We start from the raw sequence: 60,948 nt of genomic DNA, 5'->3' as shown, positions 1-60,948 counted from the left end.
CAGAAAAAGCTCAAAGGAAATCCCAGCAACTCTTAAAGTGATTTAATCATCTGATATCCTAAGGTCCATTATCAGTGTGGGAAGGAAAAGGTACCATGAGCACAGGCTAGGTAGCATGAGTACATACTGTAAAAGGCACGGACATGTATCAATAATGAGATTTTAGTCTTGTGCATAAAGATGCAAGATCAAATTGCTATGAAATGAAGTTATAAAAATTCAGGGTAGAGAAAGTCATTTTTCTTTGCAGCAAGGATAAGCCTAACCATGGAACAACTTAGCAAGGCTTGCAATGGGTTTTCCATCACTAAAGTTTCCAAAATCCATTTTTCCAGAGGATTGGTTCTAGCTCAACCATAGCTATTGGCTTAATGCAAATGTTCAAGGATATCCTGGGACCTCAGGCATGTATGAAGTCAGAGGACAGTGGTTCATTCTTACTGTTTATGAATCTTTGCATACTGTTTCCTTTCCATACTGTTTTTCATCGAAGCAAATCTCCGACAACAGGAAAACTGTTCATGCTAGTAAGATAAAAAGCAGACTCAGGAGGAATGGCTGACAGTTTGTCTGATTCCATCCAAGTTTAGGTGTGAATTTCAGAAGGTGAAGTGAAGGCAGAGAATTACAGTCGTTCTTGAATCAATGCCAGCTGAGACTGGGACATAAATATTCCATTCAAGTCAAGCAAACAGCAGAGAAGAGATTTCTTATTACACATTTCAGCCAGAGAAGGCTAAAAAGAATTGTAACTGAATTCTTCCAGAGTTTACCTTGTAAGGTTTACTAAATCAACGTTGCTATGCAAAAGGAACAACAAGTATGAAAGTAGGTTGTCTCTGTCCTCTTTCTCTATATGCTTTGAGAAGAAGGTGATAGACTTTGTCTAGCAGAAGATGTTGCATTTCAAACTAATCCCAGTTTGTCTGGGATTGATCCACATCTCCTGGAATAAAAATAAATCCCAAGTAATATTTTTTGAGCATCTCACAGTTTTATTCTCTGCAGCAGACAATAAACTCAGCAAAAATAACAAGTCAGCTGCATCTTAATTCATTAAAAATTGGTGGATTAAAATCAAGTCTTTGCACATGAATTTGAAGAAAAGGGAAAACAAAACAAAACAAAACAACAAGTGGATCTATGGAGTTTCAGTATAAGATGATGACATATTTCCTGGAATTACTTAAAATGTATGTTCTTGTAGCTCAGTGCAGAATTCACTCTGAAAATCTTTAATCAAAAATAGTATTACTTCATTCTTATGCAGCTGCTTCAGAAGGTCCCTCTACACACAAGAAAAATCTTTAACTCAGTTGTGGTGCTGGGTAGAAAATTATCCTTTCCAGTTCTCAAACCTGTGTAATGTGAACAGTTCAGATGTCTTCCTGAGTCTTTCTCAGTCAGCAGCTGAAAGTTAACAATTTTTTTTTAAGTTCATTTGCCCATATCAAAGTGTCCTAATACACTTCTGGACAACTATTTCAACTCTTGATAAAAAATGCCATAAGCTAAATGATAAATTTTAGACCTTCTTGGTCATTTGACCCAAATGGGACAAAATCCATATTCTGGTGGCAGTACATAAAGCCATTCAGCCTACTGCTGATTTCTTCTTTCCCTTTCCTTCCTTTAGACATGCATTTCCAGAGCTGCCTGACCACCTCCTCCTCTGCTTCTCTGAATTTATAGCTTCACTGTTAGAGTCTGCTTTGAAGGGTAGTGAGATGAGCAATTCTAACATCCTTGCTGTGAGGAAACAGAAGACCTAGCTGCCCATCACAGTCTTTGCAGTGCTGCATTTACCAGCATGTTGCCCCAGACTGCAGCTGCTTTTTCCACTTTTTTTTTTTTCTTCTGAGAATTAGCATCTTAAGCCACAAACATGCAGAAAATTGATGTGAGGAGTGTGAAACATGTTTGTACAAAAAAAGATGTGACAGAAGACTCCCTGTTGATTCAAGTGTTTATTGTTAAACTTGACACAGGTGTGTCCAAACTGCTCTGATCATAGAATCCTGAGATATCTAAACTGCCTCTGAATAAGAAGCAGGGTAACTTGAACAAGGCCAAGATTCTAGAGAGTGATGACAAGCAATGTCACACCTAGCCAAACCCAAGGTTGAGGCTGACACTGTCCTACCCTGGGAAGAGAAGCAAAACGTGTGGACCTAGGCATCCTGGCAGGGTTTGGGCTCATTGTTCATTTACCCACTGAGGGAGCAAGATGGAGGCTGCTGCTGCTTGAATAGTCAGCTTCTGCTTCTCAGCAATGCTGCCCTGCACATCTGACTCCATCCTGCAATACAGGAAGAGCCCTCGCTTTCCAGGGCTCTAGCACAGGCAAAATTCAGCAGCAGAGCCATAGCTATGTTGCTGTTTCCAAAAACCTGCCGCCAGAGGTAAATGTCTGATATGTCTCTACCTAGAGAAAGCAACTCACGCAGTAAATCCACGATCCTGTTTCTAGAAGTCTTCCAGTGCCCATGCCAGCACAGTTGGAGCTGTTTGAGGTTATCTTGTCAAGAAGGACTTGACATTGCTGTTGTGACAGCTATTTCTTGTTCAGTTGTGGACAGTGCCAGTACTTCACTGGAGCCCTGGAGCAGTACATGCAGAGTCGATAAATTTACAGCTCTTACACACTTGCAGTTCCCTCTAAGTGGAGAATTCATGTTATTCTATGTGTTTTACACAGTTTCAGTGCTGAAAGAAACTAGAACACTTCCTTCCCTTTTACAGCTACAACCAGTCTTTACTGTTTTCTACATATAATGTCACTGATGATTTTCTTTACAGAGCTAATCAGCATAAAAAGACAAAAGACAGGACAGAAAAATAAATACTCTGAGAACAGGTTTTGGGTTCTGAGCAGAGAAGGCTAGTCCATGCTTTAAAGGATGGGATTTGAGAAGGAAAGTTACACTGTGTGTAGGCCATGGGAGAGCATTTGCACTTAAAAGGGGCAGGATGTGAAATAGGGCACTCAAGAGGGATAGTGGCAAATGAGAAATGGAATTAGCAGAGCCCTGGCGGTGCAGAGGAGTGACAGGTGATGAGTTATGCTGGCAGAAGAAGGGGAGACCCTTACAACGAGGACACAGTCTTTGAAAGCCAAGTGGATGAATGTTTGGACTCAGGAGTAGGTCTAAAAGCATGTATGTGGAGAGAGATGAAAGGAGAGGTGAGGTGGGATATATGAGCCCTGCTCCTGGGAAGATACATAGTTCCATAGTTTCAGCAGGTCATAGGTAACTCCAGCATATATTGAGCTATGCACACATGCCACACAATCTGAAATACAACTGCATGCAAAAAAACAAGTGTTCCTGCTCTATAACCCGAAATGTATCAAACTGCAGCTACATATATAACCATGTGATCTCCTTTAGCTAGGATTTTTCAAAATGGGACAGTTGAATTTGCAACACAAATATGAAAGTCATTTTGTCATTTAATAAATAGTTTATGTCTACTAAAACTGAACTACTATCAAACTAAAGATTTAGAAAATGACCGATAAAATCTAGGCAGTGGCTCTGCTACTATCACCCACTGGTTACAATTCCTCCCATAGAAGAAGTGGTACTTTAATTCATCCTGCCAGCAAAGATGGGCTGGAGATAACTCAGCAGGCTGCTCACCAGAGAGGTGAGGGCATAGGCACATTTTGCCCCACCACCTTTCTGCTGGGAGCAGCAACTGTGAAAAGAGCAGAAACTGAAGGCTTCAATGCCTGTAGGAGATGCAGTGAGACCCAGAAGAACTTGAATATGAGAGTCATCAGATTCATGATAAAGTGCCATTGCTCAGTAAGTTACACAGCACACCTCAGCTGAGCCACCCAAACTGTCTGCGTATATGGCATTTGCAGTGTGAAGTTGTAAATGCATAAGTTAAAAATAAACAGCATTATGGATATAAAATCTCAAGTCATGCTGAGTTAGAATGTGTGATTGACACTTTATAAATGTTTACAGTGACTTATAAATAACAGCATCTCTTCTGCCACTCATCTGTCAAGAAGTCTCATGTATAAGAAGTGAGACAGCAGCGGGGAAGCTGCTGATATTTTAAGATGTTTCTAGCCAAAGAGGGAAACAGATGTATTTGAGGCATTACATTGTATCTCACTGTCCCACCACAACCCTCACACACACATGCCTTGGTAAACATGAGCTATGGAACTGTAATGCCATTGTGGCTTTTTGATGTCTACTCAAACAACATTAGGTTTTCTGCCATGTTTTGCAAAGTTAAAAAAAATAATCTGCAGGAATGTAAGCAGGATGGTACCTTAAATCATATTTGTTGATCGATCTCAAAAGGCTCGGTGCAATTTAACTGGAACCCCTCAATGCAACCAGTTGGGGTCATGTTCAGCCAGTACCTATTCTTAGCACTGCCCAGAGCCTCAGTTTCACGAGTACCTTTTATTTGTAGTGTCAGTGAAGCCATTTGACTTCCCTGATATTTCTTTTTTGGTCCCTCCTTATTACAGCTGATACAATATGCTCATAGCTAGAAACGGTTGCTCATAGATAATATGAGGGGGTTAACAGGTAATATCTGGAGCAGAAAATAGATCTACTCACGAGTAATGGCTGTGGTTCGCTGTTTTCTGACCAGTCCCATGAATGATGTGGACCATTCAAAAATCATGTGCAGGTCCTATTTATAAATGTGCATCCTATTTTTTTTTAAATTTCCTTTCATTGTAGTTAAAAGCTAAATGGAGTTCCTACCAGCCTAGCTCATTAAACGTCCAGAAAGATTTTCAGAACAGCAAATTCAAGATGCTGACTGTGCAGCCAGTGGGAGTCCAGCAGCTCACTGCCATGACCCCAGAGCCCGGTGCAAATGGACGATGAGGATTTCTGTCGGACATCCCGTACTGGTGATAGCCCTGGTGTGGGGTCCAGGCAGAGAAGCTGGGGGCAGGCTTCAGGAAAGCTGGTGCCCTTTGCACAGTCTGCTGTAGGAAGCGCACCCTGGACCGCGCATCCATCTACCGTTGTCACCCACTCCAGAGGGGCATCTTTCCAGTCTCTGCCCACAGACGAAATTTATCACTTGGTCCGAAAGTCAGGTCAGCAATCACCCGGAGTGCTGCAAGACAGAAGTGAAGTTGCCCCGTGTCTTGTTTGGCCACTGTGTCAAACTTGTGGTGTTCAGAGCTCACAGACATGTATCAGGGGCCACAGGCAAAGAGCTGGTAGTGGAGGCACCGGGCACAGCCTTTGCCCAGGGACGGCCCCTGCGGTCACATCCAAGAGTCTCATCGACCTCCCACAGCTCCAGGCTTGGTCTCTGTCGCCAGCGTCGCGCTGGGGCTCGGGCTGCGTCGGACAGGGCAGGGGTCGGGGAGCTCCCTCAGCGGGGAGCTGCGGGGCGGAGAAATGGCGGCGCCTGAGGTGGCTGCCGTCCCGCGGGACCCTGGGCTGGGGGCAAGTGTGAGCATGTGTGCGTGTGACGGGTTTGAGGTGTGTCAGCAGTATATGTGTGCGGGAGTGTGTGTGCGGTGCGCTTCTGTGCCGGGAGGTGAACTCTGTGGAGGGGGTGACCGTGTCCGTGAAGGGGGGAGCTCGGCGCCTGTGGCGGCGATGAGGACAGGAGAGGGGGCAGCCTGTAGCGCGGTGCACAGAACTGGCGGGTGCAGATGGGCGCACCCCGAGAGTCTGTCTGTCGGTGCCTGTGTGAGAGGGCGCGGGGCGGCGTGGCGGGGGGGGCGCAGGGGCGGGCCAGCGGCAGCGGCGCTGCTGGCCGCGGTCCAGCCCGGCGCACTAATACAGCCTGGCGGCTCCCGCCTGACTGACGCCGGCCGGGGCTGCTGCTGCCGCTGCTGCTGCCGCTGCCGCTGCGCCCTGGCCCCGCCGCCGCCGCCGCGCAGCTGCAGCTCCGCTCCCGCCCAAGGCGCGACGAGACCCCAGCCCGCGCCCGCTGGCAGGTAAGAGCCGGGGCTCCCGGCTGCGTCCCGTGAAGGGCGGAGTGAGAGGACGGGGGACAGGGAGGAAGGGGGACAGTCCCGCAGTCTCAAACGTCCCGCCGGGCTGTTCCGCATCCTTCTCCGTGCTGAGTCGCGTACCTGGGCGGCGGCGGGCCGCAGCATCTCCCTGTGCTCCCGGCGGGGCAGCCGCCGCGGCGCCCCGGGCTGGTGTCCGTCCCCGCGACTGCTGGCCGCGGCCCCGCTGAGCTGGGGCGGTGTGCGGGCGGGGGTTGGGGCTAGGGCAGCAGCGAGATGAGACAAACTGACGCCAGGGCTGCAAGCGAAAGGAGGAGTGCGAGGGAAAAACAGTTTTATGGATGGCTAAACGCTGACAAGTCTTCCCGCTGTTAGGGTTTCTTTCCTTCTCATTTAAGTAGGAGTAAAAAAAAAGACACCAAAGCCAACAAAAACCCACATGACATGTTTGGAAATACTTTTCCTTTCAGAGGTTATTTTCTGTTCAAGAAATCCCGCTCCTGGACATGCTCCCAAGCTAAACGGAGCAAAATTGCTGGGATTTGGGTTTATATTCTAATCAGGGACTCTCTCTTTTTTTTCTTCTTCTTTTTTTTAGCTAACGTTGCTTGCTAGCAAGTAACTAACATTTCCAGGAACAATAGCCCTCGATATGGCAAGTTCTGAATTGTTGTAATGTTATCTCTATGCCTCGGCAGCTCACAAGTGGAGGGAACTCGAAGTTTGTTACATTTGTGACAATTCCGATATAGTGCCATAACTCTGTGTTTTCCTGCTTTGATTTTATGGGTGAATTTATGTGTGCTAGTTAGGTCTGCTTTAAAAGAGGCATTAGTGGGAATAAAAATAAATGACATGCACATGGACATGTGCACACAAATGCACATTGTTAATTAATTACTTGTGTTTTATAAGTAAGTGAAAAGGATTTTATGCTCAGAATGGTTAGCTTTTCAGTGAATGAACATTCACTCGGCAGAAGTGGGAAATGATGTGCACAGTTTGGGAACGTGTTCGAGTTTACAGTGTTTTAGGAAGGACACTGCAGGTAATGCAAGTTTCAGTACTTTGTATCTCTAGCATTTGAAAATGTACATCTCTATATATGCATATGTGTGTGTGATAGGAATAATCTCATCTTCAGGAGCATAAGTTGAAGAAAGTGCTGCAGAATTCTCCCTCTCAGCAATGGTAGGAGAAATGTTATCATTCAAACAAACCTCATCCGTTTTAATCCAGCCAGACAACTCCCTTCTTTCAGATTTGATAAGTACCAGTGTTCGTCTTGTTCATGTTTGCTTCCTGTTAGAATTTAAAGCAGAGACTGGTGATATGTTTTGTTATTTGTTTTTTGTGTTTTATTTGGTTTTTTTTTTGTGTATGTGTTTGTTTGTTTTTGAGTTAATTTGACAGAGCAAGTTAAATAAATATGTCCAGAAATACACATACAGTGGATTGTATCAAGAAAGACATCATGTAGTTTGGCAGCAGTTCCTATTCTTGTTCGTCCTTTGTGATGAACTGGAAAACATTTTATTCTTTGCCTTGTTAACTTGCACCTAAGCTGGTAAACAGCAATTCTGCAAAAAAAAAAAAAAAAAACTGGAACAAGGGTCAAATGTATTCTACCACAGATCCTGATGATAGTCAGAGTTTGTAAATTGACACAAGCGTGGGATAGAATCTTTTATTTATGTGCAGTAACTGAAACAAATGTACACAAAGCTGTCAACTGCACAGTTTTGTGAAGAAGTTGAGTGTTAATACTCTGTTGGCACACTTGGTCAAGGCCAAGGGACACACACACACACATGCCAGATATCTGCAGAAGGTGAACGTGTGCATAAAGGAGTTGGCTAGCACCTTGGATTTGGAAGCTGCTGTCATGGAAATTGGTAGTAGTGCCACTCCATGTTGTCTTCAGTGGGTAGAAGACGAGGTCCAGCTCATTAAAACAAAGGTGTAGAAATGTCAGTATAAAGTATCACGTAACATCTGAACAGTTAATCCTCCTTTCTCTCCTTTTATTCTTTTACAGAATTTTGGCGTCTCACGTTTAAGTCCTTAGGTATCTGCTGTTATCAGCCCAGGAGATAGCGTGTCATATAATCCTCCCTCCTGAATGCTGAAGTGCTGTAATTTTGATAGCTAGGCTAACCTGTCTCTATAAAGTTTTATTTTTCCATTGTTAAATTCAGAGGACAATGACTACTAATTGCAAGTGACCTCTAACCAAAACACTAGCTAGAGTTTATCACTGGTGCTGATACTGGCTAACAGTAATTCCATCATCAACAGTACTAGGCACCCTGTTTCAGAGAAATTTAACAGAATAGGGGAAGCCAGAAAGGAAATAATATATGTGCTCTGGGTAATCTGCTGGGAAAAAAAAAACCAAACCAACATATATATGTAGTGGAACTGTACAAAGATGCCATTTGCTGTGTAATATACCCCTCACAAACAATAATTACAGAGATGGGGAAGAAAGGAAAGAAAACCATCATAAATATTTTAACTGCAAACAGCATAGCAAAAATGTACATAGTAAAGGTTGTTCTGGTAGACTGCCTTATTTCCTGCTGCAGGCAGGTACAAAGAATCATTAGTGTTATTGAACATTAATAGCAAAAGATGGTAATAACAATGACAATTTGAGAGAAGTATTGCCATGCTATTACTATATTTGAGAACATTTGTTGTTAGGAAGCATTAAACTCTGAATGCAATGTAATGAAATTAATTTTTCAAAAATATCCCAAATTATTTCCAATCTTATATTTTTTTCTGTAATGTTTGAATGGTTAATACTGTGGGGATTTTACAGATGAAGAGGTGAATTAAAGAGGCAAGGGCCCTGTGTATTTATTATAGCATCTGAAAACCATGCTGTGCTTCTGCAGATGGGTGAATAATAAACTGTGGGATCAGAGCCCAGACAGATCCTGACTAATACTTGCATGTGTTTAAATCAGAGCAGGTGAAACATTATCTGCCCAAGTTTCGTGTAGATACCTGTGATTTTTAGACAGATTGTTCTACAGGACAACTTGTAGGTTTCTGCAAGAACTATTACAACACCTTAGACAGATGTAAGGATGAGGTTCAGCTCCTTTGGACAAGGGCACAGCAAGGACACAGTGGAGATGGACACGAAGTGGAGCTGATCTGACAGATTACGCAGTCACCTCTACACAAAAGAACAAAAAAGAAGATCTGATAATCAATCTCTGTTTTCCTGAGACAGCATTAAGACTGAGGTGTGTTTCTGATCAGAAAGACCTTATCTTTCCCACATCCTTCTGTACAGAATTTGTTTCCTACACAGTCTTTTTCTTTGATAGCAGCATCGCTGTCATCACTTCTGCCAAACTTAGCATCATCTTTTCCTCTTCAGTTTTCTCACAGGTCTTGCTACTCCCAGGTGTTTCTTGATGCTTTTTCTTCATGCTACTTCTTACATTGCTCTCTCCTTTTGTTTGCAGCTGCCAAAGCATTAGTCCACACTGTGGCAACCTTCCAGCTTGATACCGTGACCTCTTGTTTCCCAAGGAGCTCTTTTCTCCCACCTACGTTCTGCTCCCAGTCAGCACGACCCCTGCCAAAATACTGCTTCTTTTGCTTTTCTTTCTGAAACGTGTTCATGCAGACTTCTGTTCTGGAGTCTCTCAGTATGCCTAGTCTTTGTTTAGGCTTTGAAAACGTTCCCCTCTTTCAGAGTTCATCAAAGCTATTGGCTTGAAACTCACCATCCCCTGAAAGAACTGACTAGGAAAGAAAATTAACAGACCCTTGGGTCATTACATTTTGTTCTGCTTCAGGCTTCCTTTCACCCTCATTACCTGGCTACAATAGGAGCCCGATTGGCCATTTGCTGATGACAGTTACTCAGTGTTTGTTGCTGGTGATGTACTTGATCATGCAGCATACTGTGAAGAACAGCAGGCAGAGAGCTGGCACTAGAGTTACCCTTTCCAAAAAGTGGAGAAGTGGTGTCTGCTGATAGCAAAGTTCCATGTAATGAAGAATCCTTTAAAACACAAATAACCCCGCTGCTCAGGTCAATACATTTCAGCAATACTTAATTTTTTTTGTGTTCAGGTTTTCTTGTCTTTTCTAAGCACTCTTGTGCAGTGTTCCTCATCAAGAGAGTTCACAGTGCTTTTCTCATCAGTGTACCTGTATGATAGATGCAGAAATAGAGGCACCTCAGGGAAAGCAATACACCCAGAAGCCTGTGGCAGGATGAGATCCTCCTACATGCTACCCAGTACATGCAAAGCTGGCTGGAGGCACAAACAGTTAATGTGGCTTTTCAAGACTCCCTTATGGTTACTTGCTGGCCTGGCCTATCCAATCCAACTTGTCTCTGTCAAATTACTCTGGCTCCAATGCCAACATGTAGTTTCTTACCCTGCAGCACATGTGAGGTAGCTAATTTATTTCTCTCTCAACAGATCTTGAATTACTTCACACAAGGCATGAGAACTCCGCAGGGACATCTAGAATAGAGAAACCAAAATTAATTCCTTTTTGAGGCAGTAGCCTGCATCTCCCATGCCTGTCCTTGCTATGTGTCCTGTAGAACTGATGCAGGAATGAAGCCTTCTTGGTGGTAACCTCCCTGGGACTCTTAGGCTGGAGAGGCTTCATGGGGCTAGGAGGGGAAAGGAAGGGGAAAAATAGCCATGGAGAGATGGAGTATTCCCTGTACTTCTGGGGTAAGTTTGCAGAAGAGAATGTTTTGACTCAGGAGGCTATTTCTGTTTTTTGCTCAGTGTTTTCTGCAGCTGATTGTTAGCGTGGCATGTCATCTTACTTGTTTAAAGAGAATCTAGCCTTTGTTTTCTACTTACAGGGTCAAGTGAATCCTGTCAAATCTCATAAATTTGTGTTCTGATTTGCAGAGAAGCTGAGCACCCTCATCTTCAGCTGAAGTTACTGGGAATGGCCAGCTGTCTCCTCCTTTTCCCCCACAGGAGAAAACTAGACAGACAAGTTCCTGCTCCTTGTGTTTTTAGCCCTGTTGTGAAATAACTTCCATAGAGAATCCAAGCATATCCAGATATTTTTCATGGAAAATTTCTCAGTGCTATTGCTTGGGAGAAGTGGTCCCTCGTCCAAGGCAATCTTTGCCACTGAATCTGGTCTTTACATGGATAAACCACACTAATATTAGCGCTTACCTGTCCTCCACACTCTTTCTTTTTCACAGACCTCCAAGATGTGGGCCCTGTGGATGCTCCACCCTTCCCCCCCCCGCAGGGTTTCACAAGCCACTTGAGGGCTCAATTAGCACAGATTACTGCGGATGTTCATGCAGGAAAACCTATATGTCAATCTTATTGCATTAGCAATTTCCCACAGTGATTTACAATGAAAGCCTTTTAGGAAAAACACATTTGAATGTGATATGGTTTGAACACAATGAAATGCTAATGTAATTCCATGGAAAACTGCTAACATGATGTATATGGAAAGCTTTTTGTGTATGAAACTTATCCCTCTATATGCACTCAGCCAGGCTTTCTCATCTGGGAGGGAGGAGAGGTGGCCAGCAGTCAGAGAGAAAGAACTTCCAGAAGATTTTCCTTTAGAGTGTTTTATTGATGGTCTATATAATCTGTTGAGCTGTATTTCATTTGCCAAAGCTGCAAAAGATGTCTGATGTGTTAACATCATAACTAAGTAAATCTTCAGGCAGACCTCCCAGATGTTTCTCTCTGGTATCTTGGGTGTTAGACGTGGAGTCTTTGTGCCAGGCTACAGCAAGAGGGGTGGCTTGTCAGCATGGGATGCCTAGAGGCAACGGGCTCCTCAGCTAGCTCCTGGTGTCACAGGTTATCTCTGACTTAGTGACATTAGATACATTAGGGGCAATGGGTTCAAGCTTGAGAAGAGCAGATTTAGATTGGATGTTAGGAACAAGTTCTTTACTATGAGGGTGGTGGAGAACTGGAACAGGTTGCCCGAGGAGGTGGTTGAGGCCCATTCTCTGGAGACATTCAGGGTGAGGCTTGACAGGGCCCTGGGTGACCTGGTCTAGTGGGGATGTCCCTTCTGACTGCAGGGGTGCCAGACTAGATGAATTCTAGAGGTCCTTTCTGGCCTGGAGCATTCTATGATTCTATACCTGGCACAACTAGGCATCAGATCTCAAAACATGAGATGCAACTCTCGTGTGGAGAGAGCCAGGCACCAGAGTTTGCATCACCAGGATTGGAACTTGTAGATCTGCTGGTGGGAGACAGTTTCCTATCAGTTCTGTGTATTGCCTCAGGAAATGAAGGCGTTCATCACTGTGCTGAACCTCACCAGCTGGCCCTCGGATCTCTTGTTAGGTAGATGTGATGTGCTACCAAACAACACAAGAAGAACATTTGCTTTAGCATTTTCTCCTGTGTGCACTATAAATACACAACCAGAGCTCCAAGAGTGCATTCCTTTCTAACAACTTAAGACGCTAAACTTTCAGGATAAGTTCTCATCAGGCTTGAGGACCACATGCTTGGTGAAGTAATTGTTCTTTAGATGCATCCTTATTCACAACATTCTTAACATGCAACTCTAAGCAAATCCTTTTCCTAAAACGGGTATTTGGGAATGGATCCAAGAATCCTAGTGATTGATAATGAGGATTAGAAGATCCGATTAGTGTGGCTATAAACTTTAGGCCAGCAATGAAGCTGAAATTCTTTTCTAGTCCTCTTCTTCCTTTGTGAAGTGTTTGTTCTGGAGGCACTCGGCTGCATGCTTTGTGTTAGAGACAAGTCAGCACTTATTTTAAAAGAAGGAGTTCTATTTTTTGCATATTTCTAGCTGTTCCATTTTTAGAAACACTGATGGGCTTCACTAGAGTTTCTCTGGGAATGGTGGGTATGTGAGGAATGCAGGACCAACTGTCTATAAAATGGGGATAGCCAGAGCCACAAGAAGATATTTTGACTTTCCAGGGCAGGTTGATGCACTTCCTCATCATATCCCACTGCCTCCTGCCATCTCCCTCAAATACATCCCATGACACATGTGCTCTTTAACTTCTGGTGCTGCAAGAGGAAGGCAGCTGAAAAAGGGTCTCTTCCTCAGAGATGGCCACCTCAGCCTAAGGAAGGCAGTCACAGGAAGGGGTAAGGCAGAGTGGGTGAAAGCGTCTTCCTCCTGCCTGTAGGGAGCTGGGTGTGGGGCAGAGATGAGAATGGGTCCCTGTGGGAACTCATCTCTGAAACTTCAATGTGGCCTAGCCAGGGAACACAGCACAGTTCACTCCCTATAAGCATCAGTTGCTGGTTTCCTTTAAAAATTAATATTAAGGATAGAAGTGCAGTCAAAGAGGGATCATGGTGATAAATTGATCTTGCTTTATATTTTTGCACTGATTTTGCATGTGGTAATTTTATGGGATGTCTTCAAATATTGTGGGAGCTTTTCAGAGGCAAAAATCATTGAGAACGTTCAGCCCTCTGTTTTGGGTTTCCACTGAGCAGCAGGATGCTAGTAGCTCAGGGGCTAAAACCAGTGTAGTTATATTTGCTTGGTGCTATATCTGAGGAGAGGAGCTCTTTTGCATCATCAGAGAAAGGGACATAGGGTTGGAAGGGCTCATCTCAAAGGGTTTTCCAGTCCCTTCTTCCTCTCCAAGGCCAGCACAATCATTCTTGATGAAAGGTGTGTAAGCTGCACTTACAGACCTTGAGCAGCAATAGCTATCTCAACACATAGCTATTCTGTTCATATGCTCTCCGTCTTCCTTCAAGTGGACATGAAAGACAGATTACCCCTATTCTGCTTGCAACATGTTTGAGGTACTGTTAGCATGTCCATGCCCCTCTATTCTCCCTTAAAGAAGCTTTGTTGAAATATCTGTTGATGTGCTCACTTAGAGTGGCTCCACTGCAGGAATTGGTACATCCATTTTTAGTCAGTCATCATAAGCATACCAAAAGTGAGCTGGGTACTTAATTTTCTTTTGCAATGGAATTTGCATATCTTAAACACATCCAAAAGTGCTTGGGCTGTAGAAATCTATGTGGCTGTGTTAAGGTGTGCAGCTTTTATACTTGAATATTTCCCTATATCAAATGTGAATATGCTATTCATAGAGTTGTAGAATCATTAATGTGACAAAGATCTTTAAGATCATGAAGTCCAACTGTCAGCTTGTTAATAGAAGCTGTACAGTGCTGAGCAGACAAGGTAATACTTGAGTGATTCTGTAAGCTCAGAGAAATTATTTGGTACTGGCATCAAATTTTGTCCTTATTTTATATGAGAGGCAGTGAATTCAGTGGAGACTCCACGGTGCAGACAAATGGCCAGAGAGTCATGAAGTGCTGTGAGATTTACAGTTTGATATGTATGATTTCACATAAACTTCAAGGTAAAAGGTCTTTCAGAACATACTTGAAAACAAATGAGAAAATGAGTTTGAGAAGTTGAATTATTCTTTTAAAACTTTTGGAATAAATAATGAGATGTTGCCAGGGCTGTGTGAAACATGGATAAATTTGAGTCTCAAGTACTTTAGCTCCTATCATTGCAGCTGTTCTCAATTAGAGCAGTCCAGGGTCAAACAACAAAGAAATTTAATTTCTTGAAAAAAATAGAATGACCTTCTTTACAATTCTATTTAATTAAAACCCTAGGTGTATGTTCTGTGGTTGGGGAAGAACTTGGTAACTTTGTAATGGATGATTCACATACCATGTTTTTTTGGCTGCAAAAGACAGTGGTTTCAGATAGGTTCATAACAGTACCCTTGTCTAGCAGGTCCCAGGCACAAGAAGAAGCCCTGGAGGATCTCAAAGCATGTCATGGGTGCCATGAGTGGAATGTGAATCTTTACAAGTGATTTACATGAGTCTGAGTTATCATGTGGCCACTGTTCCTGAGCCATGAGCTGGTTAGTGGAACGGCAGCAGTGGTAGCTGTGCAGTTCAGGCACACACTTCCACATCGCTCTTCTGGAGTGAATGTCTGTGTGAAACCTTTCTGCCTGGCTTTGATCTGCTGTGCCTGCAAAACCCTATTGCCAGGATTGGTGCTTCGTGCTCAGGGTGTGGGAGCAGGCGCAGGGCAAGTTTGTTAGAGATTCCTTGCTCACTTGAGACAAAAATATTTGTAAACCTGCTATTGTTCGTTTGGTTGGTTATTTTAGAACTCTCCCCTGCTAAAGTGTGGAAGATTCTTATAGTGAGTGGCGGTGACAATGTGACTCAGGGAGTTCTTTCCAGCCCCAGGTACATACTCACTGCTGTCAGCTGGACACATCTGAAACCAAATCGATACTCAGTTACACTGAAGAAACTCACAAGCTTCTCTGTTTCATAGTAGGTAGAAGTAACCCAATCAGTACTAGATAAAAATAAGTTAACCAAGTGCATGTTCACAGCATTCCCTATTATGTTGTTTGGCTGAAATAATTGTCTGTCTTCCAGTTCTGTTGTGATTTTGTCACCAAGTGGCAGACTCCTAACTATAGTTGTCTCACTACTGTTTTTCACCCGTGCGCATCTCCAAGAACTGCACAACCTATGTCTAGACAGCCCTCTGAGAAATCACTCTTTGTGGCATTACTGTTGCAGTGACACCAAGACTGATGATGTCATCCTTTTTTGAGACTGACATTGACACCTCTCAGGGTTCAGTTAGTGGAGGCAAGAGGCAGGCATCTTGAGTGGAGGCAGCCTCCTGGAGCTTTAGTCTGAGACCAGATGCATACACACATCTGGATGCACTTGTGCCTACACACATGTGCACAGATACACTCTTGGGGAAGGCTGGACTCTATGCTTTTACATGACTGTGTTTTAGGTCTGTTTTCATTAGCATCCTTACAGCTTTCTTTTTTGACTTCTGCATACATCTTTAAGTGCAACGTAATGAGGACTGGTACAATTGCCCTGCTGGGCCCATGGAAGTTGAATTGGAGGGACCTTTATCAGTGTATTGACCTGCACGAGCATTCCTCTGAGGGGTGATATGAGTCTTCCCTGACACAGTGGATCCTTTTTACATTAAATGAAATCTAAATTTCCCAAAACTGGTCCATAGTGGAGGTGCCAGAATGCTGCCATGTGAGACTGTGTCTCACATGTAAGGGCATGTTCAATTTCCATGAGCTCTGGAACCCCTTTTACTGACTTCAGTAGGTTCTCACTCTGGTTAGAAAAGAATAAGTCCACAGTGATAGTGTTTCCTCTGTTTATCTCTGCTCTTGATGTGTGTGTCAGGCTCTTCTATAAGATAGTGAAAATTGCTGCAAGGAAGTTGCTGGAGGAACATATTTCTCCTGTTGACCTAAGGACCTTCAAGCTAGTTGGTGGAAAATGTAAAACAGGCTTGGGGCAGGAGAAAGCATCGCAGTCCCTTCCACTTCATGCCCATGTTGCTGGATCTCAGCCTAGGAGTCATTAAGGCTTGAGCTGAGACTTATCTTCCCCAGCATTAACTGTATACAGTGCCTGATTTTGCTACTTTTTTTTGGTAGATGTTTACTTTTGGGTGGAGTGGTCCATGCCCTGTACACACATTTTTCTCAGTAGTTATTAATGAATTTGAGGGTGACTGCAGAAACAAAAGGATAGGCTCATGCTTATGTGCCATATATCTCCTACCTCTTCTCTAAAGCAAACATCAGACCTTAGACTAAACTCAATGATGGAATAGAGATTTATAGCATGGAAGATTGACCATGTTTGGTGTTGACCACTCACTTACCTGACAGATGAACAAAGCCTTCCTTGCGGTGCCAGAGGGGGAAATCATGTTAGGGATGTACCCTGAGTGATGCCTGCCTGATACAGTAGCACATTATACTGTCACTGAGGAAGATCAAGGTGATCAGACCAGAACTTCCATCATGCTATGGCCTAGGGTTTGATGCATGTTGGGAGGTTACTGATTTAAACTGTAGAACTTCTTTCCTCTCTACCACTCTGAAATGATGGATGTTGGATCATCGGCACAGAAAATACATCACATGTGGTTTTGAAACATGAAATGTTGGAAGTTTCCATCTGGGTAGGCAGGTTGCCTGTTAAAGAAAAGCTTACAACTTAAGCAGCTGCTGTCCTGAAAGACTGTTGTTAAAATTGAACCATAAACTGACATCTCTGCCGTTACAGCCTTGGATCAGAGTGACAGCCAGGTATGTCATAATGGAGTATCTAAGCCTAGCAACATGGCTCTGCTGAATGGTATGCCTTATTAAGAATTTAATAACATTAAACAAGGATGTTCTGATAATATTATTTGAAAGCTGTTTGGTTTATTTAATACCTTTTACATTTTGTACGTCAGTTGAATTTGGGGGAAAAAAAGATTTTAGAAGAAACTGGAGGGAGAACAGTAGGAAATTGTGCAATGTACTTATCTGAGACTAGATCACATGGTCTGCAAAGCACAGCTTTTGCTTTTATACACATAGTCTTGGCGACTCTCCCACTAGCAACAATAGTGCTCGGACTCATACTGATGTCACTGTTGAGTTATTTAATTTGACTGAAGGAGATTAATGTGTTTATTTAAAACCTTGGTCAAAATGGAAAAGAAAATCTCAGGACAATACTTCTACGTGAACATGTGTGTTTTCATATCTGACGATTGTAATGTTGCATTAACTTATCAGAAGCAGTTGTTTACACACACTAACACCCAGCAGACCCCCTCAGATAAGAAGCGTGAACCGTTTTCTCTTTCAGCATGGAGCAAGGATGTTTACACCACTACTGGTCCTGTGGGCTTTCATCCCAGGCTTTCCTGGCTTCCTGTTGCTGCTTTCAGGGCTGACTGCAGGGATCCAGACACTGTTTCATTTTCTTGCCCATGGATGGGGTTTGATGCCACCAAGCAATGACAACAGTGTAGTGGTGGATCTTTTCCAGGTTCTCACCAGGGCAGTGAGAAACAGACCTCTAGGCATCTCACAGCATGACGTGCCTAGAGCAGAGCTGGCACTAGGTTTTGTAGGCTGAGCCTGCTTCCTCAAAGACTGGAGACTGCCTGCTTAAATTCTATCCACATTATGTTTTACAAATAGCTTGAGGGATTCTTCCTGAGATAAATCATGCTGAACTTAATTTATTCTCACATGTACCTTCTAAGTGTTTGTAATAGGCTTCAATTTTGACTAAAAGGTGTTAGTAACTATCCAGTCATTAAACTTTCACTTACAGAATGAGGGAAAGAAATCTGGAATCTGAAGTTTCTCTTTGCAAGATAATACAAGTATGGACAGTTCTGTGGAACTGATCTTTGCTTGTTGAATGGTACAACAACTGAGGGGGTTTATGCTATGCTCTGTCAAGAGCTGTCCTCTTTTGGCAGTTGAGGACAGCTCAATGTACACATAGACTGATAATGTAGAAATTGTGTAAACCAAAAGTTCAATGCCGTGGTGAATGCCTGCTCTTGATTACCATTTTATAGTCCCTCTGTTCATATTTTCATTCAGCCTCCTGTTCACTGGTGCATGGAATATAAATCTCTTGGGGCAATATCCTACACTTGTGAGGCCTCATCGGGAGTATGTGTCCAGGTCTGGGCTCCCTAGTTCAAGAGAGACAGGGAACAATGGGAGAAAGTTTAACAGAGAGGCTACGAGGATGATTAAGGGATTAGAGCATCTCTCTTATGGGGAAAGGTTGAGAGACCTGGGGTGTTTTGCCTGGAGAAGAGAAAGCTGAGAGGAGATCTGATTAGTGTTTACAAGTACTTTTTGGGTGGATGTCAAGAAAAATGGTCAAGTCTTTTTTTCACTGATGCCCACTGATAGGGTGAGGGACAATGGATACAAAGAGGAATACAGTAAGTTCCACTACAATGTGAGGAGGAACTTCTTTACTGTGAGGTGGATGGAGCACTGCAAAATGCTTTCCAGTGAGGTTGTGGAGACTCCTTCTCTGAAGATTTTCAAAACCTGCCTCGGTGTGTTCCTGTGTGGCTTGCCCTAGATGAACCTACTTTGGCAGGAGTTGAACTAGATGATCTTCCAACCCCTACAGCTCTGTGATTCTGTGAATAGCAGCTGCTTCTGGGGATTGTGACATGCCAAAGAGTTGCTTTTATGCTTTCTTTTCTGTGGGGTCAGATGTTTTCATCTACCTAACTGTGGGAGGCTTTTGGAAGTTTGAGCCCCTGCCCTCATCTTTCCTGTTCTTGTGGAAGAAGGGGAAAATATTCTTAGCATAGAGCTCAGAGTCATAGAATGGTTTAAGTTGGAAGAGACTTAAAGTTCATCCAGTGCCCCTATCATGGACAGTGACACCTTCCATTAGATCAAGTTGCTGAAAGCCCCATCCAACCTGGCCTTGTGTTTACATGTATCTTCATTTCTCAGGGTGCTGGGCACCGTAAAGGGTAACAGCAGTTAGTCAGAGGAATGTGTAGAGAACAGAACAGGAGGGCTTGGAGGAAAATAGCTCAGGGCAGTCACTGGTCCTCAGCAAACACTGCAAGTTGCCTAAGAAGCTCTGATGCCCTGGGCCAGGTGTACTTTCCCTGCAGCATGCTCCAGTGCTATGTAGTGCTAAGGGTATCAGACTATGCTGGGGAACCAGTCTTTGAGAGGGGCCTTATGTCTCATTGTGTTGTACTGGTGGCTGTACTTGGTGTCTCCCAGGTGCCCTTTGAACTCTTATGAGAGCTGCACATTTAAGGAAACTGCAGAAGGGTATGGTTTGTGGAGCCCTGCTGCTCCCACCACCTGGAATTGTCTCTCTCTCTTCAGTGGCTGTATATAAGCAGTGCTGAGGATTACGTCCAGACCTTTACTGGCAGTGGGCAAGAAGGACCCAAGTTCTTCCACAAGGGTGGAGTGAGGTGGTCATAGAGATGCTTCTGTGGAGGCACCCATTTAGAAGCTGCCCCCCCTCCTTCTTTAAGTGTCCTCTGTGTAATTCAGACCTTTGGACTTTGTATGCATTCAGGGTCCATGAAGCATATTTAAAACAGTAAATAGCTTGACATGCAAGTTTTTTTTTCCTCAAAGTTCCAGCCAGTGGAAATAAGTAATTTTCAGCTGACATTAGACTGGCTTCAGTTACATTTAAAATAATAATAATTTAAAAAAAGATAAAGAAAAACAAAAAAATCAAACTGGGAAAACAAAACAAAAAAGGAAGAACTAAACCCTTTTCATTGGACTTTGTCAAAGGTAGCAAATCATAGCAGAAATAATTGGGTATCCATCCAGCACAGGCCACATCCAAAAACCTGTGAGTTATTGAAGAGTACAAAACAGACTGACTAGGCAAACAAGAATTTTCTCTTGCATGTGAGAAAATTAAAATAAGCTCAAAGAACAGGGACAGGTCTTTCAAAGACACTAAATGAAATTAATGTCTTTGAATTTTAAATTAACTTTGCAGTTAATATTATTCAACTTCTGACATCAGAGCAAGATTGGAGGGGCAGAGAGGGAGTTGAAATCAGAAAAATGCCTACTCATTACTTCCACAAAATTTGAAATTATGGATTTAATTTCTTATAAGATACTTGAGCTGAACCCACAGCTTCCAGGGTGAAACATGCTTACATTTTCCTTTGCAGTAAATAGAACCCCAACCCTCTGGTGCATTGAACTCAAACACAAACTGAGGTGACTGGACACTTGGTGATTTCTATGTCCAGCTCTAAAATTATAGAGTGTGGCAGGTAGTGGGGAAGAAGATCTTGAACCTAAAATAAGTAGCAAAAAACCCCAGTCAGAAATCCATTGAAAATTAATTACATATTTTGATTTTTTATCTTTCAAAAGATGTTATTGAAGGAACAACGAAAGGAGTGTGTGAAGCCTAACTATGTACTGTATTGTTATTCCAGGCTTCAGCAGCAGTTTCTTGATGTTTCTGAATTCTGAGACCCACCCTGCTGAACTACTTGCAACCAGTGCCTAAGACTACAAAAACATATGTGTGGAAAAACCTTTCCTTGAAGAAAGCATCCATCTCAATATTGTGGAAACTCAGTGCAAGCCTTGCAAAGGCAGGAGAGCAGTTTGTGCTTCTGTTGACACTCGTGTGTGATCTCTGCTTCTTATGCACTCCAGCACCCCTATCAGTTCCTTGTTCTCCTTCACCAGCCCTGCAGTGAAAAGGCTGCTGGGCTGGAAACAAGGAGATGAGGAAGAAAAGTGGGCAGAAAAAGCTGTTGATTCTCTGGTGAAGAAGTTAAAGAAGAAAAAAGGTGCCATGGAAGAACTGGAAAGGGCTCTGAGCTGCCCAGGTCAGCCCAGTAAATGTGTGACGATCCCACGTTCCTTAGATGGGCGACTGCAGGTGTCTCACCGCAAGGGGCTTCCCCACGTCATATACTGCAGAGTGTGGCGCTGGCCTGATTTACAGTCTCACCATGAATTGAAACCACTGGAATGTTGTGAGTTCCCATTTGGGTCAAAACAGAAAGAAGTGTGTATTAATCCCTACCATTACCGACGGGTGGAAACTCCAGGTAATTATTTCATCTACAAATGATTCACATCCCTATTATCTCTTGCACTGGAAGGTATAGGCTTGGTGCATCCTAACAAGCAGTACTTTGAAATATGAAAAGGTAGGCTCCATTTGTTAGAAGGATCCTGGGTCTTTCTCTGCTCGCTGACATCACAGCTCCAGCAACCAGGAGTAAGAATGGAATACAAGCACCTTGCCCCATGGGGTCTACATCCCATCGGCCTCATGAAGGAGCTGGGATGTTGTCCAGGGTGCTGAAAGAGAGCTTCTTCTCCGTGGGCTTGGATGCTGGCTGGCCTCTGAACCCTCCCCTTGAAAACTGTTGTCCATTTGCATGAAGTCTAGGCACCATTCTAGACACAGCACCCTGGCTAGCTTCACGTCTGAAACCAGGAAAAATATGCCACTAGCTCCCTTTTTTAACACCTGTAGTTGGAGTAAGATGGCTTATTTTGCTGTGAATAGGAAACCAATTCAGTTGATTCTTCCTGAAATGCCTGGTGGCCTGCCTTCAGTGGCATTCACTTACCTACATGGGCAATTTATGTGAAGTAAGTCCCCCAAGTTCCCATAAAGCTCTGAATTTTCCCCCTGACAGTCATCTTTAGACTGTTCTTGCTCTGCACTGAAAACTTACAACCTCAGGGATTGGTAATTTAATTGGGCTTTGTGTCAATAAAACGACTGTTAAAAAATTATAGTGTTCTGTATTGACTTCTATAGGGATCTTAAAAAGCAGGGCTGGCAGAGATCTTGAGCAGTCATCCTCTTCTCTGCCCTTACCAAGACAAATTACCAAATACATTCCTGACAGGTCTATTTCTAATGAGCACTAAAAATCCCATGTGATAGGGGCTCCACAACCTCCTCAAGCAAGTGAATCTATTGCTTTGCCATCCTTACAGTTCAGAATGATTTCTAATGTCTAACCTAGCTCCCTCTTGCTGCCAAAAATCACAGTAATTTAATTTACTAATGGATACAGTTGGTAAGTGTATACTTACTATTCTGTGATTACTCTTTGTCTGGCATGAACTTTACTCTGAGGTGACATTAGGATCAGATAAGTGAACTGTGGGATGTTTCTCTTGACACAGATGAAATAAGGGAAAGACATTTGTTAACATTTGTTACATAACAAGGGCTGCTCCATTTTCTGATAGACCTTCCACTGCAGTGGAGCTGTAGTTCTGAAGCATTATCTGAATTGCTGTAAACATTGTCACAACTAAAATTTTACAGCTGCAGTGAGTGGTGCTTGTTGTCAACAGTTTTCAGTGGGAAGAGCTGATCTCCTGCCTTGCTAAAATAAACTCCTGAAGAATTTAAGAAAAGATGCTCATAAAATATCCTGGTTTGTGTATCTTTCTCTTTTCAGGCTGCAGTCATCAGTGTCTTTTTTTTCTTCTAGTGTAACTCCAGTGTAGTTAATGGAATCTCCTTAAAATTGTAGCTGACGGCACCTCACAGTGCTGTTTTCAACTTCAATCTTCTGATCTCTTCTGTGCCAGCTAACAAATGCTACCACTAGGATAGTCCAGCAGCTGCTAAATGGCTGCTTGTTCTGACTCTGAAACTTTGGAAGGATTCACCTTGTTTGTGTGAGAAGCGCTCTTGCTACATCTATACTCGTGCATGAGACTAGGCCAAGGTGAAGGTCTGAGTATTACTAAGTTGATAGCATGCTCCCAGGCATAGCTTTGACCCATATGAACTCACACAGATTTGCAGTTCTAAGGGTGCAGATGTTAGCCCATATGAAAGGCTTTGGACGTGACCGCCTTGTTTCGGAGTTGTTAAGTGAGAACAGGTGCAAGGGTACAAGCTGTGCTGTGCCAGTTCTCCACAGGACTCAGGCTGCTGTATTCACCCCTTTGGCTCTTCTTACAGGGACAGCTTAGAAGTCGAAGTTCACAAATGAATCACCTCCTTGCTAAAGGTGAGGTGCATCAATGACACAATGTGCAATCTATTCGGATGTGCTGTGATAGCAAGAAGAGGTAGCTTATGTCACTACAAGTGGCAGTAATGCAGCTACAGTTCTGAGGCTATTAGAAGGCAGTACTGCAAGGAGGTGGTGGTGAGGCAAGAGAAGGAATGAGCTCCAGGAAAAAGTGGTAGCAGTGAGATCATCACAGAAAAGGCTGGGAGTGACTGATCTAGGCGCCAGTGTGTTTAAACAACACTTCTCTTTTGACTACAGGAAATCTGCATCTTGGCTTTGGTGATCTTAGGCTTATGTGAGATTCTCTGAGTCTCATCTTCTGGAGCTAAAGAATCCACCCATGAAATTAGTCATCAGTGTGGGTTTTTTATAATCTACAAGGTAGTATTCTTTTCATACAATTGTCCATCCTTTTGGACCTCACTTTCCATCACTGCAGTCTCTCTTGCTGAGTCAACCACTCTGTGACCAGAACTGTCAACTTTTATTCAGACTGAATAAATCATGTCAAAGATGAGAGGGCCCCATCTTTTTCTTCTAATGGTTTGGCAGATCAGTAAACCTCTCTTATCAGAAAGCAGCTTTAAGCTCTTGCCTGAGAGTCAGGCATGTCATTGCCCCCACAGAATATCCAGCCACATCCTAGTCTATGCTGATCAATACTGCACTGATGATGTGTAGCTTTTTTGCTGCTACCAGTGTCCCCAGCAGATTTCTTCTCAGGTCTGCTGAGAACAGGTGCTGTTTAGAAAAAAAGCAGCAAATATTTTCACTGTTTGTGCAACATCCCACTATGGAGAGGGGCTAGGTCACACAGCCTAAAGGAGATAGGTGTGGTGTTTAGGCTTTGCTTCCCAATTGGGTGCTCCTCCTCCGCTGGTGAGAATTTTGAACGGTTTATTGTCAGGAGGAACTGTCATTTCAGAAAAATACAGAAGCTGCTTAAACACCCACTCTGTTATTTTTGTATTAAATCATTCATGTGAGGATATTGGGTACTCTAGTGTGCACCACTGCTGTAGACAACAGAAGACTCAATGAACTTTTGACTTAGACTAACTGATTGTCAAGCCCAAGTGGGACCAAGACGTGGTAGCCTCCCACTTAAAAGACCACTTGATGATCTGTCGGCTGTGAGTCTGGTATTTGTGAGTGGTCATTGCCATAGGGAATAGGTGCATCTCATCAGAGGATAGTTCTCCAAATGTAGTAAACTCTGCAGATAGGCTGATACATGAGACATCACAGTGCAGATGATGTACCTGAAATTAAACTAAGAGGTGGATGGTTTGCTTGCTGTAGCACCTGAAGTCACAGGCTCTGGGCATGGCCAGGTTTCCAGCAAGAACTGTTGTGGGTAAAGGGAGCAGGAGAAAGCCTAGTGCAGGAAAGATGATGGCAGGACTCGGAACATGATCATATTTGTTTTCAGTTCAACAAAGATTGTCAGCACTTGGACGTGCATAGAAGGAGCCATCCACCCCTACTCTAAGTGGAGAACAGCAGGTAGGAGAAAAGGAGTCCTGGGAGAGACAATGCTAGTAAATAATGAAGACAGGCAGGTCCCATGCCTCTGGTTACACTTCCTTCAGAGTGGTTGAGCCCTGGAAAGTGAAGAAAGCAAAGAACAAGGCGCTCTTGGGAATTTTTAGCCACAGACACTAAAATAGCTGAATTCCTCACCACCACAGCCCTCTAGGCAGCCACAGAGCAGTCAGTGGAAATACTGAGTGAGGTGGCAAAAACCGTACAGCAGAGCAGAAGTTAAGAATACTCTGACCAGAGCTGGGAAGGAGTTCAAGGCTTGAAAATTCCTCTTGCTGACTCAATCAGGGCGAGTCAGAGGCTTTCCCTGGCAAGTTCTGTTCTCATCCAGATTCTCAGCTTTCATATACAGATGTTGTGTTGAGCTCTCACAAGGGTGCAGAAAGGTGCTTCCTTCACAGTGAGATGCCACCTTCCCAGTGCTGTATGACACAGCTCTAACACAGCTGTTCCTAGCTCAGCACCTCTGCTGAGTACCAAGCGATCACCAGTTCCCTGCTTTCTAAGGCTGCTGGTCAGAGCTGGCTGAGCAGCAGTAGACCTGCAAACATAGCAGTTTCATGGAGCAGCAGAGGTAAACTCATAAAGCAGCAGCAGCAGCTCACAGTCTGGAGCTTCTCACAGGAGCATGGTGTGACCAGCTCACCAAAGCCACATCTGCAGTGGTGGTACTGCTTGTGTCCTAATATAGGGCAGTGAAAGAGTCTTATTTCTCTGTGAAGATATCTCTGAGGGACTGGGCAATGCATCTCAGATGTGAATACCTGTATGTCTTCCATGAGTCCTAATTGGAGAGTCTAAGAAAACAAAAAAGCTAAAGAAGTAGTGAAGATGTAGAAATATCTTTCTTTATCAAAGGATTTAAGAGGATGACAACAAACTCATCATCCCACAGGTAGGGGGCATATCAGAGGCAGAAAGAGAGTCTCCAGAGCATCATCCTTCTGCTGTCCAGAAGCTCATTAGAACTGCGTTGGGCCACAGACTTGCCTACACATAGTCTTTTAACAGGTATTCCAATGCCTTGTGTTTCTAGGCAGGTAAGAAGGTGACTTTCTCAGTGAACCTTCTGCCACTAGACTGATCTTTCATAAGATTTTAGGGCTCAGTTATTCAGTTCATGAGTGATTGGTTAAGTTCCCAAATGGTATATGCCAGTGGGCAGGAGCAAGATTTGACCCTGCCCCTGCTACATGTAGTGCTACATCAGGTAAGAAGTTATAAACATGCTATCGGTACCAGACACTTGTCCCTCCTCCTGCTTAAACTGCCCCAATTCTCTGAACAATCAATGTGCACTGAGAGTACATTCCAAGGAGGGTGTTCCTACAGCCTCTTCTCATTAAGCACATTGCTGTTTGTTTCCCTAAACTAGTGAGAATGGACTGAAAGGTTGTGTGCTGCTAGGTTTTAGGCCAGAGGAACTCTAGGACAATGAATAAAATGACTGTCAAATTGTTTTCAGCGTTGGGACAATCCATGCTTGTCACAATAACTCAGATTGCCTCTTATCTTCACTGGTGGCTTTTAGATTTACACGATAGCAACTGGGGATTCATTCTCTCTACCTGTGTTTGAGGCCTTAACTAAGACAATCAGGCACTATTTGAGCTAGTAACTAATAAAGAAATGTTGGGATACTTGAATTGCCTATTGTAGGTGTTATTTTGCCCCCAAATACCATGAGGGATCCAACTAAAGCCTCTGGTTGAGCTCTCATATGCAGAACAGTTTAGCAAGTCTCTTTGTGCTCTAGCCAGGGGACTCTATCTTCATAGATAAGTCTCTAGTTGGGGTGTTCTGAAGTGTTCTGACTCCAATTCTGCTCTCAATCCTGACATGTCAGAATCCAAAATAATTTGTGTCAACTTGAGATTTCTTAATGCAGCAGTGGTGTTAACAGCACTGGAAATATGAGATATAAGTGATGAGAGTTTGTGAAGAGAGGCAGTATCTTCTACGAGACCAGTTTCTGCAGGGATGAATTTAGTTTCAGTTTTCTGAATTTAATTTCTCTCTCTCTTTTTTTTTTTTTTTTTTTTTTTGTGTCTGAACTCCCAGGCATTGACATTTGCCTCCTCATGTTAGATCTTTTCTAACTGTATTGCAAGAGCCAAATTAATATTGTGGCAATATTTGAATTTCCATTTACATTTCCTTTTAAAGATTCCACTGTCTGGCTGGCAGCATTTTCAAATACCTGAAAACCTTTTAAATCTGGTGTCTCGCTTCAGATCTGTGCTTCCTTTTGCCCATCTGAGAACACTGGCAATAAAATATGCATTATATTGTGGAGCGTGTTAATTGTAATTAAACTTGGCTGTGGTTTTGGCAAATCCTGGTGATAATATTTAGCAAACTCCTGACATGTTCAGTCTTTCAGGAAGGAGGCAATATGACATTTTGAGAGGAAGAAATCTGCTACTTGCATTTCTGTAAAAAGACTGCACATGTCATACCCATGAATTCTGTTGTACCTTCCTCTTCAGGATGGAGTCCATATTTTGCATATGGGGTTGCTGCAATTGGCCGCCAAGTCTGGAAAAAGGGAATTGAAGAATGAGCTTTTGATGCTTGTTTTTGGAAAAGTTTTGCTACCCGTCAGTGGCTTGTATAGAGGCAGCAAAATCTGGGCAGCATGGGTTATGCCTTTTTTAACTTACAAAGAGATATGCTTTCAAGAGTGCAATTTTAACCAGGTTTCTTTCTGCTCTTGTTTTTATTTTCAGTCCTGCCTCCTGTACTTGTTCCAAGACACAGTGAGTTTAACCCTCACCTCAGCCTCCTCGCCAAGTTTCGAAACACTTCTCTGCACAGTGAGCCTCTGATGCCACACAATGCTACTTATCCTGATTCTTTTCAGCATCCTCCATGCACCCCTTTTTCATCATCACCCAGCCACATGTTTTCCCAGTCACCTAACAGCATCAGCTATCCCAACTCACCAGGAAGCTCTTCTGGACCAGGAAGTCCCTATCAGCTCACAGGTAAGAATGAACTTTCAGATGAGTGAGAATGAGCTCTCATCCCACCTGAGTCAGTTGAGGTTCTTGCCTGTGGCCTAGGGTCAGGTGCCAGTTCTGCGACCTCACCACAAGTTGTAGTTACAGACTGAATTGTGGTGCAGATCTGGAATGTGATTTCTTGTGGCCCTCCCTTTGTACTGTCTCCCAGTTCTGACTGATGCTCAAGGGCCTAAGAGCTGTAGTCATAAAATTATAGAATTACAGAATCATAGAATGGTTTGGGTTGGAGGAGACCTTAAAGATCATCTACTTCCAACTCTCCTGCATGGACAGCAACACTTTCCTGTAGACCAAGCCTTATCTCATTCCTGGAATTTCCAGAGGACATTTCATGATACCTGTAAGAGAAAAGCAGAGGAGTGGAGCAAGTCTGCCAGGTCAACTTGTGCCTAAAGCTGCCCATTCAAGTTTCAGATACAATTCACAGAAAAAAAACACTTGCTGCACCTGTGCTAGGCACTTCTAATAGAGATGGGTAGGACAGGGACCTTTAGAAACTCCATCAAGAGAGACAGGATAAAATGGGGAAATTAGTACACAGAAATGTTTCTTAAGTGTATGGTGATCCCACTGACTGTATGAATTTTGAGAAATAAGGCTGTTTAAGAAACTGTCACAAAATTTGGTGAAGTCACCAGACAAATTCCTGTTATTTTGGAACATGTTTCATCAGCTCCACAGTTCTGAGGTCGGCAAGGTTATGTCACTCAGATTGTTTACTTTGTGAACCTACTTAATGCTCCTCTAATTATGTGAGAATTTAACTATACTTTTGCTGTCAAATATACCAGGAAGGTGTTGCACAACATAGCCAAGAGCTAGCTGTAATAGCAAAACATGCTTGAGAATCACTTCTGCACTTTGTTCAAATGGTTTCAATGATCTCAGCATTTTCACAAAGATTAATTTGTGTCCAAACCCTGTAATGTAATGCTTCAATGTCTCAACTACAAAGCATTTAAATTAATGTCCTTAATGATATACCTATTTTGATTTTAACTACAAGAAAGGTGCTTATTTTTACCAGGTGTTTGTTGTATTTTAACTTCCTTTTTAGCTGGACACTTCCAATAGTGTGACGTTTTTCTTTCCCCCTGCATTTATTGCATGGACCTTCATTCATTTCTCTTGTAGCTCTCTACTTCTGATTATATCTTATTTAGCAACAGTGAAACATTTCAACAAGTAGTAGGACTTGTTTGTCTTTTTCTTTCACCTCTGTGTAACCGAAGTCTATTCAGTGGTGCTGGTCCTGACAGGTAAATCAGGCCCATTCCAACTACGCAATGACTTACTCATGCATTTAACTGAACTTGGGACCTTGCAAAGCTACTTACAAGTGGATGTGGCTCAACCTGATCTTCAGAATATCGCAGCATACATCACGCTGATAAGCATAATTTGCTTGTGTAACAGTCACAGGTGGAAAACTATCTAAAGCAAACTTGAGTTACATCAAAAACCTTGAGTGGGATTGGTGTGACCAAATAGAGATGTCAGCAAAGCAAGCTTCTACCTATCATGCAGTTGTCTATGCTCTCTCTAGTTCATGGAGAGAAACTTACACTCCTAGGACAAGATTCTTGAAGGTCTTTGTCTAAAGTAGCAGGTGCCTATTTTTCTTTAGTTGTTATAAGGAGAGCTTGTGGTGACTAGCTTAGGTGGAGACATCAAAAATGCTCACATAATCTTACTATGTTCATTTCTGTGACTTGTATCCTCTTCCATTCTTTCTTTATTTCATTTTGCTAGTCCAACTTGTTGCATTTTATGTGAGAGTTATGTCACCTGTATGTTAGAAATACCATGTAGTGTATAAAAATCCCAAAACTTGTGCAATGCTTAAATAGAATAATATTTCTAAGCAGTACTTGGAAGATTCAGTGGCTGTCTTATGAGACAGTCTATGTTTATTCACTCCAGGTGAAGTTGCTCTGTTTTGAGGAATAGCCAGTGGATTCCAAACACAAAAGGAAATTTCATCCTGGACCATTGGTCCTGCAAGCTTGTGTATGGCTCTAATTTACACACAAAATGACTGAATTTCTATTCAAATGAATAGAATTACATGCTTTCACTGCTTATGCAGTGAATCTAAACGTTTTCTAATATGAAGATGAAGTCTTTTTTTCTTTTGCTTTTTGTAGCCTCCCATCTTTCTGGAGAATCTCCACTATAGAGTCACCTGTTTTCTAGCTTACTGTGCAATAAGTGAAACAAATCAGGAGTTGAGTGGGACAAATATGACCAAGTCTGATTTTTCAGTCTAAAAACTTTCCATAGTCTTTTTTATATATATGTATGTATAGCCCATGGAGAAGTTTTAAATTTGCAATAGAAGTCTGAAATATAAGGATGAAACTGTGTTACTTTGTTAGGGTAACAACCTGTGTTAACAGAGAGCTTGACTGGACACTGCCCTGGGTCACTGTTGTGACCGTCCCCCTGTCTTTCAAGTCTAATGACATGACAACCCTTCCTTCCCATCCTCTCTGAACAAGTAATGTCTTAATCTGAAGACAGAAGGAAAGTCAAGTTCAGATCTGAGCTTTGCTTCCAGCTCTTCTCTAGCTAAATGATGCTGAAGAAGTTAAGTATTCAACAGGAAAAGCTGGGAAGAATTTGGCAGTGCATTGATTGGTAAATCTCTTCTTTCTTTCTTTCTTTCTTTCTTTCTTTCTTTCTTTCTTTCTTTCTTTCTTTCTTTCTTTCTTTCTTTCTGTCTGTCTTTCTGTCTGTCTTTCTGTCTTTCTTTCTGTCTTTCTTTCTTATAGTGGAAACTCCACCGCCGCCTTACCATGCAAGAGAACCTCCAGGAACCCACAATGGGCGGCCAATGGATGCGCTAGCTGAAAGTCAGCTAGTGCTGTCTTTGCCCAATGGAGGTAAATCTGCCGATGGAGAAGCTGAAAGTAAATAACCGTTTGTACTACTCTTAAAAAAAAAAACTTCTTAAGCAAAAAAACCTTATTTGAACAAGCAGGTTCAGTGATCTGTAATAATAGGTTTCAGACAGCTTTGCATTAAGGCTGTGTAACCCATCCATTAGCTAGTGTAATAGGTTGACTTAAGAACTGAGTGAATTATGTGTGAAGTGAACAGAGTTTAAGCATTACTTGCAGCCATGGACTATTACACTTAGAAAGCTGTTAATGAAAGCAAACACTGTTATCTACATTGTAAAGGCAAAGATATCAAATTAAGCATAGTGAGGCAATATAACACACAAGAGCACTAGCAATGGATAGTTCTTTATCAACTTCAGTTTGGGGTGTAAAGCCTCATGATTGGGACCTTTCTTACTGCCATCTTTGTAATCATATTACTTTACTGACTGGCTAGAGAATAAAAGGATACATTCTAGAGAAGTATAAAGAGATCTTTTGTAGAATGACAAACTCTTTGACGCCACGTGAGAAGGCATGGATGGTCAGATTGGAAGGGTCTGGGATCCTCCTTGCTCCACTCAAAGCAGTTTATGACCTCTCCAGCTACCCCCCAGACTAGTAGTGTCAGGTGATGTCTCCACCGTTCAAAGCCAATTGCTGCAGAGTAACAAAGGGAAATGGAGTTCTGATGGGTTTTCCTTTGGATTCCTGCAACTGCAGAAATCTTTTAGTCCATCATATTGTAGTTCTAAACAAATTTGCTTTATGGCATGAGCACTGAACACTAGGCAAGTGTGGACGTTAAAAAATAATGCCAGCCTTCTGAAACAGCAGGGAACATGTCTGCACCTCGGAATTGGAGCAGAAGGAAGATGAGGGTGGTAGTACTAATTACAAATGAGTGATAAGCACATGGAAAGGCCAAATAATAACTACTTGTTTTTAAATAAATTGTCAAGATACTTTAATCTCTTTACCATAGTTCACCATTCCTGATCACTGCCCTGTGAATATTAGATGGAGTTTTATTAGAGGTTATGCACAGAGGTGCTCTGGGGACAGAAGGGCTCACATGCCTGTGGTGAGCAGGCAGGATAAGGTTTCTTACTAATTCCTGTAGGACAAATAAGGCCTAGAGATTCTGTTACACTTTTAAGTCTTTCTCAGCCCCGAGTTAGAAAACCTGGCAGGGGTAGAACCAGAAGAAATGACCTTGCTGACATTTCTGCTTACAGTCCCACGTGGAAGTAGAAAACTCCAGAGCATGCAAAAAATCGAGGGGAGTAATTGATTAGTTGTGAACTTCAGTTTGTTATTAGACTGAAAGTTTGGCTTAGATTTTACTTACTCTGAGCCTGTCTGTCGTCACTAGCTTCTGCTAGTGTACAGAGATGTATTCCTTACTTTTTTTCAGTGAAGATATTGGACCTTGGTTCAGTAAGGAATGTCAGCATGTGCTTAATTTAATGTGGTGGAGTTATCACTTAAAAGAACAAGCAGGACTCCTCAGAGGCTTAGAGTTAAGTCCTTTGCATGTTTGAGGCTTCAGTCATAAAGTTAAGAAGAAACAGAAGCTGCTATTGGGATAGAGCGTAACATAAGTGGCCATTTAGACGAAGAACCAGGGGGTTAGGAGTAGGAGGGAGGAAAGGAAAGAGAAGAGAAAATTATTGTTTAATATGTGTTACTGAACATCTGGTTCATTTTGTTTCCTACAGACTTTCGGCCCGTTTGCTATGAGGAACCCCAACACTGGTGCTCAGTTGCCTACTATGAACTCAATAACCGGGTAGGGGAGACTTTCCAGGCTTCCTCTCGAAGTATTCTTATAGATGGGTTTACAGATCCCTCAAATAACAAAAACAGGTTCTGCTTGGGACTGCTCTCAAACGTAAACCGCAACTCTACTATAGAAAACACCAGGAGACACATAGGAAAAGGTAAGAGGAAACCCCTTTTTCTTTGGGAATATTCAGAGCTTGAAAGAACCATGCATTGCATGAAAAATACCTAGCTGATTTGTCAAATGTGCTTATCTTAAAACCAAAGCTCAGAGATTACTTCTGAAATAGAAGAAAAGCATCTGATTCTTTTTTGACTGGATAACAATCAGCAGAACAGCTCCTTACAAAAACTGTTTTCTTGGCCAGTGAAGAGAAAAATGATGTTTATAGTTGTGTGCTCTAAATTAGCAGTATGTATTTTCATTTTATTTATTAGAGCTTCTGGCAACTGGGAATATTGCCATTGAAATGCCACTAAAAGGATAATTGCTGGTGCCTCCGGGCTGGTTCTCCTCCCACCAAATAACAAAGGGAGATGGATGAAACACTTAGTAGTTGAGTTACTTGGCTGAAGAACTCTTACCAGAGTTGCCTTTGTAGCTTTACTCTTCTGCAAGTCTGATTCCTTGCCTTGTCAACTTCTTGACAGAAAAAATAAGTCTTGGATTTTCCCTCCAGCACTTCTTGTATACTTCAATTCTGGAGTATGTATCCTCTCTGTGTGCAGGACCATATGCTATGGTGACAAGTATGAGGAGACCACACTTGGACATATGTGGCCATACACACTCCATCCAAGCTTAGTAGGGCTGTGTTGGGCCTGGTACTGTCCCAGAATTTACTATTGTTTGTGCCAACGAGTCCAGAAGCCCTGCAGTGGCTACTTCTCTGTGCAGATGAAGCTTTGCTTGTTCTGGTATATCCAGTCTAGACTGATCTTGCCAACCCAGCCTCTCACCAGTAGCTGCTTGGGAATGGATTTCCCACTGGGCTAATTAACTCTTAATTGTTTCACTCCTATTATCTTGTCAACTTCATCTCATTTCCCAGGCCTAGAGCAGTATTTTAATTGACTCTTGATAGGCTAGTGTTGAATGACTGAATATGAGGAAGCTATGAGACAAATGTGACATCGTTTTTACAAACAACAGTGAACCCGAGGCTGGCACAGGAGATGTTGTACTTATCTCTTGTACTTTTCTCTGCAAGGGAAAGTGCTGGTGTGGCAGATGCACTGTGTGAAATCAGTGTGATGCTACAATTGTCTTGTCATAGTAGTTTGTTTTGAGGGGTGGAAATGTGTTGTACATCTAGTTCTAACTTACTCAGAAAATAGAGCAAAGCTTCTCTGTCAGCATAAGTTGACAGAAGAGTGTAGATCAAAGCTGATCATGGCCTAAACAGAAGATCCCAATCAGAGCTGTCATCTGAAGATGTTATATCCTGTGATTTTCTGCCCCCTCTCCAAAAAAGAAAGGAAGATACAGAATTAAAATAAAATGAGGTAAATGTTAATGGTCTTCATCCATTGAAGTCTGACGATCTGTCTTTATTGCTTAGAAGTCTTTTAAAGTCTTACACTAGGAATCTGCCTAAGGGAAGGGAGCAGGTTGCCCAGAGATGAGTTTAGTATATCAGAGAGCCTTAATTTGACTGCTCTTCCCTGTTTATGCAAATCTTTAAAAAAACATGTTCTAGTGGAGTAGAAGTGGCACCAGTACAGGCCTGCAGAAGAGCACAGAGCTGTTCCAAAAGTGTGTAGTTCAAAGGCATGCTGGACAGATGAAAGCTACTGAAATGGATACAATTGTCACATGTTAACAGGGAAGAAAAAAGAGTGAGTAAACAAGATTAGCTCTGTAGGATAAGGATATGTGATTGAATTGTCATCTAGTGTATCAGCGTGAAACGGTTTCCTGGAAATACCACATCAAAGCTAAAAACAATTCAGAACACAATGCGACATCTACTAGCAATTGGACCTGTTTCAGCAGGCAGACTTCAAGGACAAAAAGGGGACTTTGTCAGAAAGATATGGATGCTTGGATACTGCAGAATTTCCAGTTTCTGCAGAGAGCAATGAAATCCCACTGAAACCTAGGGACCCTTGGTTTGGTCTTCTGCAAATATGTGTTCAGGCACTTGGCTTCCTTGTTTGTCTCTACTGAACAAATACCAGAAGAATGGAAATGCACACTGACATTTCATCACTGCTGTATTTATTGCTTTTAAATGTCCAGAAGGAAAAAGTGAATTGTAGCCTCTCCTATCAGAAGTGACTTTTGGTACTTTTGTTATTATAGTACATGGTTTGGGCCATGCCTTTATAAGCTGAGTTACTGAGTTACTCGATATACTCCAAAATCCCAGGGTTTGAAGTTTTTCAACTTAGCGCTCGTAAGTGTGGTCACCTTAAATTAGTGGCTGCACCTGAAGATTTGGAATGTGGTGAAATTGTTTTGTCCTTCTATTCCTACCCTGTATTCTTACTCTATCTGTTTATATCAGAAAGTTACAGGGACTCTATCAAGGTCTGCTGGGACCCTTTTGTTTACAGTCCTTCCATTTTATCCATCATCTACAGAAGGGAAAGGAGACATAGGTCAAGTATGTGCAACACCCCATAGTGTCTGGTGTGGTTGAACTGGAGTTGATGACTGGTCTAATAGAGCTGTCATCTTGCTCGTCTTCCCAGTGCAATACTAACATGTGCTTTGAGCCACACCCCCACCATTCACATCTAATTTGAGATCTCAAGGGTGCATAGAAGTAAAAGGCAAGTGATGGTTTGAGGACAGACTTTAAGGTTCCTGTCTGAGTCACCCTGTGGGAAGTCTACGGGAGAGCATTTTTCCCAGATTCCTTTCCCACTCAACCTGCTTTTCCCCAAGTTTTTCCCACTTCTATTTAGAGGCTGTTTAGTCCTAAGGATGTGCTGCTGCCCCTTGCTGTCATGACCACAGAGTGATGAACAGACTGGGAATATGTAAACAGTCTTTTTTGTATGAAAGACAAGAAGAATAAACCTAATTGCAACAGAATTATTAAAGCACATTTGTCACTGGCTTTGTAAGCAATCCACCGAGAGCGTGAACATTTGTATGTAAGAGTTTGAATGATGTACCTGGGAACAGAGAGGAGGATTTTGGTTTTATTTAGTAGTGGTTTTTATGAGAACAAAGAACTGAGTTCTTCCACCTCTTTTGGCCATGGGAGGGGTTCATCTCACCTAATCTAGCCATGGGAAAGGTTGAGGCATCTTCACAGGATGACTTGGCCCCCTTCAGGTTGTGGTTTCGCACTCATGTTTAAGCAGTCTGGGTCCTCACTGCAGTGCTTGCACTGATGAAGATCTCACTGCAAATGCATCTTGTTTTTTTTTTTTTAAGCTTATTAGCTGGTTCAGTTCCCCAGACTGGTTGTATCTCCAGCCATTTCTACCAATCTGAGATCAGGTGTGGGAAGAAGCAGCAAGAGTGGGGAATGAGAGAAAGCCTTTTCACACCTGCACAAATTTCCTTCAGTTTAAGCTCTCCACCCTATGGCACTCTGCACCCTATGGCAAACAATCATCTGGTCACAGTGCCTCTCATCTTTGATCAGCTAGAGAAAGCACCTGCACAGGTAGCTCATACAAGATTACTTATTTAAGCTTGCTGAATTGGGCTAAAATACATTATTCCACCAATTTAGGTATGTTTTCATGCAAGCAGACATCCTGAGGGGACCAGAGATTTTGATTTCATAGAAATACTTCCATCTTTGTTTTCTCAAGGCACTAAAAATTTCAGAGCTAGTGGTGGTAAGTCACTTACGCACCAAAAAGTCCAGAAGGAAATCAGTAATTTCCTTGCTAAAGGTCACTTTGAAGAGGATCCGATGAGTAAGTCACATTGTGTAGATACAAATACATGGTTCTGATGTGGTGAAATACAGAGCTAAGTACAGACTGTGCTGTGTTTTAACTACATGAGATAGGATCCTGTAGTAAAAAATACAGCACGCAGTAAGGTGGATCTTGGTCAGCATCCATCTGCTCAACTATGGAAATACATTTAGATTTGTAATTGTGCTAGTTTGAAGCTAGCTAGAATGTTTAGGTGAGAAGAATTAGACCACAGGCTGTGAAAGGGAAACAATGGTGATGTCTACTTCACTCACAGGCTTGCTGAGATCTATAAGAACAAGAGTAGAAATATAGATAAGGCATTTGGGCACTGCCTGGGCTTTGAGCTGCATTTCTGTCTAACCTCGCCTTCTGTCTCTCTGATTAATCCACTTGCTTCCTAACCCCCCTGGTCTACCCTCCATTCTTCCTTGGAGCACAAGGCAATGTCTGGAGTAAGGTAGAGGAGTGGGAGAAGGTGGAAGGGCTGTTGGGAGCCCCTCCTGGGGACTCAGGTTTCTGGGAGGGGTGTTGTGATTCTGTATTACCTTTTACCTTGTATATTTCTGTATATAACTGTATATACTGTAAATATCTGCTTGTATATTGTGCTAACTGTAAATAATAAGCTTCATTCAAATTTCAAGATACAGCTGAGTCTAGTCTGGGTGATTTCCAAAGTGTGGGGGGACGGGGAACACCCAAACCACCACATTAATGCATAGCAGATTTGTCAATTCTTTGACAGTTTGATCTATGCTTTGTATATGGTTGATATATGTTTGATACTTATGTGTGTTTTGTCCTAAAGTATTATTGTGACAGTTTGGGAGTTACCTGTCCCCCTACTCTTATCAAATCACCCAGACTAGACTCAGTCTGCTGGAAGTTAAGGAATGAAGGTTTATATTTACAGTTTAGCCCAATATACAACCAGATATTTACAATATTTACAGCTATATACAGTAATATACAAGTTAAAACAGAAACACAACACCCCTCCCAGAAATGACAGTCCCCTGGAGGGGCTACCAACCACCCTTCCACCTTTTTTCCACCCTTCTACCTTATTCCAGAGCATACCTTACATGCAAGGTGAGTATGGTGCATCAGCAAGGGAGGTTGGAAAGCAGAAGGATTAGTTATACAGAAGAAGCCTAGGGAGGAAAGCATAGGTACCCACCGCAACAAAGACACACACTCTGACTCTTCAAGTCTGTCTTATCTATGTTTTGTAGTCTTGTTCTTATACATCTCAGCAAGCCTATGAGTGAATTAGACATCACTATTGTTTCTTTTACACAGCCTATAATGCAATTGTTCTCATTAAAATATTCCATTGAGCCTCAGACTAGCACAACTGTATTGTTGGGTTAAAGAAGTGAACCAGTCTACACAGAGAAACAAACGCTGTGTGCCAAGACTCTTTTTCTCCCAGAGCAGTACCCTAAAACAGTGTTTATGACAATTTCTTTTTAATGTTGGTGGTTCCACTGTATACATACAGGGATATGCACACAGTTTACTGTCTTTTAAAGTACAATGGAATGATCCTGGACTTGTATGCCCACGCCAAAGAAATAGATAAAGAATCACTAGTATAAAACGTGTTGTGAACAACAAGGAGAAATAATCCACATTATTTTTTTCTTTGTCGAGGTGTTCATCTTTACTACATTGGTGGGGAAGTTTATGCTGAATGTGTCAGTGACAGCAGTATTTTTGTGCAAAGCCGCAACTGTAACTACCAGCATGGTTTCCACCCAGCCACTGTCTGCAAGATCCCCAGTGGCTGCAGCCTCAAGATCTTCAACAACCAGCTCTTTGCCCAGCTGCTTGCCCAGTCAGTCAATCACGGTTTTGAAGTGGTATATGAGCTGACCAAGATGTGCACTATTCGGATGAGCTTTGTTAAAGTAAGGATCCTTTGTTTTCTCTTGTATTTTCTGGAGAAGCAAATCCCATCATGTGGTAGCTTTGGTGCAAAATTAGACTCCATCAAATCCTTCCCAAGGGGTGATTTAGACACACAACTCGCAAATAGCAATTTGGATTGTGTGTTTTCCAGTACTGCCTTGAATTTCTAGGTGCTTAAAATCATTAGCTTTGGTGGTCAACATGAAAATTCTTAGATTCCAACAATTAGGTATTCTGTAAGCTTTCTGTGGAAAATAAGCAGAGATTGCACCGTGATGTTCTCACACTGATTGTATAAGGAGCTCAACTTAGAGGGACTTAACAATGCGTAAACATTGTAGCATATATCTTTGGCAGTTATAACATCTCCTATCATTATTGCTTTGCAATAGAGCTTGGTAGAGCCTTAGATCTGAAAATAATGTCCTTATGTCTCCAGACTAATTTACAGTCTCACTGGTATTTATAGTCCCAATCAAAAAATACTTCATCCCTCAATGACTCTGCTGTGAATTGTTGCTATTTTCCACCTGTGTGATCCTTGGAAAGACATGATGGCATTCACTCTGGCCAGCCACATGCCTTAAAGAGCAAGCAGAATACAAATCTGAAAAGAATATATGACCTTTCCCCTGTTATTTGTAAGAAATGGGAGGCCACCAAAGCCATTAGTGTTCCCACGTCCTTCCTATCTGAACTTTGCAGTCTGACTGCCCTGTTTGTGATGATAGAATCATAGAAGAATTGAATGGTCTAGGTTGGAAGTGACATCTGATGGTCATCTAGTCCAATCCCTGCTGCAGTCAGCAGGGGCATCCTCAACTAGATCAGGCTGCTCAGAGCCCTGCCAAGCCTCACTTTGAATATCTCCAGGAATGGGGCCCAAATCACCTCCCTGGGCAACCTGTTCCAGTGTTCCACCACCCTCAAAATAAAGAATCTAAATCTGCTCTTCTTTAGTTTGAAGTCATTGCTGCTTGTTCTATCACCACAGGTCTTTGTAAACAATCTCTCATCCTTCTTGTAGACTCCCTTCAGGTACTGCAAAGTCACTGTTAGGTGTCCCTGGAGCCTCCTCTTCTCCAGGTTGGACAACCACAGCTCCCTCAGCCTGCCATCATAGTAAAGTTGCTCCAACCTTCTGATCATTTTTGTGATCCTCTTCTGCACCCACTTAGTCAGTGTGAAATTTTCTTAAACCTTCTGAGTGACCTCACCAAAATGAAGTCTCTTGACTCCTTTTAGCACTAAAGATTTTTTTAGCACTTGAGATTTACTTAGGTGCCTGTTGTAGCCTCTAAACACCAGAGAATAGTGAGTGTTTTGAAGCTGTTTACACATGTGCTAGGCTGACTTCCTGTAGTGCTGCTGGGGAGAGTAGCAGCAATGTTCAGCTTGTAGACTAGACAGACTCTACCACCGGGAGCCAGCTGGTCCTGCTAGGTACCATAAGTGACCTGAGTATGTCACAGAATCATAGAATCAACCAGGTTGGAAGAGACCTCCAAGATCATCCAGTCCAACCTATCCCCCAGCCCTATCCAATCAACTAGACCATGGCACTAAGTGCCTCACCCAGTCTTTTCTTGAACACCTCCAGGGACGTCAATTCCCTTTGTCTTGCAAATTTGGTTCTGTACAGATCACAGAATCACAGAAACATCCAGGATGGAAAAGACTCTCGGGGTCACCAAGTCCAACCTATGACTGAATCAAGTTGATAGAATTCATATTTAAGATACTACCAAGATGCTCAAGGGTCAAGCCCAGTTCCCCTATATTCTACAAAGCAGACAAGTTGAGTCCCATGCAGCTTTCTGGTCTAGACTCTTCCCACCCATCTCTGGGGACTCATCACCTTAACTCTCTAAGAGTATTGAGAGTGCCCTGTAACCCTGTTCAAGACAAAAATCTCCCTGCCCACAATCACATTGTTGCTTTGTTCTTGAGAAGGAACTGACATCTAGTTCACACATTAGGAGAAGGAAAGAAAGCAAGAAATCAAAGAAACAGTTTTTTCTTTAATGGAAGATGTGAATGGCCATGTTGTTTGCAAAGGCAGTGTAGCCAGTTGTACAACAATTTCATTATCTCAGCAACTCCTGGGCAGTCTCTTAGATGTGTTATCCACCTTCATGCCCAGATTGGCAGCAGCCATGATGGTGTTGATGCACTAAATAGTGCCGCTGCCATATTATCACCTTGTTTTGTTGAAACAGTAGCAGACTATAGTGCCTCAGGCACCAGAAGGACTTGCACCTTGCACCAGTGCAAGGAGTTATTTTGAACCCTTTCCCATGACCTTTAGAAAATGGCTATGCAAATTTCATCCAAGTTCTTCCTTCTTGGCCTGTAAAACCCCTTTCCTGTTCTCAGTCTTCTCAAATTATTTCCCTCTCAAGATGTGGGCTAGGTGATGTGCTCAGTCTGAGGACAGGATTGCCTCTTGGTGTTGGATATGCATTGCACAAAGGAACATGTTACCTGTCAGAGCCACACACCAAAAGGTCCCACATACAGAGCTCCCTGTAGCTTCTTCCCTGATTTGCATTCAGATGCTGCTGATCACCTGCAGTCCACGGAGCAAGCGAAGCAAAAGGGCTGGAGAGCCTGCCTCCTCTCCTGCCAGTGCTTGAGCTAGCAGCTGGGAGGTAGGAATGCATAGGAGCAAGAGAGAATTGCAAAGACTCTGTTATCTCTGGGGGCAGGACATGGGACAGAAGTTGAACCTCTCATATGCTTTGTGTGTCCACAGAGCAGCTGGGGGGAGCTCAACCTGGAAACAAAAGTGAGTGTGTCCTCAGTGAGAGCAGACAGCAGTTTCCAGATGGCTGTTGTCCCCTCTCCACACATGTGGCACATATGAGGCAGCTGATGCACAGAGGAGAGAGACAAGAGTTTCGCCAGGCCGAGGTCTGAGCCCAGCACATTTTCTTGGGCCTTGGGGTTACAAAAATGACCCTGATCCAGCAGACTTGTCTGTGCTCTGCTGCATATGAGGCAGCTCGTTGCTCTGAGATGTGACTGGAAAGAGCCCACAGAAGGTGGGATGGGCTGAGAGAAGCAGCAACTTGATTTGCCCTGCCAAAAGTAGCATCTTCTTCGTGACAACTGCAAAAACAGCCACCACGGCTTTGAAAATCCTTTTCATTTTATTGCCGTGTTAAGAGAGCTCCACCTCTGGGTTGATTTCTTCCCTGGGGATGAAGGAGGCCCCGGAGTGACGGCACAGTTGTTCCTGCTCTCCTAGCATTTGCCCTGCTAAGAGCTCCACTCGGCAGCTGGAGGCAGCAGCAGTGTGGAAGCTGCCAGCAGAGGGAGTTGAGCCCTGCCAGGCTCCTGCAAAGCGAGTGGGTTGTGCTTGCAGCCTGTCATTCCTATTCCTCCAGGTTTCCTGTCCTGCCAGACAGCAGAGATGCACCTACTCTTCTGACACTTGCCCTTCTGGCTGCGTATCTTCACTGCAGCTGAGTGATTAAAACTTCACAAATTCTGACTGCACTGGTTAGAGAGTGGCATTTTACGCAAGCATATCCAGAACATTAATTTTGTCTGCAAATACAGGCCCTTTCTAGCCTGATAAATGATTTTTAGGTGAGAAAAATGCTACCTGTTTGAAAGTACTCCTTGGTCAGTCCATATCTCACTCTTCTTCTTTCTCCCCTCTTCCTCAATTGAAGTGGAATTTCGTTTTTTTATCAAGATGATTTATTATGACATCTAGTTTTTGTGCTCATCCTCTTTCTGCAGCTGATCATCTAGAGAAGCAGATTCTAGCAGACCTCAGAGGTCTGAATTGTTCACTGCTCTGCAGCTTGGGTACCTTTGGCAGGCATCAATCTTTATATACCTCTATGTCCTCTTTTCATTACAAAAATGTCAGCCTGCCTGACTAGCATAACTGTAGCTCAGCTTCTCTGATCAGCAGCCCACAAGTGAAGAGCCTCATTCTGCAGTGAGACCATGTTCTGCACATTGTCCATGGAAATCCAAGTTCAGTTCTGCCAGTGAGACAGCCAGTGAGCTGCGAGACTGGGCTATGACATGCATTGCCTGCTTAACAAGCAGACTCTGTGCCCCCTCAAGCTATGGAGACTTCTGGTTCTCTTTTCCCCCTGCAAGCACCACATTCTCGTCTTCTGTCAGATGCTCCATTATCTCTCCAAAAGAACTGGAGAAATTACTGCAGGACTTCCCACAGTGAGTGCTCCTGTGGGAAAAGATGTGTTCAAGGATAGAAAACCTATGGAAAATATCTATACATAAGTTAGGTATCATACATAGGAACCACGATGGAAGTTGTCAGAATTTCAGATAAATTAACTAGAGCGTTTGGAGTCTTGAACTCATAGGATGCATCTCGATCCATAAATGAAGCAGTGCCCGGGATCATTCCCAGTTCCTGTTAAAGTGTTATGACAGGGCGTGGCCTGCTTTTCATCTGTGCCAGACAGCAGGCTGGCAGACTTTCCTGGGCATGTCTCTGGGGTGCGAGCAACAGGGACCATCCACCATGGGCTGTCTGCAGGCAGCCAAGCTTGGAAACAAGCCTTTGCATTCAAATTGGTCTCAGCACCTGGAAGTGTGACCAAGAGGTTTTAATTTCATAGTAGAGAGTTCCTGATAATTATGATAACAATGACCTTAAAAAGGAGCAAAATTTCAAGAGAAAATTATCCCTGGCTGCTTGGGCGGTGGACTACCTGTGTTTGTGTTAGACTCAGCACTGAAACTGTGATTTAATTTTAAAATTTTATGTAAGAACTCACTTTTTGGTCCTTTGATGCTTTTATAGGGCTGGGGAGCAGAGTATCATCGACAAGATGTTACAAGCACACCCTGCTGGATTGAGATCCACCTTCATGGACCACTGCAATGGCTGGATAAGGTGCTGACCCAGATGGGCTCACCTCATAACCCCATCTCCTCTGTCTCTTAAGAATCATCTCTAGAATTCCCTTAGGATGGATGCTATTGCAGGCAGTGGCTTATAGGATTTCCAGTGAACAGAGGGTTCTCGGTGTGGATGTATGTAGATGTAAATATATCTGTACACAGTCTACTCTCTTTTTTTTTCTTTTTTTTAAATTTTTCCATGCAGTGTTTTGTGATTTCTAGTTACTCTGATGCCAGTACAATAAGATTAGAAATTCAGGTATATCGTGTCTGTTCTCTAGTACAAAATAAGCCAAATTCCTGCAAAAGTCTCAAACATTTCTTGTGAGCATCTTCATTCCCCAGCCAAGCCAGTAAATGATGCAGCTTCTCGGCACTGTCATATGGACTCAGAAACCTGGCTGTAGCTGTTCCTAGTAGGTGAAATTCACCCCACTGCAGGCAACCAAAGTCAGATCTCTACACCATTTATATCTGTTTTACATCCTAATTACAGGTCTGAAACAGGACCTTAGGTGGTGCCCAGGACTTATGCATAGAGCTGACTTTTTTCTGAAGCACTAAACAGCAATGCCAGTCTGTCTCCTTACCGGAAAGCACGATGGGACAACAGATACTCTGAGGAGCTGAGGCATCCATGTCTCCTCTAGAATTTGGCAGGAGGAGAGAGCCCTTGCAACATGTTCAGCACTGGAGCCTTATCAGAGTGTTCTGGACATATCCAAGCAGTCTGATGCTGTTGACACAGTGGTGTACGGTACTGCTGCACTGAAAAGCCACAAGCTCCTAGGAAAGGGCCGGGGGGGGGGAAGAGAAAAAGAAATATATGGCTACAAGTTTAAAAACTAAGTAACTTCCAGTGCTTTTTTTGCCAAGTGCATTCATACTTGCATATGTATCCGGCATGTAAACAGAATCCTATCCATTATATTGTATTGATGTAGTTTGTTTTAAAGTTAGGACTGTCTGTATTTAGACTGCTGTGCTGATATCAAGGGTACGTCTAAAAGGGACTTGAACTGTGATACAGAAAAGGGAAATGAAGTGTATGGTGAAGAACCAGATAATTACCATTCTCCTTGGGATAGTCTCTGTAGTTGGAACAGGAAGCCCCATGCTCACAGGATGCAATGAGAAGGAGGTGGGGGTCAGCTATGTCCAACCCCTGTGCTGGGCCAGTCCTCAGGTTCTGACTGCAATGCTCGGGTCTGCCTGAGAGGACTTCCCCGCCTGTCACTTTGTGCATCCCCCTGGGTGATTTGTCATCTTAGAACTTAATTATTTGCAGTTCTTTTTCCTTGCCTGCAGAGAACAGTGAGGCACAGCCAGCCGTGAACAAGAGTGAATCTATGTGCAGAACCTTTTGTTTTAAAAAGCTTCTTGTCTGTGACCCTTCTATAAGCAGGCCTGTTGCCCTCTGAGCCTATTGCCTATACTGTCATCCACAAAGCCAGCCTTACAAAATGCTGTTCACTTGGTAACCTTTTCTGAGGAAGCAGGTGAAACTCATCTTACATTCTGATAATCTACATTACCTTGCTGAAAAAGCAGAGTATCATTACTTTCCAGGCAGAATGAAAAAAATAGCTTTGATTTAAGGGTCAGAAAGAATGATAACTTCTCCGAATTTCATTCCTCCTCAGAGCACACCAGAAGTGTCTTGAGAGGAAAAAAAAAAAAAAGACTATGTTACAGAATGTTTCCTTTCTTCTCCATCTGATGTTACACCTTTTACAGCATAATTACGAGAGAATGCCTGAAATCTTCATCTACATTGTGTATAAAAAGGAACTAACATTCGCTGGGAAGACTTTGCATGTGTTTTAGATGCTATGCAATACCTGTTATGGGGTGGTAATTATGAGCAAAGGAGAAGAAATTGGTAAACTAGCAGTGTTACTTACTTCATTGGAATGCATCTTTGGCTGCCTGCAGAATTTGTAGGGCACAGAAGGATAAATTACTGTTAAGTTTGAGCAGTAATAGCAAGTTATGTAGGAAATTTGTAAACACAGAGTACCTTATTCTGTCACCGTTTGGTGTCAGCAGTGTCACTGTGGGACAGGTTAAGCTTTACAGCCACCTGAAGTAATGAAATCCATAATAATGTCATTCAGAAATTCTAGGCACAGCATTTGCTGTTTAGCAGACTTGAGAGAGATCAGTTTGGAAAAAGCCATTTTCCTCACCTCCCTCTGTCATCGGTGTCACTGTGCTGAGGTACTGTTAACATGTTTTTTGGGAAGTTTATTGCACTCTTTCTACAGTAATTTCCCTGTGCATTTCATGTTGCTCATCCCTTTGATTTCTAAGCAGCTAAGAACAGAGAAAATCATGTCTCCTGTCCAATATCTAACTCTGTCATTTTGGGGTGAAACCTTCCCTCCTACGATGCAGAGAAGCCTAGGGGTTGCTTTTAGACATTCCCAGCTCTGTCATCTTAACTCACAGAGTGTGAAGGAGGATGTTCTGAGGCATGTCTGCTCTTGAGCATCTGCAGAACCCAGCTTCCTGCCAGTGCTGCAGAAGAGAATTGGATGGCCATTGAAGAGAAGCAGGCTCTTTCAGGATGTCATTTGTTTCGTAATAAGGCAGGTATTTCGAGTAGATGAATTACAGTGAACATGCTTGCATCTTTCTGTCAACTGAAAGGGCAACTTGGGCTCCAACGTGGACTGTTAGATATCCAGAACTAGGTGACTTCAGCTCTAGGGAAGTTGCAGTGTCTTTCCCAGCCTAGTACTGATACTTGCTCATTAAGTATCTATATTGCTTAAATGAAAGTTGGTGAATTCAGAGCAGTTTTTGCTGTTTGGCTTTAATACAGGCCACACATGCATCTCATTAAAGGTACTCAACTTATATTCCCTTACTAGCAAGTGTAGAGGCAGTGTGGAGCATGATTCTTACATCCTGTTTAAAATCTCTGCATTTATGATGAAATGAATTAAAGCAAATATATCTAACTGCAAAGCACCTGATTCTGGGCAAGCAAAGGCAACAGCTGTAACTGAAGGCTGGTATCACCGTGTGAATGACTTTCTATCTTGGTGTCCTCTTAAGGGCTTAGTCCACTGTATGAGATGCTGTGCAAATGTGCAGCAGCTAACAACTCCTTCACAAGAGACAGGAACAGCTCACATCACAAGGAAGAAGTGGTAAGAGTGAATGAGGCAAACAATAGGAAGAAGACTCCTGTCCAGATGCAGTGATAAAAAGTAACAAACCATTTATTTAACTTTCTTTCTGAAGAAAGTCTCTCTTACAAGCTTCTCTACTATATGTGACTTGATCTTAGTTAAAAATTCAGACTTCTCATAATTCACAGCAATGTAACTTTGTATCTCACACTAATGTCTCCCTGTTTTGGAAGGAAGTTTTTTCTGTGGAAAAGTCTTCAACCTGCAGTCAATTTGAAGCCCTTAAATGTACTCAATAATACTCAAGCTTTGGACATAGGCTTCCTTAAAACCTTTTAAAGGGAGGCTACTTGGTCAAAGGCAGATTTTTCTTAGGTTTTGTTTGGGGTTTTTTGTTGTTTTGGTTTTTTTTGGTGGTTTTTAAAAAAATTTTTTAGCCATCAATAGTTCAAATCCTTTTGAAAGTTTCTGTGGAGATGTACTAGCATGAAGCCATGGGAGTTTGATCAGGTAGAGGCATAAAGCACATTCTTCGTGGTATGTAGACCACTTGTTTTCCTATTAAGTGATCAAGAGAAGAAAACTGCCTTAATCACTGCTGCTGCAGCAGCAGTATTAATATGCCATTTGCTTCCAGATGCGGCAGAAGCAAACCTAGTACACCGACTGCGTGGAGTCATTCAGCAGCACTGCTGCTCTGATGGCTTAGTCCTGTGGCCCTGCAATGTAACAGCTGATCAGGTTCAGTAGAGCAATGGCTGTGGCATTCAGAAGTGTAGCATGTGCTTTGCCTGCCTGTCAGAGGCTATGCCACAAGCCTCTTTCTTTACATATGAAAATGTTATGTTTGGCTGTGCTTAGTCAGAAGGATAATGTATTAGCAACACAAGAACTGTGGCCCTCAACTGGAGTAGATAAAATCTCCTCCATGTCTCCAGCAGGTAATGTTTCAAGACTTTCACCATCCTGAGCAGCTTTCTCAGGGTGTCAGCCTTGATGCCCTACAGAGATCTCTTCCACTTTCCGTTATTCTGTGGGTCTGTGCAAAGACTCAGTGATAACTGGTTGTGACAGGCAGGAGTTCTGTTAGTAAAGACATTTTCAGGATGAAGCATGGTTATCCTCAGCTATTTCTGTGTGAGTTCAGTGCAGGGCAGAGTTACAAAGTATTACTGTTCCTTTGGTATAAAATCCTTGCAAACCTCTTTCAGTGTAACCATCATCTCCACTGCACAAGTCTTAAAATAGAAAAAAATGAGGCTTTTATGACTAACTTTGCCAACAAATCTGCCCTTGTTCTTCCTGACTTACACCTTTGCCTATAAGGTCTACAAATCGAGAAGTCTGACTGGTGGCTGAGGAGTTGCACAAACAGCTGGACTTACAGAGGTAGCTCAGGCAGAGACTTGGTGGATGGAAATTAGTTTTTAAAAAGCTTGATCCAGTTTAGTAACCTTGAAGTGTTCTCAAGTATAAGGCAGATTTTCTTGGCTAATTAGAACTTCTGTGGTGCAGCTATAGCTTTCAGGAATACTTGAGCACTACATGATACTCAGCATAGGAAAGAAACATTACATCTTCTCAACTATTTGTCTCTTCCCCTGTCTTCCCATAACCTAACTTAGTAAAACATAAACCCAAACATAATAAGGGAAGATTAATGGGTCATAGGGTAAAGTAATTAAATACTGTTTTTCAAAGTTGAGAAGTGCTGCCTGGAAAATAGATTTGTATCATCAGAAATGTACTGAAAGTAGCATGTCCTATGTGCTCTCCAAGCTGAAGGTGAGAGCACATTGCTCTATAGAAGCCTGTAGAAGAGGCTGTTCCTTGAATAACTGAATCCAAGCTCTTCTGAGTGCATGGAAACCCCACTGGAGGGCTGAGAAGATTTTCAAAAGACTTAAAGTTAATGGTTGGCTTCAGTAGCCAGAGGTACACTGAAAGGATGAAGGGACTGAGGATGAAGGAGCATATGACCAAATATGCTCAGTGGTCATCACCGAAGATACCAAGGAAGTACATGCTTGGGCAGCTATTGTGTTCACTACAGCTTTTTACATTCACATCTAAACTAATCATCAAGACCTGGTTTAGGAGCAAACTGGACCGCCAAAATCCTTGACCCTTCCTATGCACACAGCCTGGCTGAGTATGCTAACCTCCTTATTAAGCCATTAGGTATACTGGAGCAAATGAGTAGCCAATGTGATCCAGGGAGTAGGCTGTGGTTGCGTCTGGGAACTGCACTTGCAAGATTACCCTTTGCCTTGCTGCAGGACTAATGAAAAGTTCAGCTTGGGACAACCATCCAAGGCTACTGTAACCACATCCAGTGTCGTGCTCCTCAAAGAATTAACTGCAGTCTGAACAGAAACCGTGTGACTGGAAGACACCAAGGATACAGCGATCTACCTGGGAATTGCAATAAAGCAATTTGCTTCCTGCAATGCCTGAAAGAAAATGGAATCAACAGGAGCCTTCATGGAGACTCCTGACTATGAAATCACATTCAAAGCAGAAACTAAGAATGACAAATGTGCTTCCCTGAGTTACTAAGAGGTCAGGTCACCATCAAAATAGACCTGATAATGCTAGTACCACCTTGTGGTGTGGAGAGAGATTATGTGAGATTTTAGATGCATGAATTCAAAGCTTCTCAACCTGGAGGCTTCATTGCAGTCACTGAAACAGGGCTTCTTCATAACAGCAGCTCTGGGAGTACCTTTCTACAAGGTATAGAAAGCCTGAGTGGGCATTTTGGATTTGTTGTCTCTAAGTGTGAACACTTCTGCATGTTCTGCACCAGCACAAAACAGCCTTTGGTTTGTGCTGATCATCTACTCATATGATGCTCCAGAGTAGCCAGTAGCAGCAAGAATTCTGTTGCCTGTTTATCCCTGGGTTTTCCAAATGGCTTGCCCAGGTGTGCCTTACATTATATTGCCATATTTATGCTGCACTTTCCTTCCAGGGAGGTGAGGCATATGAGAGTCCTATCTCATATGGGCCATGCTTGCAAACTTGGTGCCTGTGCAGATTATGAACGTACTTTGAAGGCCACATCTCTTAGTCAAGATAGACATAACCACTACATCCTCCAAAGTCAGATACTCTTCCACTAGGGCCAATGTGAACATTTGCAGCTACTTGTGAACAATTTTTAGATCTTTATTCATAGTGTTTTTATTATCCATGGATGCTGCTATTTTATATCCTGTGTTAGTATTCAAATAATATTGCATAAGAGTAGCATAGGAAGAAATAGACCAACTAGTTAATAATTTTTAAATACAGACCTCATCAGCAAAGAAAAGCTAGAAATAGTCTGACCCCTTGCACTTTCACAGTAGTGAGCACATCATGTTGCAATGCATTCTTTCAATGCTAAAGTGTGTGTTAAGTCTTAGTTATGTCCATGAAAAGATTTTCAAATGAGAGCAAGGGAACAAATATTATGAGCAGAGATAATGCACATTGATACATTTTCTTCACTTAAGTAATTGAGTTTTTAATTAGGTATAATACTTTCAAACCATAAGATAAATATACCACAGCATGTTTTTTGCAGGTAAGTCAGTGTTAGCAATTGAATTCCTCATTTCGGTACCACCTTTAAGATGTAAATTAGGCTGAGACAAGTGAAGAAACAGGCCGTTTTGTGTGGGTCAGTGAAGTCACAAGGTTGCAAAGTTCTTTGCAGTCAAGGGGCCAAAAAGTGGATTTGAGCACTGTTTTTTGTGTTAAATATGAGCTGTCTGCTGCACAAAAAAACCTCACGAATCATACATAGATTTAGTAGTGTCACTTCCATTTACACGCAGTTCTGCCCTCTCTTTTCCATCAGAATCAAAGGAAAGCATCTGCACCATCCAGAACAAATTATATACTGTAAAACAGTCTAGATCACTGTATAAAGAACACTACTTGGACATCTGCCTCTTGAGAATGTAAAATCTTATATGTAATTATTTTCAGGAGCCTGAGTGATCAGGGCAGCCCAGAGTTCTCCAGTCCTATGCCCTGTCACACCAAGAAAGATACAACTGCTAATGAAGTAGACATTTTCATAAGCATTCCTCCTGCTGCATTTGATAGGAGGCATTCTGAAGTGAACAGTCTGATGTATGAACAGCACACTTTTTAACACACTCCATTTTTCTTTGGCTGGAATTATTCACTTGTAAAAGGGATTATTCACGTCTCGTGTTTTACTGTTAATAAAGATATTTCTGATTTAAGAGCTCTTTCCTTCATTATCTCCCCTTATTCTCTTTGAAAGATTAGTAATGGAAGGCTGAAGGTCTCATCCTGGTAAGAACTTTGGGAACCAGGGCATTTAGTAGTAGCAGTATTTATTCATACAGCTTAGATATAGGCAGGAATGGGTAATTTCACTGAATAGCAGGATGAAGCAGCACTTCCAGCAGTGAGATGCCAGACACAATAAAATTCATTAAAAAATAAAGCAATGTAAAACTTGCATGTTATAGAGTATACACATCCCTAATTATCCTGCACAATCTGAAGATGAAAGAGGATGTTTCACCTTACTTCTGAAGGAGACCGCCTTGATCTGACAGGCAGTTAAACGAGCAGTGATGCGTTCCCGTGACAAGCTGTGGAACAGACCCCCATTAGTGGCAAGAGAGACTTGAAGCTGTGTAGGTCTCAAACCACTGAAGGCTTAAGTGAGGTATATTAAGCATGCACCGAGGCAGAAGTCAACTTTTAGTCTTCCTAAAACTTTTTTTTTTTTTTTTTTTTTTTTTTTTTTTTTTTTTTTTTCTGCAATAAAAGCAGCAAGGGATCAGAAGATATAATGATCTTGGAGCCATGCAAACACTACTGGGTTCACACATGGTTTGGGAATCCCATCTGATGCTGCCCAGACAGGACAGTTCTGTTAGCAGCACAGCCCCTGCTCTCTGCACCAGCCTGTTAGGCACTAATACCACAGGCTGCCAGAAATAAAACATAGGTGAGCTGCACACCTCTATTCATATCTTCAGCAACTTTCATTTGTTTGAGGTAAGTAACTCATGCAGCACACACTTACACACTCTCTGCCCCTTTTCTACCGTGAAGGCTTGCTTATTTTTAAGAAGTTTAATCACCTAAATATTTTAAGCTGACCATTTAAAACAAAAGCTAATGCTTTATTCTACAATTTCAGCCCATGACATTTGCACATATATTCTGACACACTGAAAAGACTAATCTGGTTTTGCTTAAATAACTTTCTAGAAAAGCAGCCGTGGAACACAGCAGTTTCAATGCTACCTCATTAAGGGTAGCCAAAAAACCCAACACACTTAACAGAACAAACAAAAAAAAAAAAAAAAAACAGGCTTTGACTGTTTTGTCTTTAAAAGAAAAACAAATATTTTATTCAATTGCTTATTGGTCCAGACTGCTGATACAAAGGGTTTTTTTTCCATTTCTTGTTCAAACAACAGCTTGCACAATGCTACATACAATAAATCCCTACTGAACAAGTTACATACATACACAAAGCACAGCTTGTAAAAATTCATAAGACTAACAAATATTTCTGAAGAAATGTTATTTAGTAGATCAAACTGCTGCACTATCAAAGCAGTACTTTAGTAAGCGCTGACACCATGCAGATAACCTCCGTTTGGAAACATGGTTTAATACAAAACTTTGTTTTATAAACACAGTGTGGGATTCAACACAATATATTGTTTGGATTCTTCACCCAGTCAATTGCAAGTTAATCTGCACTGGCTGAAAACCTGAGAAGTCTAGCACTAGAGCCAGTTAAGTACCAGTTGCCTTGGAAGTAGAATTTTAACTAATTTTTTTTTAATATGACAACTACACAAAGGAAAAAGAAAAGCACAATCAACATTTTACTTTTTGGACGCATTTGGTATCACGAGTAAAAAGCTTTACAATTTAATTTAGTCACTTAAAATGAGTGATATTGTCATCTGTAATTAAGTTGTATTTTGTGTGTAAGAGGCTGGTTCTTAAAAATAACTCCACAAAACAAGGTCCAACTCTCAGTTGCATATGTTCCACCTAATTCTTTAAAGCTTTTTTTGCCCATTTACTTCTTTTGGAACTTTCAAATAAATTCTTTTACATGCTTTTCACAGACAATGAAGCATTTAAAATCTACTCAGTGTGTAGATAACGAATATATAGAAGGACCACCTGATTCACACTTTTCTGAGCCACTGGATCAACTTCTTGATGGCACGATGTCTTTGTCTTTAGTGCAAGATTCTACTGGACATCAGTTTCCCATATCCCTGAGCAATTGCTGTTAGTTCGTCCCAGTGACCTGGCTCAAATTCAGGACTTCATTTCACAACTTCCATAGAAAGTAACTCACTTCCTTCAATGATTGTCATCAAAGACCGACGTGTTTAACAGTAAATCCTTACATAGAAAATTGTTAATTTAGTGGAAGACTTTGGTAGGAAAAGGGTGTACAGCTCAACATTGCTAATATAAACAAATTTCTATCAAAAAATTAAACATTAAAATGAAGTTTTAGAAAGAATCAAAAAATAGACTCCTCCAGATTTGCTCACAAGTTTGCAGACACCCAAGCAGCTCAAAACCTCAAAAGTGCAAACAAGTTACAAGTAAAATACCTAACAGCAGCAACTTTAGATCTCCTTTAAATGCAGAGACTGTATTTATACAAAAGACACATGCTATTCCTCCTTTAGCACCAGACACATCTGCTGGTTACTGATCTGTTCCCATCACCCAGGTGCTCCTTGAAACTGTTGCTGCCTTTGTTCCAGAGCCTGCTGACTTAACAGTTGCTGTTGTTTCTGTAGAAACTGCACTACTTCTGGACTTCTGAGTAGGGACTGCAAGAAAGAGAAAGTGGACTTTAAAGAACTCACATATATTAAATAGCTACCATAGCGTTGTATTTATAATATTTTTCTATTTGATCACTTTGTGCAGGGTAACCCCAGTAGGCAACTAAGCATCACATCAGCCTTCTATTCATTCCCTGCTCAACAGGATGACGCAATGTTCAGTAATCAACATGTGTTTTCATCACAAACCCAAGACATGTTACTATAAAGTGAATTAACTGTGTCCCGGCCAAAACCAGTACACCTGAGTAACTGAGGGTTCAATTAAATGCTGAAGAATTACAGAATATGCTCACAAAAAAGTATCTACAGACTGTTTGAGGACATCAGCAGATAACCAGAGGCAGCATTAATACACATCCTGAAAGCAGATTCAGAATGTAAATATACAGTACCACAGAAAAACAAAGATGGCAATCTACCAACATATTGAAAATATGTGCATCAACTGTGCATCAGTTCTGAACCAACTTCTACATTTTCTATTACAGATTGCTCAACAATACTGTAATAAATAAAATATTTTAGTTCTACAGCAAAGTTTATGTGCCTGTCATAGTTCAAGCATCTGGATGATGCTCTTAGTCACATGGTTTAATTTCACATAGTCCTGCAAGGAGGAGGGGGTTTAACTCAGTCGTCCTTATCAGCCACTTACACCTCAAACTCTATGATTCTGTCTTTCATGAGTGTTTAGTAATTTCCCAACATTTCTAAACAGTAGTCCAGCCACAAGGAATGAGTTAAAAAAAAAACCACAACAAAACAAAAACCTTCCACTTTCTGTCACAAAAGACAGAAATATCTAAAATCATTTGCTTCTGGCTCCTGGCCTGAACTGGTGCAGTCTGTGATCCAGCTCTGGATACTCAATCTCCTTCCTTGATGGACATATTAGTAAGGTCAAACAGCAAATCAGGTTGGGAATGGATCCTTCCAAAAATTAATACAGGAAAACTAGGCTGCTTGATCATTATGCATGGTCACCCCACTGATGCAAGCAAACACAGACACCACCTCTGTAATCCAGATTTACATTCAAAAGCATCAGCAACTTTCAAGGCTGGGTTTAATTTTTTTTCTATTAAAGGCAATTCTGCAGAAATTATAATTGAACAATCATTCTGCACCTAACTTACACCTATAACAGCACTGAATAGGTAAGATCAATGAATTGCCACTGAAAGCAGTTACTAATTGAGCAGATGCACAACCACTTTTTTTTTTTAATACTATGCATGATCAAGTCACTTCACTGAAACTGGGCAGTCAGGAAGTAGTTTTTTAAAAGTAGTTCTTTTATCTGCCGAAGGTCTTATGACATAAAGATGCTTTGGGCTCTCCATCCAAAATCTGGTGCTTCACAGTGCCTTGCCTCTACCTTCTTTATCCAGTGCAAGGTGCACATCTAGACACACGTGGGCTGCCAAAGCAGCCTCTCTTCACAGAGATTAATCCCATGCAAGAAATTTATCAGCTGGCATAAAGGACTTGATACGTGTAAACAATAATTCTGCAACATAAGGTATGGAACACCCTTGAATAACACAGGCCATGAGAGATCTTTCCTGAGTCACCACAGAACCCTGTGGCTTTGTGTTGTGTAAATATGCTTAAAACAAAGAAGAAATTCTAAAAGAAATAATGCTGAATGAAGAAACAGAGTCATAGGAGAGAGAGAAGCAAAAACTGGAAGAACCTCAATCTCACTTCAGCAGAATACTGCAATGAAATCTTAGTTCTTGAAGACTCTTGACACAGCTCTTTGCAAAAGCTCTCAACATCTATTTAAAGAGTTTCTGGATGATATATTTCTAGGAAAAAATGTTTTATTAATAAGATATCTTTCAAATTCAATTAAAAGCCACATTGACTAGCAGCATCCAGAAAAGGAGACAATTCACTAAGTGGAGCGTGAAGGACAACAGATAATATGAAAAATAAGCTCCACAGTTCATTACTTTTTTCTTGAAAAGAATTAAGAACTACACATACTCCTCTGAGTTTTAGATACAAATAGGTGCTCTTACTGAGAACTGAAGAAAACAAATCTATATAGATGTATACTTAAGACTAATACAATATTTCTTTAAATATTTTCATACTTCCGAACAAGAACTAATATGCCACATTAAATTGCTGTAGGTTGCTTTGCCTAGCTAACAGAGAGAACAGGCAAACAGTCCCATTAGCTACTGAAAAAAGGAGATTATAAAACCAGCAATGGAAAGTTATAGATGCAAAATAGTTTCAGATAACAGAAGGGGAGATCTCATAGCATCATTTCAATATCTTAAGGGGACATACAGGAAGGCTGAGGAGGGACTGTTTTTAGAAGGGCATGTAGTGATAGGACAAGGGGTAATGGTTTTAAACTAGAGAAGGGTCTACAACTTTTGAAACATGGCAGTAATTAAAGCTTGTATCAGACTATCTTGCATTATTCTATCTAAAGCTTTAGAAAAAAAGATGGTTTAAGAAGTTGAAAACATCTTGGTTACACCAAGGGCACTATTTACCCTAAAGAAGTAACTACTTATTACTACCAAAATACTCAACTTCAGTTAATGTAGCAGTGATTGTTAAATTTAGTCTTCCAGTTTCCTTTACACAGAGGCCAAGACACATCTGCTCTGCAGCACACTTCAAATTTGAAAACATGCACATGTAGTGCATGAACATCAGACTGATCTTGATCTTTCACAAGGGTGACAAACATTGTTACACTGCCTGAGTTCAAAACCTCTAAGGAAACAAAACTTACCAGCCTCTTCTTATTCAATACTTGCTCTAAGAGAGTAGGTCTTGATGGGCGATCTCCAATGGATCCTGTTCTCTGTTTTGCAACAGAAACTGAGCCTTCAACACTATCCTGCATAAAAGAAAATTAGAAAGTCAAGTTACACTATAAAGCCAGATAAAATGTTACCTTTCCTTTTTGCCCCAAAGAATCCCAAAAGCAAAGAATGTCTGTCTCATGGAAGGGTATCTATCCAATAACTGGTCTCTTCTTTCCACATTACTTCCACTATTTCATCAGTCATGGTGAAGCAAAGCGGACAAGTAACTCTTCTAAATCGCAAAACCAACCAGGCTACTTTAGCTAATTAATGGGTTGAATTTGTTTGATTTCTGAACAAAATTAAGACATCCACAACAGAACATCTCCAGTTTGTGAAAGTGAATGATATCTAACACTTACAATTGGGCAAGAATAACAATAATACTTCTAGCAGCAAAATAAAACATACTTCGGAACACCATTATATATTCGCCAAAGCCACAAACAAGTGACAGTAAAATATGCATGTTTTTTCTTTCCAAGTTTATTCTATTCCTAGTACAATCACTAGCCATATAAATTAAGACTGTCTTCTAAACAACACGGCTCTACAATCCTCTCTGGAGAAAATGCTCATAGTTTGAGAAATTTCGAAGCAATGCTGTGTCCTGCGTGTATCGAAATCACAACTTACTGACACCTCCATTTACCTGAAATGGTTTGACCAAGAGCAACAACAAATGCTGTTTTTAAACTCCAACACCATAAAACAATAGTATTTTCTGAAGCCTTTACAGATACCACTGAAAAAAAGCAGACTAGCTTTAGCACAGAATATTCTGCTTTCTCCTGCAAGTTCGGGCCTTAATTTCATGACATTCAAAGTAACCTGTAACTTGCAGAAACTGGGACAAGCCCACTCTCTTCCAACATGCAATCACTGGGACTTCATGTTTAAGGATCAAGAACTTTCAACCCATCACTACATGAAATGCAGAAGTCTTCACTCATACCTTCTCTCTTTTATAAAATAGCACATCTATTTGTGTAGACACACCATGTACAAATCTAGAATTCGTCCAGATCTTGAATACTCTAAGCCATTTCTTTTCTCATAGCTGAAAGAGAAGTTGCTACTGTAACTAGGCAAGATCCAAAGAATGGTAATAAAGATAATAAAAGTGTGTAACTTTCTACTTTGAAACAAGCATGCTAGCCTTTTCACTGAGAAAAGCAAACAACTTAGAGGCTAGCACACCAAGTTAAGTGTCACAAACTGGACAGGAATTAGCTGTTTACTGTTACCTTCTAATGTAAACACTAATTGGCAAATTAAGTTCAACAACAGCTACATTCGAAAACAAAAGGGAGATTATTCAAACTAGGCAGCAGATCTGCAGCAGATCAGAACGTAAAAGATACCGAGAGTTTACCAGGGCTAAAAAAAAAAAAAAAAAAAAAAAAAAAAAAAAAAAAAAAAAAAATCAAAGAAGGTACACAGAGAAGACACTTTGTAACTTAAGAGTTACAAAATGCATCAGAAAACCTACACCTATCTCGGCACATCTTCTGAGCTGCGAGAGAGCAAGAAACTGGAAGAAAATTCCCTAGCAGCATCACTACACGTGCCTTTTGCTTACACACCTCCTCCGTGGCAGCTTTTACAGACAGACCAAATAGGATTCATTGATGTGATGGCACGTATATGCGTTAGCATTGCATTCACACGAAGGAACAGTAGCAAAGTTTTTGAAGGCCAGTAATTTGCAGTTAGAGCATTTCCAGTCACACAGCTTCAGAGATGGCTGTGCTGACAAAAACGGTTGCTTTCAGTATAACACCAGGTAAGATTTTTTTTTCCTTCCGGCAAAAACTATTTTATACTTAACCCTTGAAGAACAAACTAGCCGCCACCTTCAAACGTAAAACTATTTCCCTCTTTCTAGTTCAATTAAGCACAAGATCTTAAGTGCCAACTCAAGTACAAGTGATCACCACAAACTGTCTTACCTTGTCTGAGCCTCGAAATTAATAAGCTGCCAGCATCAGTTCACCCACTGACAGTACTTCTGTCTCTAAATAATACCGAGGTTTAGAGAAGTATAAACTACCAGTGGTCTAAATTTAATTTTTCTGCGGTTGAATATGAGAAAAACAACAATCAACTGAAATACACAACTCATTTTTATATACAATCTAATCTGACATCAAATGGCCTATGACACTAAAACACTGCATTTCAGTACTACTTCCGTCAAAAATACTGACATCTCTCTTGGATCTAGACTCATCACACTTCCTTTCTACCAGTAATTTTCTTCATGGAATCTTCTGATAATAGTTGTAGGTTGACCAGACTTAAAAATGAGAAAACACAAAAGAAACGCAGCTTGCTCTCGCAGCAGAAGAAGAGCCCGCTCTAGAACTCCTTTCTTCTCCCGTTTCCTCCGGACAGAAAAACATTCCAGCTGACAGAAATCGATTTTCCACGGGAAGACCATACTCCCAGGAGACTAGACAGCAGCTGCGCTGCCCATTGTCCTCCCCACCCGCCGAGGCCCCACTGTCCTCCCCACCACAACCTCCTGTCCGCCGGTGTCTCACCTCGGCCCGCGGGCCAGTCCCCGCAGCGGCCGCTCCGCCACCTCCCAGGGCCTGGTCGCTCTTCTTGCGTTTGTATTTGTCCTTGTAAATCTTGTTGCGGTGGCGCTTACACATCCAAGGCTTGCGCTGCTTCACCACCTGCGTGGTGGTCTCGCTGCAGCCCTGGTACGTGCAGCTCTTGCAGCCGCCACCCGCCGCGGTCGTCTCACTGCTCGAAGATGCTGCCGTTGCCACCGTTGCCGCCGCCTCCTCCTCCTCTAGCTCCTCCGGGCTAGCCGTGCTCTCACCGCCCGCCGCCTCGGCCTCCTCCCCTGCCTCCGCCTCGCAGTCGCCGCCCCCTCCCAGCTCGTAGAACAACATGAGGCCTCCGCTACCGGAGGGCGGCAGAGCCGGGTCAGCAACCGGGAGCGGCAGCACCCCCCCCGCCGCCGCAGCCGCCGCCACCTCCTCGCCGCCGCATGGCTGCATCACGAGCAGCGCCAGCTGCGGCGGCGAGGAGGAGGAGGCGGAGGAGGAGGCGGAGGAGGAGGAAGAAGCGGCGGCGGGGCTGGCCCGCAGGTCGCCGGTCACCGAGCCTCCCGCGCGCACGCCAGCCGGCACCTCATCCCGCGCGCCTCCGCCGCCCTCAACGCGCCTGCGCCTGCGCCCGCGCCTTGGCCGGCGAGAGAGAGGCCGCGAGCGCCGTCCCGCCCGCCGCAGGTCACGGCTGCGCGCGCGAGAGAGGGGCTCGCCCCGGCGCCAGCCAGGGAGGCGTGGTCACGCGGCTGGGCGTGGTGGGGAGGGCGTGGAGAGGGAGGGGCGAGAGAGCGGGGCGGGGCTGGCGTCGTAGCGATCGTGGTGCTGGGTCTTGGGGCGGTCTCGGGCGTTGCTTTCAGCCTGCTCTAGCGCCGCTGCATGAAGTCATTGTGGCTTTCCTAGGCGAAAGGCTCTCCTTGTGGCCATGTTACTGACACTGCTGTGAGTCTGGCGCTGTCAGCCTGCTTAGCCTCTCGTCTTGCAAATTCCTGTGATGACTGTTCAGGACCCAAAGCGTTATGCCTCTAATTTTCTTAAGCACCGTTTCTGACTGCATTTGTGTCCTTCCTTTCCAGACATTGCCAGATGGTCAGTGGGGACATGTGAGCTGAGTTTGGCTTCTTCTCCCATTCGCTCTTTTTATTGCCTCAGCCTATTGTTGCCCCCGTAACTTTAGGCATGCTGCACCTTGGCAATTCTTCATTCCTTCGTTCGGGTATTGATTGTCTCCTTGGTTTACTCCCACTTGCTCTTTTAACACTTTGTTACAAGTTTCTTCTGAACTGTGAAGGCCATCCTGGCATATTTTGTACCATTGTAAGTACAGTATTTGCAAGTAAACATCTTCGTTTTGTAATGTAACTGAATGCGGTCTCTGTAATCTTAGTCATCTTTTCACTTCACAATCCTGACACGAGGAACCGTTTCACTGCTTCAGTCCTTTTTTCTGCGAAGGTCTTACATTTTATTCCAAGAAGAAATTACAGCTTCTAATGCAACTCTCATGCCTATCTTCAGGTCTTTCTCCCACTTCTGTCTCTGTCGCAGGCCCTGGATTTTTCTCACTTCCGCAAAGAAGTCCCACTAACCTCCCATCTCTTTGATTATCTGCTTACTTCCTTACTCTCTGTGGGTTCTTGCTGCCTTTCTAGTTGCACCCATTGGCTCACCCACATTAAAGGACAATGCTGACCCCATTTGTTCTCTAGTAATTACTACAGCTCCCTTTTCCTGTTATTAAGGTGATTATGCTGTTTAGAGCTGTAACCATTTGTTTTCACCTTTGATCATGCTGTAATACAATTCTCTCACATTTGTTAAAACAGCTAATGAAGTAGTATAATCTTAGATTGTGTGAGTCACAGTGAACTGAGTAACTTCTTTTCATCACCTTTGACTTACATTTAACATGAGTCAGATGATTCCCCAGCTCTACTGTTTGATCTGGAATTAAATACTGCTGCTTCATTGTCTTTTTCGTCTCTGCTACAGCCCTGCTAGAATGACTTACAAGACCCTCCTTTAGGAAATAGCCTTGCATCTATGCCGTTAGTGAATGTGTAAAGTTTGCACGTATTTCTTGTCTCTTGCCTCTGCTCTTGAGAGGTGTGCTTCTTGAGGCAGATGTTGTCAGTAGATGTTTAGGATTTCTTTCACATTACAATTCAAATGAAATGTTTTATTTCCTTTGCTTTAAATGCATCTTGAAGTAATGTCTATGTAAAATTTTCCTGACATTA

The 60,948-nt window shown here is 42.4% G+C and overlaps 2 protein-coding genes across 5 annotated transcripts; one reads left to right on the top strand and one right to left on the bottom strand.

Moving 5' to 3' along the window:
* Positions 1–5,828: 5,828 nt before the first annotated feature.
* SMAD9 (SMAD family member 9) lies at positions 5,829–43,556 on the top strand. Of its 4 annotated transcripts, none has more exons than XM_064173226.1 (7): positions 5,829–5,947; positions 20,783–21,409; positions 27,631–27,888; positions 30,702–30,812; positions 32,534–32,755; positions 38,145–38,401; positions 43,198–43,556. In XM_064173226.1, exons 2-7 carry the CDS (start codon positions 20,998–21,000, stop codon positions 43,339–43,341), a joined length of 1,404 nt encoding a protein of 467 aa, XP_064029296.1. In that variant the 5' UTR covers positions 5,829–5,947; positions 20,783–20,997; the 3' UTR covers positions 43,342–43,556. The 4 variants fall into 4 exon arrangements, with proteins under 4 accessions (XP_064029296.1, XP_064029276.1, XP_064029302.1 ...); XM_064173206.1 differs by having other exon boundaries at positions 30,702–30,839; XM_064173216.1 differs by lacking the exon at positions 5,829–5,947 and adding an exon at positions 6,928–7,010 and having other exon boundaries at positions 30,702–30,839.
* Positions 43,557–51,798: 8,242 nt separating this feature from the next.
* Positions 51,799–60,214, bottom strand: RFXAP (regulatory factor X associated protein). The gene is made up of 4 exons (XM_064167954.1): positions 60,171–60,214; positions 58,694–59,399; positions 56,072–56,179; positions 51,799–53,292 (listed from the first exon to the last, which is right to left on the bottom strand). Exons 1-4 carry the CDS (start codon positions 60,212–60,214, stop codon positions 53,182–53,184), a joined length of 969 nt encoding a protein of 322 aa, XP_064024024.1. The 3' UTR covers positions 51,799–53,181.
* Between the last annotated feature and the right edge of the window lie 734 nt (positions 60,215–60,948).

The sequence above is a fragment of the Pogoniulus pusillus genome, chromosome 3 (assembly GCF_015220805.1).
Source record: "Pogoniulus pusillus isolate bPogPus1 chromosome 3, bPogPus1.pri, whole genome shotgun sequence".
NCBI classification, from domain to species: Eukaryota; Metazoa; Chordata; class Aves; order Piciformes; family Lybiidae; genus Pogoniulus; species Pogoniulus pusillus.
The sequence above is the reverse complement of the archived record's forward strand: the minus strand, read 5'-3'. Positions and strand labels throughout refer to the sequence as shown.

Coding starts and splice junctions, on each gene's coding strand:
- SMAD9 (XM_064173206.1), top strand. CDS start 20,998: ATGCACTCCAGCACCCCTATCAGTTCCTTGTTCTCCTTCACCAGCCCT. Junction 21,410..27,630: donor CCGACGGGTGGAAACTCCAG/GTAATTATTTCA, acceptor TTTTATTTTCAG/TCCTGCCTCCTGTACTTGTT. Junction 38,402..43,197: donor TTCGGATGAGCTTTGTTAAA/GTAAGGATCCTT, acceptor ATGCTTTTATAG/GGCTGGGGAGCAGAGTATCA.
- RFXAP (XM_064167954.1), bottom strand. CDS start 60,214: ATGAGAGTTGCATTAGAAGCTGTAATTTCTTCTTGGAATAAAAT. Junction 56,180..58,693: donor GGACTGGCCCGCGGGCCGAG/GTGAGACACCGG, acceptor TCTTTTATGCAG/GATAGTGTTGAAGGCTCAGT. Junction 53,293..56,071: donor TATTGAATAAGAAGAGGCTG/GTAAGTTTTGTT, acceptor TCTTTCTTGCAG/TCCCTACTCAGAAGTCCAGA.